This window comes from Chiloscyllium plagiosum, unplaced genomic scaffold, assembly GCF_037043375.1.
Source record: "Chiloscyllium plagiosum isolate Xiang-an unplaced genomic scaffold, Cpla_swu_hap1 HiC_scaffold_1, whole genome shotgun sequence".
In the NCBI taxonomy this organism is placed as follows: Eukaryota; Metazoa; Chordata; class Chondrichthyes; order Orectolobiformes; family Hemiscylliidae; genus Chiloscyllium; species Chiloscyllium plagiosum.
Window position 1 is genome coordinate 958,765 of NW_028270139.1, and position 72,089 is coordinate 1,030,853.

Below are 72,089 nucleotides of genomic sequence, written 5' to 3' on the forward strand. Positions count from 1 at the left end.
TTAGAACTCTTTAAAGACTAGAATATGAGACTACCTCATTGGAGTCTTATGTTACAGACTTCTAATTTAAAAATTATATATGTTGCAGCTCATAGAAATGTAATTGCAGATGCATTATCATGGATTTAAATGATAAAGTTTAGATGAGATTTGTCTTTATTTAATGTTATATTCATATATACATTAATATGGAAAGACGTTAAGGTGAACTTAAATACAAGTTGTGCTTATGTTAGAGTAATGTCTTTAAAGTATAGAGAAAAAACAAATCCATCTTTTCATTATGATCATTCATCTTTTCTTTCTCAAGGCGGTTGGTGTTATGAAGATGTGGGTGTACTGTACCTTTAACAGAGTTAAAAGCTGGCAGAACTACCTGACATAGTACCAAGTCATAGAGTCATCGGGTCATCGAGTACAGCATGGAAACAGACCCATCGGTCTAACCTGTCCATGCCGACTTAATATCCCAACCCAAACTAGTCTCACCTGCCAGCACCCGGCCCATATCCCTCCAAACCTTTCCTATTCATATACCCATCCAAATGCCTCTTAAATGTTGCAATTGTACCAGCCTCCACCACATCCTTGGGCAGCTCATTCCATACACGTACCACCCTCTGCATGACAAATTTGCCTCTTAGGTCCCTTTTATATCTTTCCCCTCTAGTTCTGGACTTCCCGACCCCAAGGAAAAGACTTTGTCTTTTTATCCTATCCATGCCCCTCATAATTTTGTAAACCTCTATAAGGGTCACCCCTCAGCCTTCGGCGCTCCAGGGAAAACAGCCTCAGCCTGTTCAGCCTCTCTTTGTTGCTCAGATCTGCCAACCCTGGTAACATCATTGTAAATCTTTTCTGAACCCTTTCAAGTTTCACAACATTTTTCTGATAGGAAGGAGACCAGAATTGCATGCAATATTCCAACTGTGGCCTAACCAATGTCCTGTACAGCCGCAGCATGACCTCCCAACTCCTGTACTTAATATTCTGAACGATAAAGGAAAGCATACCAAGCGCCTTCTTCATTATTCTATCTACCTGCGACTCCACTTTCAAGGAGCTATGAACCTGCACTCCAAGGTCTCTTTGTTCAGCAACACTCCCAAGGACCTTACCATTAAGTGTATAAGTCCTGCTAAGATTTGCTTTCCCAAAATGCAGCACCTCGCATTTATCTGAATTAAACTCCATCTACCACTTCTCAGCCCATTGGCCCTTCTGGCCTAGATCCTGTTGTAATCTGAGGTAACCTTCTTCGCTGTCCACTACACCTCCAATATTGGTGTCATCTGCAAACTTACTAACTGTACCTCTTATGCTCACATCCAAATCATTTATGTAAATGACAAAAAGTAGAGGGCCCAGCACTGATCCTTGTGGCACTCCACTAGTCACAGGCCTCCAGTCTGAAAAACAACCCTCCACCACCACTCTCTGTCTTCTACCTTTGAGCCAGTTCGGTATCCAAATGGCTAGTTCTCCCTATATTCCGTGAGATCTAACCTTGCTAATCAGCCTCCCATGGGGAACCTTGTCGAACGCCTTACTGAAGTCCATAAAGATCACATCTATTGCTCTGCCCTCATCAATCTTCTTTGCTACTGCTTCAAAAAACTCAATGAAGTTTGTGAGACATGATTTCACACGCACAAAGCCATGTTGACTATCTCGAATCAGCCCTTGCCTTTCCAAATATATGTGCATCCTGTCTCTCAGGATTCCCTCCAACAACTTGCTCACCACCGAAGTCAGGCTCACCAGTCTATAGTTCCCTGGCTTGTCTTTACCCCCCTTCTTAAACAGTGGCACCACGTTTGCCAACTTCCAGTCTTCCAGCACCTCACCTGTGACTATCGATGATACAAATATCTCAGCAAGAGGCCCAGCAATCACTTCTCTAGCTTCCCAGAGAGTTCTCGGGTACACCTGATCAGATCCTGGGGATTTATCCACCTTTAACCGTTTCAAGACATCCAGCACTTCCTCCTCTGTAATCTGGACATTTTGCAAGATGTCACCATCTATTTCCCTACAGTACATATCTTCCATATCCTTTTCCACAGTAAATACTGATGCAAAATATTCATTTAGTATCTCCCCCATTTTCTGTGGCTCTACACAAAGGCCACCTTGCTGATCTTTGAGGGGCCCTATTCTCTCCCTAGTTACACTTTTGTCCTTAATATATTTGTAAAAACCATTTGGATTCTCCTTAATTCTATTTGCCAAAGCTATTTTGTGTCCCCGTTTTGCCCTCCTGATTTCCCTCTTAAGTATACTCCTACTTCCTTTATACTCTTCTAAGGATTCATTCGATCTATCCTGTCTATACCTGACAGGTTCTCAGTAATGTAAGAATGTAACACTTGGTCAAAAGCTACATTAGCTTGTTGCCTGGAAACAACAAAACAGGTTCAAATTAGACCAATCGGTTTAAATTATATCTCGGAATTTCAATCAAATTTGAATTGAGTATGTTGACAATCTTAAATGCCAAAGATGTAATCTGGTGCTTTGGGAGTATAAGACAGGGGAAAATTGAACAGTTGGGAGGAGAACGACCAAACCAATGACATCTGCAGAGTGCCCAGAGAATAGCTTCCTTAAAGGTACCTTTATCGATCCATGACCTGTGAAGCTTATTCCCTAAGAAGAAAAGAAAACATCTGTAGATCCAAATAAAAGCTTTGATGGCTGGCTGCTTTTGCAAACTTGAATTTTTGGTCAATCTTAATTGGAGGGATTTTTCGGACTTATATTATAGAAGGGACGGTCGAAGATAGATTAAAAGAGTCATAGAGATGTACAGCATGGAAACAGATGCTTCAGTCCAACCTGTCCATGCTGACCAGATATTTCAACCCAATCTAGTCCCACCTGCCAGCACCCGGCCCATATGCATCCAAACCCTTCCTATTCATATACCTATCCAAATGCTTTTTAAATGTTGCAATTGTACCAGGCTCCACCACTTCCTCTGTGTGAAAACGTTGCCCCTCAGGTCTCTCTTATATCTTTATCCTTCCACCCTAAACCTATGCCCTCTAGTTCTGGACTCCCTGACTCGAGGGAAAATACTTTGTCTATTTATCCTATCCATGCCCCTCATGATTTTGTTCACCTCTATAATGTCACCACTCAACCTGCGATGCTCCAGGGAAAACAGCCATAGCCTGTTTAGCCTCTTCCTATAGTTCAAATCTCCAATCCTGGCAACATCCTTGTAAATCTTTCAAGTTTCACAACATCTTTCCAAAAGGAAGGAGTCTAGAATTGCGAGCAATATTCCAATAGTATCCTTACCAATGACCTGTACAGCCACAAAATGACCACCCGACTCCTGTACTCAATTCTCTGAATAATAAAAGAAAGCATACCAAACGCCTTCTTCACTATCCTATCTACCTGTGACTCCACTTTCAAGGAGCAATGAACCTGCACACCAAGGGATCTTTGTTCTGCAACACTTCCTTACTATTAAGTGTATAAGTCCTGCTAAGATTTTCTTTCCATAAACGCAGCACCTTGCATTTAATTGAATTAAACTCCATCTGCCACATCTCTGCCCATTGGCCCATCTGGTCAAGAGCCTGTTGTAATCTGAGGTAACCTTCTTTGCTGTCCACTACACCTCCAATTTTGGTGCCATCTGCAAACTTACCAACTGTACCACTTATGCTCGCATCCAAATCATTTATATAAATGACAAAAAGTAGAGGACCCAGCACGGATCCTTTCAGCACTCCACTGGTCACAGGCTTCCAGTCTGAAAAACAACCCTCCACCACCACCCTCTGTCTTCTACCTTTGGGCCAGTTCTTCATCCAAATGGCTAGTTCTCCCTGTATTCCATGAGATCTAACCTTACTAATTAGTCTCCCATGGGGAACCTAGTCGAATGCCTTACTGAAGGCCATATAGATCACATCTACCGCTTTGCCCTCATCAATTCTCTTTGTTATTTCTTCCAAAAACTCAATCAAATTTGTGAGACGTGATTTCCCACGCACAAAGCCATGTTGATTATTCCTAATAAGTCCTTGCCTTTCCAAATACATGTGCATCCTGTCCCTCAGGATTCCCTCCAACAACTTGCCCACCACCAACGTCAGGTTCACTGGCCTATAGTTCCCTGGCTTGTCCTTACCACCCTTCTTAAACAGTGGCACCACATTATCCAACCTCCAGTCTTCCAGCACCTCACCTGTAACTATCAATGATACAGATATCACAGCAAAAGGCCCAGTAATCACTTCTCTAGCTTCCCACAGAGTTCTAGGGTATACCTGATCACGTCCTGTTGACTTATCCACCTTTATGCGCTTTACGGCAGCCAGCATTTCCTCCTCTGTAATATGGACATGTTGCAAGGTGTCACCATCTATTTCCTACATTCTATACCTTCCATATCTTTTTCCACAGTAAATACTGATGCAAAGTACTCGTTTAGTATCTCCCCCATTTACTGCAGCTCCACACAAAGGCCGCCTTGCTGATCTTTGAGGGGCCCCATTCTCTCCCTAGTTACCTTTTTGACCTTAATGTACTTGTAAAAACCCTTGGATTTTCCTTAATTCTATTTGCCAAAGCTATCTAATGTCCCCCTTATTCCCTCCTGATTTCCCTCTTCTATATACTCCTACTGCCTTTATCTTCTTCTAAGGATTCACTAGATCTATTCTGTCTCTACCTTACATATGCTTCTTTATTTTTCTTAACCAAACCCTCAATTTCTTTAGTCATCCAGCACTCCTTATACCTACCAGCCTTTCCTTTCTCCATAACAGGAATATACTTTCTCTGGACTCTTGTTATCGCATTCCTGAAGGCTTCCCACTTGCCAACTGTCCTTTACCTGCGAACATCTGCTCCCAATAAGCTTTTGAACGTTCTTGTCTAATACCGTCAAAATTGGCCTTTCTCCAATTTAGAACTTCAACATTTAGATCTGGTGTATTCTTTTCCACCATTATTTTAAATCTAATAGAATTATGATCGCTGGCCCCCCAAGTGCTCCCCCACTGACACCTCCTGCCCTGCCTTATTTCCCAAGAGTAGGTCAAGATTTGCACCTTCTCTAGGAGGCACGTCCACATATTGAATCAGAAAATTTTCTTGTGCACACTTAACCAATTACTCTCCATCTAAACCCTTAACACTATGGCAGTCCCAGCCTATGTTTGGAAAATTAAAATCTCCTACCGTAACCACCCTATTATTCTTACAGATAGCTGAGATCTCCTTACACGTTTGTTTCTCAATTTCCCTATGACTGTTCGGGGGTCTATAATACAATCCCAATGAGGCGATCATCCCTTCCTTATTTCTCAGTTCCACCCAAATTACTTCCCTGGATGCACTTCCAGGAATATCCTTCTTCAGCACAACTGTAATTCTATCCCTTATCAAACATGCCACCCCCCCACCCCTCCGTCCTCTCTTTCCTCCCTTTCTATCCTTCCTATAGCATTTCTATCCTGGAACATTAAGCTGTTAGTCCTGCCCATCCCTGAGCCATGTTTCTGTAATTGCTATGATATCCCAGTCCTTTGTCTTAACCATGCCCTGAGTTCATCTGCCTTCCCCGTTAAGCCCCTCATTGACATAAATGCAATTTAATTTATTTGTCCTACCTTGTCTCTGTCTGCCCTGACTGTTTGACTCACTTCTGTTCTCACCTGTACTAGTCTCAGATTGATCTCTTTCCTCACTATCTCCCTGCTCTCCACCCCCCCCCCCCCCCACCCCCCACCCTTTACTAGTTTAAATCCTCCCGATCAGCTCTAACAAATTTCCCTTGCAGTATATTAGTCCCCTTTCAAATTTAGGCGCAATCCGTCGTTTTTGTGCAGGTCACTTCCACCCCATAGTAATTCCAATGATCCAAAAATGTGAATCCCTCTCCCATACACAAGCTCCTCAGCCATGCATTCATCTGCTCTATCCTCCTATTCCTGCCCTCACTAACTCGTAGCACCGGGAGTATTCCAGATATTACTACTCTTGAGGACCTCTTTTTTAAAATTCCTGCCTAACTCTCTGTGATCACCCTTCAGAATCTCAACCTTTTCCCTTCCTATGTCGTTGGTTCTAATGTGGATAATGACCTCTTGCTGGCCCCCTCCACCGTAAGAACATTCTGCACCCTCTCTGAGACATCCTTGATCCTGGCACCAGAGAAGCAACACACCATTCTGCTTTTTCGCTGCTGGCCACAAAAACGTCTGTGTGTAACTCGGTCTAAAGAATCCCCTAACACAATTGATCTCTTGCAACCCGACGTACCCCTCGTTGCATTAGAAAAGTAGTTGTAAATTGTTTTTAGTTAATTATTCTCTGTTATATCTTAAGAAATAAAGTGGTTAATTTTTACTTTCAATAGTTCTTGGCCTCTGCAACTTTCACAGATTACTGCATGGGATAAATCTTTACTGTGCTGCTCATTTAAATTAAGCAGGAGGGTTTACCCCGTGTCATAACATAAAGCTGCACCATCTCCAGTATAGTGGCTTGGGAAGCCAGCAGAAGGCATTGTATCACTTTAAAAACAAGGGAGGAATCAAGGGAGACCAGGAACCTTTCACTCTCTCTCCAACTCTCTCTTTCGCACTCAGCGTGTCAGTGTCTGTATATATGTGTGTCCATACCTGTGTGTACGTGTTTTTCCAGTGTGTGTCACTGTGTTTATCGGTATGTGCATGTAGAAGCCCTACAGTGTGGAAACAGGCACTTTGGCCCAACAAGTCCACACTGATCCTCCGAAGAGTAACCCACCCAGTCCTATTCCCCTACTCTATTACTCTACATTTTCCCCTGATTAATGCACATAACCAACACATCCCTGAATACTATGGGCAATTTAGCATGGCCAATTCACCTAACCTGCACATCTTTGGATTGTGAGACGAAATCACAGCACCCGAAGGAAACCAACACAGGCACAGGGAGAATGTGCAAACTCCACACATGCAGTCGCCTGAGGCTGAAATCGAACCTGGGTCTCTGGTACTGTGAGGCAGCATGGATAACCACTGAGCCAGCGTGCCACCCCTGTGTCTATATGTGTTACTCTCTGTATGTGTTACTGTCTGCATCTGTGGGTGTCTATTTCTATCGAAATATTTGTGTGCTTGTACCTGTGTGTGAGAGAGCTGGTGTATCTGAGTGTGTGTATGAGTGTGTATCTCTGTCCCTGTTTCTCGGCGCAGTGGGCTCTCTATTGTTTTGGGGATTAATCCATTGAAATGGGCTGAACCCCTTCAATTTCTCTCTGTCTGTCCCTCTTATGTTTAAAGACATACAATGGTCATGTTATTGTGTGTCTCCAGACATGCGTCTCCGTGTTTTTGCTTATGTGTATCTGTCTCTGGATAGAATGGGACTCACTGGAAGAAAGTCTGAATGGATGAATGAATTAAAAAGTGATGCACCAAAAGCTCAGAATCTCTCTCTCCCTCTTGTGTTTAAAGTGATACAATGTCACACTTTGGTGGTCTCCCCATACCATGACACAAAGCAGCAGATTTTTTTGAAGATATCATCAAAGCCTATGAATCTCTCGAGTTGCACAGTTATTTCATTCTCCAAACAATGTCTTTCGAGACACAGAGCAGTTTTGTCTGATCCATATTTCCTGAGGTATGAAAAGAAGGAGACGAAAGTGGGAGGAGTATAGTGAGGGAAAGACAGTATGAGTCTGGGAGGGAGATAAGAAGCAAAGGGTAAGGGAAAGTGATTAATTCTGCTGAAGCTAGGTCTGTGTGCGAAACCCAATGTTGAAAACAAGGACAGAGTGAACTTAACCCAACTGCTGAGCTTAGCACTGGTCTTTTCCACTTCCCTGAGGACCAGAACTTGGGGCTGGGTCCGTCTCTCTCCAGCTCAGCTTCCCCAACACAAACACCAACAACATTCTGCTGCTTGGTACTTTTTAATGGACACTTTTTTTGGTATTATTTACAAATTGAAGTTATAAATAGAGTCAGTGGAATTGTATATTTTCGTAATGGCCCTGGGTTGAGAGAAACATTGAAATGTGTTCCTGTAACTTCCTGTCGGATAAGGTTGGACAAACCAGCGCTAACCTCAGTCTGTTACCACAATGACAGGCTGCTTCACTGTTGCAACACTGAACTGAAATGAGAAAATCATGGATGGATTGATTACTGAATGAATTTGATTGATTGATGGATTTGAGTAAAGGGATATTTCAGCACATTCCTCAGTTGCTGTCTGAACTTAGTCTGGGTCACGGCATAAATCGCAGTATTTGTGCAGCAACTGAGGAGCTGCAGCATGAAGCCCAGTTCCTCTATAAACCAATCTAGATATATCGCTCTATATCCAATATTGTACATCCGGTACCATATAGAAAAAACCATTAACGTTGACCATAACAGGATGAAATTGGCCGAGATCACAAACAGTAAAATGATGGTTTTTTTTCGATTTTGCATTTCAGTGTCACACTGAAGGTCCGCATCAGTGTGAGCCCGGAGTCTCCTGCGGGCTCTGCTGGTTACTAAAATGTGTCTGACAGTAAAAACATTGAACAATGGTATCAGGAGAAATGGGATAGCCGGGGTTAGTATGTAGTGCAGGAACTCGATTATGAACCAGACACAAGAGACATAAATGTCCTTTGTTCCCTCACAAAACCAGGGCATATTCCCCAGCCGATACCGAGGTGTGAGCATAAAATACCAGAAAATGTTCTTTAAACAGCTCAACACAGTCACTGCTCCCAGAACCACAGCCGCCGTTTTCTCACTGCAATATTTACTTTTCAACTTCTGGAAACAAATGGCCACAAACCGATCAAAGGTGAAAGTGACAGTGAACCAAACAGAACAGTCAGTGGCGGCATAAAGCAGGACAGCGTGGGTATTACACACGGGAATTGAATACAGGAAATAAAAAGGTTCATAATAAAGAATCGGTATGTGTCTCAGTATCAGGTCGAGGATAATAACCAGTAGATCTGCCGCTGCCATTGCCCCCAGGTAACGTCTGACACACGGAGACAATCCACAGTCTTTATAAAGCAGGACGTAGATCGTCACGACATTAACTGAGGAAGGTAAAAAAATACAAGTTACACATCCTGGAGGTAAGGTTACCAGTTTGATTGATGACCCAGTGAGATTTTCAAATGTGATATTGTATTCAGATATTTACTAAAATAATTGGAGCTGAAATAACAAATGTGAATTTTTAAATTACTGAGAAAAATGTGATGTAAAACACAGGAAACACTCCCTCCCCAAACAGACAGATACACATCCATAAGAATAGATGGCTTCCAGAACATTCCCACACACCTGAGAGCAGACACAGGTCACTTCTTTACAGTTCCTAATACGGAGGGTGAAAACATAAACCTCTGAAATGAGTCTCTCCCTGCTCCTTGAAGACAAACAGTTTGGAAATTCCTGTCTGTTAGTCTAAATTGTGGTCGATCCTCTGCTATGAGGAAATATAAATGCAGGGAAAATGTATTCACCCCTTTAACTGCCTGAGGGATTTCGAAACAGTGTCTCCATTCTCCCTGGAACGGGATCTCTTCCCTCGGGATCTCATCTTTTGTTCAACTAAATAAATTAACTGACGTCCGACTGTTCAAATATAACGTCAATTATAGAATGTTCTGGAGGATATTGATTATGGAGTATTCCGGCGAATGTCAGATGAAGAATGTGATAGAGGCACAAAGGCCCTTCTGTCCATCAAGTGTGTCCAAGTCCAAAGCAACCACCTAACCATGTTCCAAAAAGCACACAGTATCAGGAAAACGTCACACGAGGAGGAACAGAGATGGTTTGTTACAGTCACAGGGACGCACCAATAAGGTGCATCAGTTGACCATTCAGCCCCTCCAGTCTTCTTGACTATTAAAGATGATTATGGCTGATGTGACTGTATCCTGAGCTCCATAGTCCCACACACTCACTGATAATCATTGACTCCGTTATTATTCATGGATATATCCATTTCTTTGGACCTCAAAAATGTTCATTAATTCTGCTCTCTGGGCGAGACAGTTCCAAAGACTCACAACACCATGAGAAAATAAAATAAATCTCCTCATCTCTGTCATGGTCCATTATCGAATGGTCTGGATAAATTCAGTTGTGGAATGTCACTTCTAGTATTTACTAGGTGATGTTGTTTATAGAATGTTCCAAATAATGTTCCAACTATTCCCGTTCAGAAAAAAAACCGTCAGTCCCCCAAGTGTATAACAAGTAAGGAGAAGGAGCAGTGGTGCCTTTTTTTTTCAAAACACACACGATTAAAGTCCATCATGAGGCCATTTAGTCCTTCTAACTGATGGCGTCCAGAGTTCCACATAACAAAAATATTAAACTCCCTGGATTCCAGTCACGAACCAGATGACACACGGACACATTCTACATTGGTTTTCTTAAAGCATGTTTCTGGGAGCCATTTCCCTTCAGGACGGACTCTTCGAACAATCTATCACATCAGCTTGATAGTTTTAAGTAAACATAAGCATACTTTACACAGATAAATTAAAATATGTAGTTATTTAATGTTTATCAATATCCAGTCACAGTTAGTTATTCTGGTGATTTCGCTCATCACACCTTATTATACTCAGCCAAAGACAGCATCTAAACACTTGCCTCATCATAAAATATAATTTTCATCAGAGAATATGTTTTGTCTTCAACAGTGGACTTGAATATTATGTGACAGGTAGCTTCTTCATTATTATCAAAGGTTCTTTTGTGGATTGACATTGAGTATTTCTGTCTGTAGTAGTTTTATCGTTTCTCACCAAGTTGGCCGGATGGCTGGTTTGTGATGTCGAAGGAGGTCAATAGCGCAGGTTCAATTCTCCACACTGACAGAAGTATGATGGAGGGCTCTCTTTCTCAACCTCACCCGTCATCTGAGATGTGGTTGCCTCCAGGTTAAACCACCACGAGTGATCTCTCTCTAATGAGAGAGCAGCACCATGGTCTTTTGAGACTATCGTGACTTTTATCGATCACTGTTAGCATTTTTAATTTTCTCTACAGTATCATTTTGTTTTCCATTGTATTCTTGGCCATCTGCAGTTTCATTATGTATCACTATCAACATTTTTCCCCACACTGCACATTCCTGCTCTCTTCTCAAAAATCCATGACTCTGTTGATATTCATGAAATAATCTGTCTGTGCCTCAAAAATATTCCATGTCTCTGCCTCCTATGCTGTTTTGGGAAGAGCATTCCAAAGATTTACAACATTCTGAGGAAAGAAAATAAATCTCCCCATCTCTATACCAAATTGAAGATGATTTTTAACAGAAGAAAAAGACATAAGGTATGCCAACTAGCTGTACTTTCAGTCAACTTTGTAGGAAAGATGTGTTCCTGAGCTTTACCAAGTCTTAGTGAGGACACATCCAGGAGTCTGTGTGTGTGTTTTTTTTTTGTCTCCTTACCTGAGAAATGAGATTATGACATTGGAAGCATATCAGTTATGTTTCACCTCACAAATAACTGGGATGAAGAACTTATATTATGAAGGGTAAACAGGTTAACTTTGGAATGAGAGGTGATTTTATTGAATTGTAAAGAATCTTGAGGAGAGTGAATCAGGTGGATACCCAATGAGTATCTGTATTCTCTAAACATCTTCTCATTCGGCTTTGCACCTTTACTGAGGAAGCTTATTTTGTGAATAAACCTTTTACTTGTGGCTACCTAAAGAAATCTGCCTGTCTTGTTCCTATATCCATTACATATTTATAGTGTCTTCCATTGTCAGTAATAATGTACAATATTGGTTTAAATTATGCTTCCTGTAATCAATTCACTACTCGAATCCTCCTAGTGTCCCGTCTATACATTTCTAACTTGCCTTCTTGCAAGGCTCACACACTCATCTTGAACTATTTCTTTACATACATGGAAAAGCTATTGCTATTCATTTACATATTTCTAGCCAATTTATTTTCAAATGATTTTTCTTCTTTTTTTCACTTAATAGAGTCAGAGAATCATAGTGTCATACATCACAAAAACAGGCCCTTCGGTCCAAATCGTCCATATCGACCAGGACTTCCAACTAAGCTAATTCCATTTGCCTGCATTTAGCCCTTATCCTTCTAAAACTTTCCTATTCATGCATTTGTTCAAATTATTTTTAAGTGCTGTAACTGTACCTGCACCGACCACTTCTTCTGCCAGTTTATTCCATACACACACCAACCTCTATGTGCGAAATTTTCCCGTAGGTCCTTTTTAAATCTTTGCCATCTCACCTTAAAATTGTGCCCTTTCATATTGTACTCTCTTGCCTTTGCTATTAATAATTTTTGCCCCTCATGATTTATAAACTATTTTAATTCTATTAACCTCAACCTCCAAGCACACAGATTTAAAACCATCAGGAGAACAACATTGAGTCCAAAACTTTATACCGTTATTTTCTTTTCTCTATATTGATGTACTAAGGGAGTGGTACACGCCTACTCGTATCAATAAGAAAACAACCACATGAATTCCTTAGCTTGAAAGAGGTGATGATATCCAAGGCTAAAAAGTACCTCTCGCCAGATCCAGACTAGAAAGGGAATTCTTATATCACATGGTCAGTGGGAAGATGACTTTAGCAGAGGGAGACAAAGGTTGCTTCTAAGTTTTGAAATTTGTATAGAAGTGGGAATTCATTTCAAAAGGGGCAGAAGCATTTTTGATATGATTTACTGCAAGAAGTAAATGTTCCAGAAAAGTGGCATCACAAACTCAGCTTGATGCAAGAGTTGGGAAAGTAGATTTGATTAGGGAGCTTAAGTTGAAGGAACCCATACTCTGACAGAGTTTATTCTGTAATTTGAGAGAGAGGTGCTGGAATTAAATGGAACTGAATGATAATTGAGTAAAGGTGACCACAGAAACATCAGGGAGGAGCTGGCAGGAGTTAATTGGAATGGGAGACTAGCAGGCTAGACGGTGGAGCTGCAATTGCAGGACACTCTGGAGGTAATTCAGGAAGCACAACTGAAATTCATGTCTGTCATCTGCTTCTGTTTCCTAAAATAAGCATCCCAAATCTGATAGAAACTAGTAGCAGAATTGTATTTAACCACAATCTGTAACTTTTTACGCATGATAAATCCCTCAATATACCATTACCGTCAAGCCAACCTATGGTTCAGTCACGGGTGTGGGTGAACCATGTGTACCTAAACCTGATGACAACCCATAAAAACTACTATACTCAAGTGGTGCATTCTGAACAGCTGGAATAACATCTGAGAAAAAGAGTGAAATGATCCAAAGGCCAACAGATCAGATGTAAGCCCGACAATGCCGGCAGATCTAATCATAAATGATGATGGATTTTTAAACAACTCATTTGAGGAGAGGACTTCACAAATATCCTCCTCCTAAATAATGTAAAGCCCCGCACATCAGTGCAAATGATAAGGATATTGTATCTGCTCCATCCTCAGCTGAAAGTGTTCAGTTAATTATCCACCTCACCTTCGTCATGATGCCCACAGAATCATAGATGCCAGTCATCAACCAATTTGATTCGTTGCCCGTGATATGAAGAAACAGCTGAACACAGTAGATACGACAAAGGCAATGGACTCTGACACTATTCCTGCAACACCATTGAGGACTCGTGCTGCACAACAAGCCATATCCCTGGGGAAGCTGATTCATTCCTGCTCCAACTCTGACATATCAGAGTTGTAAATGTGGAAAATTACTCAACTATGTCCCATCACTAAGAAGAGAATTGGAAATGACACCACCACTGGATACCACCTTCCCTCCATACTGGGTAACATCCTGGTAAATCCCCTCTGCATCCTTTCCAATACTTCCACATCTGTCCTATAATGTGGTGGCCAGACCTGCAGGCAACAATCTAAGTGCAGCCACACCAGAGCTTTGTACAGTAGCAACGTGACTGCATGGCTCTGAAATTCAATTCCTCTACCAATAAAACTAACACATGATACGCCTTCTTAACAATCCTATCAACCAGAGTGGCATTTTTCAGGGATCTATGCATATGGACATCGAAATCTCTCTGCTCATTTACACTACCAAGAATTTCACCTTCAGCTCAGTACTCTGTATTCTTGTTACTCCTTCCAAAGTGAATCACACTTTTCCACATTGAACTCCATAAATAGGAGGGTGGGCTCGGGCAAGGTAGCTGGGAAGACTTTAGGTAGATAGAGTTGGGGAGTAATAGTGATTGGTCAGAGAGAAGGGTGGAGCAGGTAGTTGGAAAGGAAGATGGATAGGTAGAACAGAACAAGAGGGCGGTGCCGAGTTGGAAGGTTGGATCTGGGATAAGGTGGGGGGAGGGGAAATGAGAAAACTGGTGAAATCGACGTTGATGCCATGGGGTTGGATGGTCCCAAGGCGGGAGATGAGGCGTACTTCCTTCAGGCATCCGTTGTCTTGAGTTTGGTGGTGGAGGAGGTTCAGGACTTGCATGCCACAGAGTGATTGCATTGTTTGGTGCGGGTGTTCCAGAGATGTTTCCTGAAACATTCTGCAAGTTAGTGTCGTATCTCATCAACGTAGAGGAGACCACATTGACTGCAATGGACACAGTATGCGACAAGTGTGGAAGTGAAGGAAAATATCTGCCAGATGTAGATGGATCCTTTGGGACGTTGGACAGAGGTGAAGGGGGAGCTGTGGGCACAGGTTTTACACCTCTTGCTGCGGAAAGGAATGATGCTGGGAGTGGAGAGTGGGTTGGTGGGTGACGTGGACCTAGCCAGGAGGTGGCAGAGGGAATGGTCTCTGCAGAATGCTGATACAGTTGTGGATGGAAATATATCTCTGGTGGTGGAGCCTGACCATAGTTGGTAGGAATAGCGGTGGATAATGCCTTGTATCTGGAGGTTGGTGGGGTGGAAGGTGAGGAACGTTTGGAGGGGATATGGTGGTTCTGTCTTTGTTGCGGTTGGAGGGGTGGGGTTCAAGGGTGAGGTGCAGGAAGTGGAGGAGATGTGCTGGAGGGCAATGTTGATCAATTGGGCGGAGAATTTGTAGTTCTTGAAATAGGAGGCCATTTGGGATGTTGTTGAGTGGAATTGCTCCTCCTGGGAACAGATGTGGTGGAGGCTGAGGATTTAGGTATAAGGCATATGTTTTTACAGGAGGGAAGGTGGGAGCAGATGTAGTCCAGGTAGCTGTGGGAGTCAGTGGGTTTGAAGTCACAGTTTGTGTTAAATTGGTCGCTGGAAATTGAGGTGGAAACACCCAGGAAGTGGAGGAAGGTATCTGAGATGGCGCAGGGGAACTTGAGCTCAAGGTGGAAAGTTGATTGCGAAGGTGATGAACTATTCAACCTCCTCATGGGAACACGAGGTTGCGTCGATGCAGTCATCAATGTGGTGGACGAAAAGGTAGGGACTAATGACAGTGTAACTACGGAAGATGGATTTTTCCATGTATTCGATAAAGAGGCAGGCAAGCAGGTGCCCATGCCTACACCTTTGGTCCGAATGAAGTGGGAGGAAAAGTTGTTGAGGATGAGGACCAACTCTGCCAATCGAGCGAGTATGTTGGTGGATGGGTACTAGTTGGGTCCGTGGGAGAGGAATAAAGAGAGCTTGGAGTACTTTCTGATGGTGGATGGACATGCACATGGACTGGATATCCATAGTGAAGATAAGGTGTTGGCGGTCGGGGAACGAAAGGCATGGACGAAGCGGAGGGCGTTGTCCTGAATGTATGTTGGGAGTTCCTGGTCTAAGGGGAGAAGGACGGTGTCAAGTTGTGGGGAGATAAGTCCAGTGGGGCAGGAGCAGGCAGAGACAATTGGTCAACTGGGACTGTCGACTCATGAATTTTGGGATGAGGTAGAACTGGGTGGTTCGGAGTTCTGGGAATATGAGTTTGGAGGCTGTTGGTGGGAGAGCCCCTGAGGTGATGAGATTGTGCATGATCTGGGAAGTGATGGTTTGGTGATGGGAGGTGAGGTCATGGTCGAGGGGGCTGTAGGAGGAGGGGCCCATGAGTTGACACTTGGCTTCAGCAGTGTAGAGGTAAGTGCACCAAACTACCACAGTGCTCCACTTGTCCACTGGTTTACTACCAGTCCACCCAAACTCAGCTCGCACAACAAGCTTGTCATCCGAGAGATCAGATTCATCATCCTTCGCTGAACTCCCTTAATGTCAGGTATATTATTTATTCGATAAGGAGACCAAAACTACACACAATACTGCACGATGTTCAAAATGTGCAACTGCATTAAGACAACCTTACTCCTATACGCAAATCCACTTCAAATGAAGGTCAACACACCATTTATTTTGAATTGAAAACAACCAATGCTGGAGATCACAATAGGTTAGGAGAGAGAGCAAGCTAATGTTTTGAGTCGATATGACACCATTTATCTTCATCACTGCTTCCAGCTCCTGCAATGTTGGACTGTTGTACGAGAGATCCAAATCCTCTTCAACATTCTCCATTTTCCACTCTCTACATTCAGTCTGTAAGGAAGCTGCATTTGTTTTTTCTTACCTTTCCCATTGGCATAATTTTAGAAGCTACTACAGTTCAATCTTATCATCCTTGTTAACATACATTTCAGAAACCGATCAATTCCTGTCTGGGTTGCTCACTGATTGACCATCCCCAATTATACTGTCACAGAAGTATAGAATCTATACTGTCAGAAACACATCACATCTACATCAGTGCCATGTTCCCACACAAGGCCCATAGCTGGGGAAGGTATGACATTTTAGCTGCTCATCCAAGTACATTTGAATGGTTATGGTCTTACGTGCAATAATTGCCCTCTCTGGAAGTGCATTCCAGACTCTTAAAAACATTCTGGATAAAAAGCTATCCTCAACTCCTCTAGAATCCTCAAACCATTAATTCTCAATCTGCTCTCTGGTTCTCAGCCCTTTGATTAAAATTAATAGCTTATTTCTGTCTATGTCTCTCGTAATTTTATGCATCTGAATTGCATTTCTCTCTGCTTTCTTTATTCTGAAGCAAACAACCTGAGCTTATCCAGGCTCTCTTCATAGCTGAAATGCTTCATCCCAGGGAAACATCCTGTTGAATCGCTTCTCCACCCTCTCCAGTGCAATCGTACCGTCCTGTAATGTAGGTCTCAGAACTGCAGTATTCCTTCTTGGCCTAAAGAAAGTCCGCTTAGCTCTTAAAATCTATGCCTCGTTTAATAAAGACTGTGCCTACTGTCTCTTATACCTTCTTTACTAATTTATAAACGTATCCAGTCACATTCGAGGATGTGTGGACCACTCTGATTCCAGCATCGGTAGTCCTCACGTTCACCCTCTGAGGTTCCCATTGTGCTGCCATTCACATCAAGTACTCCCTTGTCTGGTTCCTTCTTCCAAATTGTGTCACGTCATAGAAACACAGTGGTCAACAATACACTCAATGTGTCTATTGTTGCTTCCTCCGGAATGTTGATATGAAGTATGCCTGGTCTGTCAAAATTATAATGCTCAATCCAGCTATATTTCAAACAGCATCACGTTACTGACATGAAAGATTTTAGTCTTTATTTACACAAGTCGCATGGTCACTTAGTATTTCTGGGAGATTTTCTGGATCTTCCTCCATGGAAACAGACATAAAGTAACTATTTAGTTTTCCTCTAATTTGTCTGTTATCTACAGTAAGTTATCCTGTTTGCACTTTCACTGTTCCATATTTGGCCTTGCTTTTATTTTTCTTTCAAATATCAACTCAAGCTTTTCAGAGCTTTTTGTGTTTCTTGTTAGTTGCATTCTTGTTCTCTTTTTGATTTTCTTATCCATTTTTTGGTCATCCTTTGCTGTGCTCTACATATGTCTGAATCTATGGCTTACCACAACATCTGACACTTTTCTAAGCCACTTCCTTTCATCTCATCGAATTTTGAAATTCTTTTATGAACCATCTTTGAGTCACATGTCCGTTTTGCTGTTTATATCTTGGAGGGAGGCATGTATATTGTATACCTTGCAGTGGTTCTATAAATAAGAGACATTGTGTATCTTCCATTAAATCTTTTTCATGTACTTTTCCAATCCAGTAAAGTCAGCTTGGTCCTCAAACTTTCATAGCTTGCATGACTCAGATATATCATCATTTGTTTTTAAATAAAACCTTTTCAGTTCCAAACGTCATGTAAAATTCAATATATTATGATCACTACTCCCAAACCTCCTTCACATAACACTAGTTCCAAAATTCTTGCTTGGTTTTCAATATTGTTCAAATAAAAAACTGAAAAGCTGTGGATGCTGTAAATCATAAATGAAAGTAGAAATTGTTCGGAGTCTCAGCAAGCCTGCCAGGATCTCTGTGGAGAGATCAGAATTACCGTTTCACCTTGAGGGATCCTTCCTCAGAATTCTGTTCTGAGCTCTGAGGATGCGTCCCTAGACCCTAAAAGCTAAATCGGATTCCTCTCCACAGACGATACCAGATCTGCCAACGTTTTCCATGTATTTCTGTTTTGGTCACTGTTAAAACAAACCATCTCGGCCACGCTTGTGAAATGCATTTTTCCCAGCATTAACATTCACTTGGGTTAACAAAGTTTAGATGAAACTTGAATTCTACCATTATTACTGCAGGGCCCACAAACGTGTATATCTTATTTCCTGCTTTATGACATGCCCAACATTTCTATTTCAGCCTTGACTTTGATGTGCATCTTCCGTCAAGGTTTGCTTCACTTCGCTGTTTGTAATCTCCACTTTACCAGATTCAGTGAAATCTGAGTGACGGGGATATGGGGAGATTTATGGTAGGTTCAGGCGAGATAATTTGGCGAGGCCTATCTCAATGTGAGATCACCTCGCCATATATCTTACCTGTTCTCCTCAAATGTCATTGTGACATTTTCACAGGATTTCCCATTATGCTGGTGGACTGGAGAAGGACATTGACCTTTCAATAATGATGTGTATTACCCAGATAGCTGAGACTGCTCTAATCTGGGCAGCAAGCTTATAGCAGGCTGGTAAAGTGTTGCTGCCACTGTGCAAGATCTTAATGAGATCACATCTGGAGTAGCATGTAGAGACTTAGTCTCCTCACTGAGGAATGGGTATGGTTGCATTAGAAGCAATTCAGAGATGGTTCCCTCAATTGTGATAAAGATGTTAACATATGAGGAAAAGATGATCCTATTGATCAAATACCCATTAAAAGGATGAAAGATGGTATTATTGCTACATGAACGACTGGATGCAGTCAGCAATAGAAAACAATTACACAATAAATGAAGGAATCCATTTCAGTTCTTGACCCTGTTACGCAGGAAGTGCTGAAGGATATTCAGGCCTCCGACCCTGTTACTCCAGAACAGGACGACGCTACTCAGCCGCTGGAAATTTATATACAATTAAAATCAGTGCCTTGCCGGACTCAGAGTAGGCCATGTTGCACTAGTATCCTGTTACATTGCAACGGGATCAGTCCATTCAGCCTCCTCAAGACTGAAACACTGGAATTAGAAGAGGACAAGAGATTGATGCATTGAAATAAGAAAACCCACCACGCATGTTGTGTGGGAATGGAGAAGGATACAAAACTATTTGAGACTTCTTATGGGAAAGAAACAGATAGCTCAGCCAAGCGTCTGTTGAATGGAAAAATGAGAAGACCAATCACTCCCTTAATCCCATGTCAAGGATGCAGGATGCATTCACTGTTTCGAACTTCTTATACAGGAATATTCGGAGGCCCTTCAGCACGTCAAACTGTTAAAAAGCAACCTTGAACCTATTACTCAGGAACATAAGGAAGACATTTCAGCCATTAATGCCATAATGTAGCAACACCAGGAGTACATTGAGCCCAGGATCGAGATGCTGACTGGCCCTCTCATCCTCCTCTTTTGTCAGGCTCGAGGGGCTGAATGACCTTCTACTGTTCTTGTGCAAGAAAGTTGAAAGTTTGAATTGCCTCCTCCTGTTCCTCTGAAACAGACAGAATGGGCTGAGTGGGCTCCTCCTGTTACTGTATAACAGTCTCGAGAGACTGAATGTAAACCAGCAACAGAATGAGTCTGTTCAGCCTCTCATGCCTCTTACACAGTGATTAGAGCAGATCTTTTAAAACCTTGGGCCCATTACACGGGAATTGAAAGGGAAGGTAGAGGTTATGGAAAGGAAGGAACTTAGAATAACCTGCTTCACGGAGGAATAAAACATCGTGAGCAAACTATTGGGATTTAAGGCAATTTGTTAGAATCCATTATCAAGGAAGTAATCAGAGGAGATTTCCAAAGTTAAACCAAACAGTTTGGCCCTCAGGTACCAACAATGTGCAATGCTTTGTTTTACTTGGATGACGGGAAAGAAAGTACTAAAGGCAAATTTTCACGTGACACTAACATAGGTAGAATAGTCGATTGTTCGGAAGACATGAGAAATTTAAATAATTGATTTCAATTGTTTAAGTGAATATGGTCATATTTGGCAGTAAAATTTAACATGGATAAGTATGAGGTTATCTCTTTTTGTCAGCGTAATAGAAAGACAACTTATTATTTAAATGGAGAGAAACTTAAAAGTACTTAGGTGCAGAAGGATTTGGGTGTCCTCTGTCATATGTCAGAGAAGTTACATGCAGGTATAGCAGGTAATGAGTCGGAAAGTGTGGCGCTAGAAAAAGCACAGCAGATCAGGCAGCATCCGAGAGGCAGGGCATAAGCCCTTCATCAGGAATGTGGAGGAGGAAGGGGGCTGCGTGATTAATATGGGGGTGGGCATGGGGCAGAGGGAAGGTAAGTGAGATGGTGATAAGTGGATGCAAGTGAGATGTGATTGTGTTGGGTCAGCGGGAAGTGTGGAGAAGATAGATGGAAAGGAATATGGACAGGTAGGTCAGGTCAAGAGGGTGGTGCTGAGTTGGAGGGTTGCATCTAGGATGAGGTGGGGCTGGGAACATTTGGAAATGGGTGAAGTCAATGTTGGTGCCTTGTGGTTACAGTTTCCTGAAGCAGAAGATAAGACATTTTTCTTCCAGTTGGCGGGTGGCTTTGATTTGGCAGTAGAGAGCCAGAACTTGCATGTCCTTAGGGGAGCCAGAAGGGGAGTTGAAGTGTTTGGCCAAAGTGGGGTGGAATTGTTCAATGTGTGCTGAGCAGAGATGTTCCCTGCACCACTCTGTCAGCTGGAGCTCAGTTTCCCTGATGTCGAGGAGACCTCATCAAAAGCGTAGGATGCAGTAAATGAGGTGGTTGAATGTGCAGGAAAATCTCTGCCAGATTTGAAATGTTCCCTTAAGGCTTTGGACAGAGGTGATGTGGGGGGTGGGGGGTGGGGGTGGGCGGGGGGGGGGGGGGGGGGAGTGGCGGTGTGGGTTCCGATTTTGCAGCTCATGCAGGGGCAGGGGAAGGTGCTGTGTGTATAGGGTGGGTTGGTGGACAGCGTGGAACTATTGAGGGAGTTGTGAAGAGGGAAAATGTGAGGAAGGCAAGTGCAATTTCAGCTTATCAATCGAAAAGAATAGTGTATAAAGGTAGGGAAGTGTTGCTGCAGCTATGCAAGGCATTAGCTATATCATTACTGGAGTACTGAGTACAAATTGAGTGCCCTGATCTGAGGAGGGATGTAGTTTACGAGATTGATTCAGAAGATGAGGAGATTGTCATATGAAGAGAGATTAAACAGCTCAGGCCTATTCTCTCTCCAGTTTAGAAGAATAAGAGATCTCGATGAGGTCTGTAAGTTGCTAAATGCAATTGACAATACAGTTCTGGAGTGGATATTTCCTCATGAATGGCAATATATAGCAAGAAATCATAGTTTTCAGATAGGTGGAGCTGATTTGAAACAGGTGTGAAGAGAATTTACTTCTCACAATTCTCTGTGAAGATGTGGAATTCACTATCACGGTTTGCCGAAAATGTTTGGACATTGATTAAATGAATGGTGATGGAGAGTGGACAGAGAAGGGGAACAGAGACCGAGAAGGCGTCAGCCACCATTGTATTAAATGGCGGAGCAGACTCGAGTGGTGGAAATGCTGCCTGATATTTCTTGTTCCAGTATTCAGCTCTTCAAATGTGCTACACAAGAATGGGGGCAGACAGTTTACCAAACAGGAAGCAGACACTCGGGATAAATCAGTCTCGATCATTTTTTACAAAATATAACCAATGGAGTCATGCAATGACCAATGCTGGGTTCGGAACTATTTGCAATTTACAATATTGACACGAGGATAAGCAGGACATTAAATTTTCAAGAGAATGTGGAGAGTATGCAAATGGCTATAGGAAGGTAAAGCTAGTGCATCAAAGTTTGGCAGATGGAATATAACGTGATATATCACTTGCCATTTCTTTTCCTGGAAGGTTGGCAACCACAACTCGGAGATGAAAATGAGCGATAGGAAAGTAGAAAGCAAAGGAAGGTATTGGAAACAAAAGTATCAAAGGGCATTTAATCTCTTAGAATGTGGGGTGGCATGTTCTGAACGTAGACTGAATGCAACAGAGAGAAAAAATATTGTAGCAGGAAGTCTTGTTGTGGAATCGTCTGGAAGCCACAAGGTGCTGAAACCTACTGTGACAGTTCTTCATAGGCATCCAAATAGTACTCATAGGTCATAGAATCCATACACTGTGAACGCAAGTCATTAGGACAATTGAGTCCACAATGTCCCTCCAAGGGTCATTCCACCCAGACCAATTCCCCCTACTCTATCCCTGCAAATCCCAGAGCTAGTCCACCTAACCTACACATCTCTAGACACTATGGGCCAATTTAGCATGGCGAATTCAACGAACCTGCACATTTTTGGATTGTGGGAGGAAACTGGAGCACCCAGAGAAAACCCACGCAGAAACGGGGAGAATGTGCAAACCTCACACAGACAATTGACCAAGGATGAAATCGAACCTGGCGCTGTGAGGCAGCAATGCTTACAATTGAGCCAGCATGCACTCTCAAAAAGCATCCAGTATGGGGCACAAACCCATGACCCTGAGATTAAGAATCTCATGCTTCAACGACTGAGGTAGACAGGCATGTGCAGATGAGATAGGAGATGATGGGAAATCAGAGATGCATACAACAAGAATGCTTAACTAATCATAATTTGAAATGACACAGAGACTGGCAAATAACAAATATGATAACCGTGACAATGCATTCCTGGTGCCTGGACAAGATGGTTTTTTAAAGCCAGAATGCTGAGCAACCAACTTTGAAACAGGCTACCTTTGATTTGGTTTTATACAATGATGAGGAGTTACTAATAATCTTGTTGTGAGAGGTGGTTCTTAGAATATAGTAGATTACAGCACATTACAGGCCCTTCGGCCATCAATGTTGTGCCAACCTGTCATACGGATCTGAAACCCATCTAACCTACACTAATCCAAGTGCATCCATATATTTATCCAATGAGCATTTAAATGCACTTAACGTTGGTCAGTCTGCTACTTTTGCAGGCATGGAATTCTACGCCCCTGCTCCTCTCTGAGTAAAGAACCTCTGATATCTGTCCTATATCTATGGCCCCTCAATTTAAAGCTGTGTCCCCTCATGCTAGCTATCACCATTCAAAGAAAAAGGCTCTCACCGCCAACCCTATCGAATCCTCCGCTGAACTTGTATGTCTCTATTAAATCACCTCTTTAGCTTCTTCTCTCTAATGATAACAGCGTCTAGTCCATCATACTTTCCTCATATGACGATTGCAACTTTCTGGTAAATCTCCTCTGCACCCTTTCCAATGCTTCCATGTCCTTCTTATAACGCAGCGACCAGTACTGTATGCAATACTACAAGTGTGGCTGCACCAGAGTTTTGTACAGCTGCAACATGACCTCATGGTTCCGAAACTCAATCCCTTAACCAATAACCACTAATACACTTTCTGCCTCCTTAACAATCATATCAACCTGGGTGGCTACTTTCTGGAATCTATGCATATGGACACCGAAATTGCTCTGCTCTTCCACATGACCAAAAAGCTTACCATTAGCCTAGTACTCTGTATTCATGTTACTCCTTCCAAAGTGAATCACCTCACACTTTTCCACATTAAACTCCATTTTCCACCTCTCAGCCCAGCTCTGCAGCTTATCTGTATCCCTCTGTAACTTGCAAAATCCTTCTGCACTGTTCACAACTCTATCAACTTTCATGTCATACACAAATTTACTAACCCCTGGTCCTCGCTTCAACTGCTCTGACTGCAAAAAATGTACATACTAGGGATAATTCAGTCTTTATCAGTCTGACAGAATTTAAAATAGTGCAGCCACACAGTGATTGGTGCTGGGTCCCAAAGGGTTTGAAATCCACATTAATAATTTGAATGAGTCGAAGCAAAATGTGTAGCAATTAAATTTTACAATGACATAAAAGAGACAGGAGATTAAATTATCAAGAGGAGGTAGAGATTAGGAAAATAGATGGAGACAGATTAAGTCAGAGGCAATAATTTGGTAGATGGCACACAATATGGATAACTGTGAATCTGTTTATTCTTCATGAAGAACAGAAAGCAGAATATCACAAAAATTGAGAGAGATTACAGGGTTTAATTGTACAGTGAGTAATGGAGGTTTCATGTTGATCCATTCAGACATCAGAAGTGTTGCTTCATCTGCCTGATTGTCTTTTCCGTGATCTTCCCAGTGGCTGCATTGTTCCCAGTGCACACCGGATATTTAGATGTGATTGGTGGACGGAGAGAGTGGTGAGGACCAGAGGGTTATGAGCTAGGTAACAAAGAGCTGTTCTTTATCCCCAATGCCATTTTTATCTTTCTACGTGGAGACCCGAAGACGACGGGAATGGCTGACTGCTTCTGAATGAAGAAGCTGTAGCTGCTGCCAGGACAGTGGGTATTCACCGACATGATGTACTGTGCATGGGCACACTGCAACATTAATGGAGTAAGAGGTCCTTCAGTTCCTCTGCATCTCAGCGCTGACATGGGAACCCCACATAGCTACGAGCACCATTCGGAATGTGCTATACTGCAAAAACCAGGATACACCTGGCAGCTCCCTGCTGAGGGAGAACATATTAGATTCACCTCATCCGCCACATATAACCTCCGTCACCGAACGATGTCGTCATACTGGGAGTTGGTAAGTCTGGCACCCACTTCTGACTGGAAAGTTTTGGACCATAGATGCTGAATGACACAGTGACCCTAACAGCCACTGGTAACACTGTCCTCCCCCACTGTGAAGCTACAGGTCCTGTTGAAGGAGGTGACACTGCTCTATGACCAGCTCCTTGTTCAATCAGTGACCCCTCACTCTCTGCTCCTGTGTTAAGTGTAACTTGGAAGCTGTTCTTGGAAAACCCTGATATCTGAACTGGTGAAAGTGAACATTCCAGTAGACATAGCACCGATAAATTATGTAATGTCTCTTCATGTTTGTGACTTAATTCCTTCCCTTCATTTGAAAATTAGCAGGTTCACATTAATTGGGTTCTTGGAAAACCTGGTGCAGTTATTGTACATTTCTCCATCCTATCCCCCACCCACCCAACCCTCACATTCACTCTCTTTGTGGTTTCAGAGCTTCGCCTCTCTGTCACCTCTACATGTTGTTCATGTTACAGATCTAGATGCTGTAACTACAGTCCCAATGCTCCATCCAGAGTTGGGTCACCAAACCATCAGGTCTCCCTGAATGTCTGAGGCAGCTCACAGCACCACCTCCAGCAAACCATCCTCAGCACTTCCACTAACTTGAAGTGTTAACTTTGACCTCCAATAACAGGACTATATAGGACTAGGTTAGAACTCACTCAAGTCAAATACTTTTGAGTAATTCTTGAAGGCTTCCTCATGTCACTATGTCACTGACCGTATGATCAGCTGAGAGGGACAAATACAGGCATTGAGTGGACAAATCAGAACAAATTCGAAAACGTGCGTCAAAGCTATTGAACCCTCCTGTCCAATGTGGTACACCATGTGGGATAAACCAGAAATTGAACAACAGCAGTTTGTTGTTTCTGAGCTTCACAATGCCAGCACTCAATACACTGAGGAGCCAAAAACCAAGACGTGGTGAAGATGAAGAGGCGAATACATATTAAAGATAAAAAGAAACAATTAATTAGCTGAGAACAATGTTGTGGAAATATGGGGAAAAAGATAGTGAAGTGGACTAACTAGAGAACTGAGACCTTGGAAGATGCAAAACACAAGAATGAGAACATTAAATGAAGGTATTGCCAGATCTGCTGAAATGGTTCCTCATATCAAATTCTGAATCTTCGTCACAGAACCAGTCCAGACACCATTAACTGGGACAAGATGACAGCCCCGGCTGGAGAGCAGTGGAGATTATGCTAGCGAGTTGCTCAGTTAACTAAAGTATTTGCTCAGCATGGGGAGAAGTGCAAGCCTTTGACAGTATATTGCTGCTTTACTTGCCCATGTTACGAGTGACAGTAAATGGGGCTCTCACAAATCTATTTCTCTATAACTCCATTGCACCATTTCAAGGCAAGTGTGTGTGTGTGTGTATGTGTGTGTGTAGGATGGGGTGAGGGAGTGGTTATTTGTGAAAGTCATTGGTTGAGTGAGAACACATCTGGAGTATATCAGTTTAAATAAGAACAACTGTGGTAATCCACAGAGAGAGAGATTGAGGGACATTTCATGTATAGATGTGTGGACCGGCCTGAGTATATTTAAATAAATGCATTGCTAGAGCCAATAACAATATAGATTAGTGAACAAAGGATACATGAGAGATTGGCGTAAAGTCAGATACGGGGTGTGGAGTATGGATTGGAATTTACTTCACAGGTTTGAAGCTGGGAGTGTCAGCAGCAGATTATTGACATCATTCGGTCTGTATTTTATAGCTCAAGGTTCACATAGCAGAAGGGATGAGCCAGTGAAGTATATTCTGGAGGTGTTGGTAGTTGAAGTTAGTAATGATCAGGATATGGTGTCAGAAATCAACCCATGGCCAAAGAGATCACCACTGTTGTGATGCATCTGTTTCAGCCTTACATATAGTGACCATGGGGTCAGAAAAAGGAAATGGAGTTTGAACTCAGCACAGATGACAGTACCTTCAAGCTTTCAATACTTAATTATCTAGGGCAGTGATACAATGTCAGAAACCACATGACACCAGGTTATAGTCCAATGGGTTTACTTGAAATCGCATGCTTTCTGAGAACTGCTCCTTCGTCAGGTGAAGTCAGGTGATGCAGTTCGTCGTGGTTTGTAAAGTGAATATCTGATGTAGAATCTCAGCAGGAACAACCACAACAACAAGGCGTATAGAGTGTGGGTTAATGAAAATAATTGCAATGCAGTCATATACGGTTTATCGAAATAATAACTGGACAGTGAGACTTTCCAGGGACACAAACGATAGCCAAATAGGATAATAAAAATATTGAATAATTTAAAGTGCATTTAGGATCCATTCTGATGACGACATTGTATCATAAAACGTAGAAAGGTATCAAACATTCCAGGAAAGTCACCTGTCCATTGTTATAAATTTCCACTATAATGTTCTCAGATTCTGATCTTTCTTGCTCCGCTCTCCGGAACTGCTGATCTCTGTTAGTGCTGCAGATGATGCTCCCACTCATACTATGAAATAACATATTGAACGATGCCCATTTACAATTACAAGATGAAAACCATCCACGGAAAATTTGCATCCATGGAGACTGTCATTAAGCACAGTCACCAAATAACCAGGTTCAGTTAACGCCTTGCTTACATTACTTTACAAATGACAACAAACGGGCACATTTATTCGGCATGGATGGAATACATGAGGCTTGCTGACTGATGGACCATAAATCTTTCCATCTTGTAAAATCTTTCTTTCTTGTATATGGGAGTAGTGCCAGAACACTGAAGGATAGTACATATTCCACCCGTTTATAAAAGGAGACTGTGATAAAATAATGACCAACTGCAAAAAAAAACTACTGTTCGGGAACTTCCCAAAGATCATACACCAGGTTAACATTATTTATTGCTTATTGACATTATGTAAGGCTACTCCTATTTTTAAGTGCCATGTTATCAAATCCTTTCATAACCATGAGTCATCATTCAGAGCAGAGAGGAGGGGGAAGCAATTCTGTCCCGATGTGCCTATTACAGAGGGATAGGAGGAAACCATTCAGCCACACTAGTCTTTTACCACTTGTAAAGGTGCAAAGCTGGAATGTTGGCACATTTTGCAAAGGAAATCATTTAGAACATAGAGAAGAGTCCCTGTAGTTGCATGAGGTCTTGTGTTGTTTGTGTTTCTGTAACTGAGAAGGGAGGGACCTCCATCAGATACAGTTTAATGGCTGTTAACAATGCAAGGGTTGCTGCATCATTTAATGCCTCAAACAAGTTACACAGTAACAGGAAGATGTAACTCGCTGCTGCTGTCATGATACACTAGGATTGAAGGCGAATTGGCTTGTTACAAACAAAAATGTAGGAATGAGTTGCATGAGCGAACCATTCAGTCCGGCTCCACCATTCAATAAGATCATTTCTGAGATGGTGACTCCCTCATTCAATTGACGGAAATTCCCTTCTCTGCAGCCTCTGTTGGCTATGTTGCAGATTCAGATGCTCTGGCTACAGTCACCATGAGTCATGCAGAGTTGTTCATCAAAGTCTCTCGTCTCATGAATGTCCACAGCAACTTAAAACACAAGCATTTCCACTAACTTTCCAACGTCGGAATTAAATCAAATGCTACTCAGACCAGTAAGAAGCCTGGTCTGAATCAATAAAAGCTGAAGGGTTTCCTCATATTACTGAAAAAAAAGAAAAACAGAGAGTTCAGTGGACAGGCAGAGAACAAGTTTCAAAGAGGTGTCTCACAGTTGCTGAAATTTCCTGTCCTCCATGGACCACTGCACAGTATACCCGGAGATGGAAGAGTGCACGAACGATGTTTATTTTTTACTGTTTCTGAGCTTCTTAATGATGGAACCCAGAGCACCAGGTGAGCAGTACCAAAGGTCAGGGAAAGATACAGGACAGTTATTCAGGTTAAAAGTGAAACATTACATAATGAACAAGTTAGAGAAATATGGAGGTAGACAGAGGACTTTGGAGGGTCCAATCATAAGACAAAGAATGTAAAATCAAGACATTGTCAGTTCAGCTGAAATGGTTAATTATCTCACTTTTCCAGTCCATCTTACAGAACCAGTCCAAACACCATAAACCCAGAAGAGATATTTGTTGACTAGGGTGAACTGTGCAGTCCAAGCTAGTGTACTGGTTAATACAAGCCGGGAATGTTGGAATGCTAGCACAGAGAACCAGAAATGGGGACAGGCTCCCCATGGAGGCAGTGACAGAAAAAATTAAACACTGTAAACAAAGCAACTGAAATACTGACACACACCAGAAAACGAGTGAAATATTGTAAATTCAACACAGAGAAAGAGAAATACTGATTGCCTCTTGGTGGGTGGCACAGTGGTTAGCACTGCTGCCTCACAGCCACAGAGATTCGGGTTCAATTCCCGCCTCAGGCGACTGACTGTGTGGAGTTTGCACGTTCTCTGCGTGGGTTTCCTCCGGGTGCTCCGGTTTCCTCCCACAGTTCAAAGATGTGCAGGTCAGGTGAATTGGCCATATGTAATCCAATCGCTTCATGTTTGTTTTTATGTCAGTGCATATGTATGTGTGTGTACGTATGTGTGTTTGCACATCCGTATCCGTGTGGCTGTATGAGTATGGGTAACTATCTGTATTAGTGAGTTTGCATTTCTGTGTGTGGCAGGCAGGTCTGGCAGTGTCTGTGGTTAAAATGAAGGAATATCACCCTCTGCTGGCACTCCCATGCCACTGCACAGACAGCTGTGGCGTGTTCACACTATCAAGGATTCAGTCACTGACGAGAGGGTGCAGCAGCTCAAAGGATCATCCAAACTGATAACACCATCAATACAAACACATGGTTAACTGGTGTGGAGAGGAATGCAGTTGGCCTGAGGATCACTTGGTGAAATGTCTGTGCCCCCTCTGAAATGTGGAAATAGTTTGTCTTTGGGCAGGATTCCTGAGACAGAGTATATACTTTAAAGTCTATTTAAATCGCAATTGTCTTCAAACATCTCCAAGTGAACCACTGTGTAAGGAGCTGAGATAATGTTGTTGCACTTTCTGCACTCTGGGAAATGATAATTGAAGAAGTATTTTGAAGTCTTGAAACAGACCCAATGGCAGGTGTGGGTCAACTCTGGACACCTTCATCTCCTTGTGAAACATCCGAGGGACAACATTGTAAGGGATCGAGCGAACTGCTTTGTGTCTCCAAGGACATAACTTGAAGGACATAACTGTGCAATGTGAGAGATTCACATTCTTCAATACCTTCCCAAACAAATGGTAGTGTGGTGACTCTGTAGTTAGCACTGCTGCCTCACAGTGATAGGTACAGGCGTGCGATTCCACCCTCAGGCGACTGCCTATGTAGAGTTTGCATATTCTCCCTGTGCCTACATGGCTTTCCGCTGGGTGCTCCCATTTTCTCCCAGGTGGATTGACCATGCTACATTGCCCATAGTGTCCAGCAACTTGCAGGTTATGTGGCTGAGCCATGGGCCACACAGGGATAGTGTACGTAGGTAGGTGGGATGCTGTTCAGGTGGTCAATGTGGCCTTGATTGACTAGGTGTCCTGCTTCAACATTGATGTGGAGGTGCTGGTGTTGGACTGGGGTGGACAAAGTTAAAAATCACAGAGCTCCAGGTTATAAGCCAACAGGTTTGTTTTGAAGTCCTGCTTTTTGGAGCGCTGTTCTTTCATCACATAGCTGTGGAGCCGGATTATAAGGCACGGAAATTATAACACATGATCAAAGCCTGATCAACTGATACAATATATTGAGAAAACCGAAATTGCTGTTAAGTCTTTCATATTTTAGAATGGGATACAGATTTCGATCCATTAATATGTAAATCCCAGAATTTAAATCAAGTCACATTCCTGAGATAACAAGGTTTTATTTTAAAAAGTGTCATTTCAGCTCAGACAATGTGTTAAAGGTGTGAGGTTAGAGTCTGCATGTATTCCAATCTTGTGTTGGACTGGTTCTAATTTCAAAGTAGCAATTTATAAAATGTCGCATGGATTGACTGCTTGCCTTGACTGCCTGCAGATTGTGTGCTTTTTTAGCAAAATAGAATGCATCTACCAATACAATTCTTCAAATGCAATTTCACCCCACAATTTATATGTGTGCATGTGAGAGAGTGTGTGTGTGTGTGTGTTGGGAGGGGGGGGAGGGAAGGGGTGGGGCAGAGTGCGAGTGTATGTCTGTAACTGTGCGTGCATGTGAGTGTGCGCATGGAAGTGTGTGCATATTAGTTTGTGTGTGTGTGCATGTGTGCGTGTTTGATAGATTGTGTGCATGAGTGTGATGGAGTATAAGCTTGTGAGAAGGGGACTGTGTGAGTGTGCGGGGTGTATTTGTGTGTGCGTGACAGAGAGTGTGTATATGAGAGAGGGTCTGCTTGAGTGTGCGAGTATGGAAGTGTGTGTGTGTGAATGTGTGTGAGTGTGACATTCAACATTGGAGGGATTCAATGAAATCAGCTGCTTCTGCAATGGAGTTGGTGGGTCAGCAGAGGCTGACATTGGGTCACTTTGAACACAAGAGGGAAAGCACCTTTGACCCCATTCCAATGACCGCCCATCCCCAAAACAAGTGAGATCCTATTACACTGTGTTACAGACCAGATCAAAACCAAAAACTCTGAAGCACAAGTTATTCAAACAGTACAATTAAAATGCAACAAAAGAAAGAGGGGCTTGGGATAACTTAACACGATTGGAAAATTTAGCAGAGCAATAGTTTCTTTCCGACTAAATAGGGAAATGCTCCAATGTAGTAACATCCCATAAACATACCCTGGTCAAAAAGGCAAATTCAGAAAAACAGATTCTCTCACATGCAACTCTAACTGCCCAGGAGAAAAAAAACATCAAAAGTAGCCTCAGAGAGAGTAGCAGCCAGGCAATATGTAGTGCAACTTTCAACCCTGCTGAGACCCCAGCTACCACTGATGCAAATTAAATGTGAAAAGCCCTGATTCGGTGAGACCATGACCACACCTATTCAGGCTGCTTCTATTGTTCCGACTTTTGTGGCTCTGGTAGACTGCTCCCACTTTTGCCTTGAAACCATATCAGCCATGTTTGAATAGCAGAACAAGTTGGTGGATCAAATGGCCTAATTGTGCTCCAACATCTGATGGTCTTATGATGCGTGGAAATGTCTCGCGAGTGTGCAATGGAGGCTGTGTTTGGTACATACTCGATTGAGAAAGAATCAAAGGTAGTGAGAGACAGGTCTGGAGCGGTGTTATGTGTGTTCCTTTTTTGCAAATAATTTATTGCCAGGTTAATATATTTAAAAATAAGCACATTCCCATTTAAGATTGAATTAAGGATGTTCATTTCTCCTTAGACAGGCGCTATATGTCTTGCTTGCATCCCCAATAAACATGGAAGACTGGTTTATTGGTGACAGCAAAGGCTGAGCTCAATTGATCTTTGATGGAAAGTAAAGTCAATGATGATTGGGAACAGACAGGAACAGAGTGTTCAGTCACAGTCAGATCAGCCATGAGCATTCTGAATGGTGTAGCAGTCCTTAAGGGCCGAATAACCAACTGCAACTCAGGTGTTGTTTTATCAATCCACACCTCAGGGCTGCTGCAAAGTTAGAGAAATACTGCAGTCAGCCAATCAGACAACGACACAGCAGAAAACCATTCTGCCCCTCTAAGGAGTTAGACAGGAGCAATTTGACGTTATTCAGCTCTTCAAGTGAACTCCACTGCATAGTAGGAGGCATTTTAAACCGTCTAAGGTGCTGTGCAAGAAAAGCAGAGCTTATGAATATAACAGGAAGTAGCGAATAGACACATTAATACTGGTTTCCTGGTTGAAAAACTGTAACTTGTGGAGGGCCTCTGGGATCAATCTATATCAATGATTTGGATTACCCAATTGATTGGTGCTCAATTTGCTAATACACCAGAATCGTCATTCCATAATTTGTTAACTGGATGTGGGGAGTTTGCAATCGGATACAGACAGGGAAGTTGGTGAGCAAAGTATTTGCTTCAGCAGAAAGTATTTAATGTGTGCAATAGGAATCTTGTGTTTTGGCAGAAGGATATTTTTTAAAAAGTAACTATTTAAATGATGAGAGCTTGCAGAAGTCCGTGACACAGAGGGATTTATAATTACTATTATATGAATATTAAATACTTGGTGAAGTCTCATGGTTTCAGGGGTGAGCTGGCAAGATGGATACTGAACTGACTTAGTTGTAGGAGATGGAGGGTAATGGTGGAAGGATGCTTTTCAGAATGGAGGTTTGTGACTTTTTGTGTTCCATAGGGATCAGTGCTGGGCTTGTTGCTGTTCGTGATCTGTATAAATGATTTGCAAAAAAAAATGTAGCTAGTCTAAATAGCAAGTCTGGAGACAATACAGGGTTCGTGGAGTTGCAGATAGTGAGGACGATTGTCAGAGGATACAGCAGAATATGCATCAATTGGAGGGATGAGGTAAAAAAACAGCAGATGGCGTTTAATCGGAATAAACGTGAGGAGATGCATTTTGGAAAGTCAAGTACACATGGAATTTAGACAGTAAATGGGAGAAACCTTCAGACTATTGATATGGAGAAGGATTTGGTTTTGCAGATCCACAGGTGACTGAAGGTGGCATCGCAAGTAGATAAGGTAGAAAAAAGGTCTATGGCATGTTTGTCTTCATTAGAAGGGGCATTGGGTACAAGGATAGACACGTAATAGACTACAGTGATATAGAACTTCAGTCAGGCAACACTTGAAATATTGTGAACAGCTCCAATCACCGCAATATCAGAAGAATGCGAATGCTTTGGAGAGAGTACAGTAAAATTTTACCAGAGTGTTGCCTGGTTTGAGGGATTTTAGCTATGAAAGAAGGTTGGGTAGACTGGGCTTGTTTTCACTGGAATGCTTCAGGTTGAGAGGTGACGTGACAGAAGATGCAGGATCAGTTCATTTCATTCCAAAAAGGAAGAAAGATCCTAGGAGGAGGCATGGCTGGCCGTGGCTGATGAGGGAAGTTAAGAAACACATAAAGTTAAAAGAGAAAAGGTATAACATAGCAAAGATAAGTGGGAAAACGGAGGACTGGGAAGCTTTTAAAGAACAACAGAGGATTACTAAGAAGGAAATACGCAGAGAAAAAAATGAGATACGAAGGTAAACTGGCCAAAAATATAAAGGAAGATAGTAAAAGCTTTTTTAAGTATGTGAAAGGTAAAAAAATGGTTAAGACTAAAATTGGGCCCTTGAAGACAGAAACAGGGGATTATATTACGGGGAACAAAGAAATGGCAGAAGAATTGAATTGGTATTTCAGATCTGTGTTCACTGGGGAAGACACAAGCAATCTCCCTGAGGTAACAGGGGCTGAAGAACCTGAACTGGTGTTGGTGTTGGAGAGACTGTTAGGAATTGGTGTTGGAGAGACTGTTAGGTCTGAAGGTTGATAAGTCCCTGGGGCCTGATGGTCTATGTCCCAGGGTACTGAAGGAGGTGGCTCGAGAAATCGTGGATGCGTTGGTGATTATTTTCCAGAGTTCGATAGATTCGGGATCAGTTCCTGTGGATTGGAGGGTGGCTAATGTTGTACCACTTTTTAAGAAAGGTGGGAGAGAGAAAGCAGGAAATTATAGACCAGTTAGTCTGACCTCAGTGGTGGGAAAGATGCTGGAGTCTATTATAAAGGATAAAATTACGACACATCTGGATAGTAGTAACAGGATAAGTCAGAGTCAGCATGGATTTATGAAGGGGAAATCATGCTTGACTAATCTTCTGGAATTTTTTGAGGATGTAACTCTGAAGATGGACAAGGGAGATCCAATAGATGTAGTGTACCTGGACTTTCAGAAAGCTTTTGATAAAGTCCCATATAGGAGGTTAGTGAGCAAAATTAGGGCGCATGGTATTGGGGGCAAAGTACTAACTTGGATTGAAAGTTGGTTGGCTGACAGGAAACAAAGAGTAGTGATAAACGGCTCCATTTCGGAATGGCAGGCAGTGATCAGTGGGGTGCGGCAGGGATCAGTGCTGGGACCGCAGCTTTTTACAATATATATTAATGATATAGAAGATGGTATTAGTAATAACATTAGCAAATTTGCTGATGATACTAAGCTGGGTGGCAGGGTGAAATGTGAGGAGGATGTTAGGAGATTACAGGGTGACCTGGACAGGTTAGGTGAGTGGTCAGATGCATGGCAGATGCAGTTTAATGTGGATAAATGTATGGTTATCCACTTTGGTGGCAAGAACAGGAAGGCAGATTACTACCTAAATGGAATCAATTTAGGTAAAGGGGCAGTACAAAGAGATCTGGATGTTCTTGTACACCAGTCAATGAAGGTAAGCATGCAGGTACAGCAGGTAGTGAAGGAGGCTAATAGCATGCTGGCCTTCATAACAAGAGGGATTGAGTATAGAAGCAAAGAGGTTCTTCTTCAGCTGTACAGGGCCCTGGTGAGACCACACCTGGAGTATTGTGTGCAGTTCTGGTCTCCAAATTTGAGGAAAGACATTCTGGCTATTGAGGGAGTGCAGCGTAGGTTCACGAGGTCAATTCCTGGAATGGTGGGACTACCTTATGCTGAAAGACTGGAGCGACTGTGCTTGTATACCCTTGAGTTTAGAAGACTGAGAGGGGATCTGATTGAGACATATAAGATTATTAAAGGATTGGACACTCTGGAGGCAGGAAACATGTTTCTGCTGATGGGTGAGTGCCGAACCAGAGGACACAGCTTAAAAATATGGGGTAGACCATTTAGGACAGAGATGAGGAGAAACTTCTTTACCCAGAGAGTGGTGGCTGTGTGGAATGCTCTGCCCCAGAGGGCAGTGGAGGCCCAGTCTCTGGATTCATTTAAGAAAGAGTTGGTTAGAGCTCACAAGGATAGTGGAATCAAGGGTTATGGAGATAAGGCAGAAACAGGATACTGGTTAAGGATGATCAGCCATGATCATAATGAATGGTGGTGCAGGCTCGAAGGGCAGAATGGCCTACTCCTGCACCTATTGTCTATTGTCTAACTGTATAAGATTGTGAATGGCATGGATAGAGTGAAAAGTAAAAGGCTTTTCTTTTCCCCAGGGTGGAGGAGTCAATTACTAGGGGACTCAGTTCAAAGTGCTGGAGGGGATGTTTAAAAGAGATGTGCAATGTAGGTTTTTCACAGAAAGGGTGGTGCGTGCATCGAACGAGCTGTCAGAGGAGATGATGGAAGCAGGCACAATGGCAGCATTCAAGAATATTTGAATAAGAACAGAATAGAGGGATATGGATACAGTAAGTGAAGAGAGTTTTAGTGTGGAAGGTGCAGGCTTGGAGGGCCTATTCCTGTACAGTATCATTCTTTGTTCTTTGAATCACATAAAGTTAGTCTGAAAATGCCACACATGATTCAGATGCTAAATGGAATGCTGCTGCAAAAGAATTTTGCTGCAAAAGAAGGTTTAATCGAAGGATTATTTTACAGCATCTGTGCAGAGCATTGCTATGCCCACATCTGATGCACAGTGTGCAGTTTTGATTCTCTAAACTGAGAGAACAAAAAGATTTATTTGCTTCAGAAACCATCCAAGATGCTTCACTTTATCGTTCCTGAGATGAAAGCCTTGTATTATGAAGGATTAACAGTTTGAGTGAGAGATGTTGTTATTCAATCGTACAAGAACCTGAGCTTAGGTATTGGGTGGATGTGTCATCTTGCATGGGAAACTAACACTTTGCAATCCATTTTATGACTAAGTAGTCAATTTAACGCAGACATTGTGAAGTACAAAGGAAATTACATCTCAGGAACAGGCCATTTGGCCCTCCGAGCATGCGCCGATCCAGATCAACTATCTAAACCTTCTGCCTATTTTCTAAGAGTCTGTATCACTTTCATTCCTGCCCATTCATATATCTGTCTAGGTACATTTTAAAATACGCTATCATTCCCGCCTCCACCACCTCCACTTACAACGTGTTCCAGGCCCCCACAATCCTCTCTGTAAAGAACTTTCCACACATATCTCCCTGAGACCTTTCCCCTCTCACTTTGAACGCATGTAATTGAGTCCGCTACTCTGGGAAAAAAGCTTCTTGCTATCTGCCCTTTCTATACTAATCATGATTTTGTAGACCTCAATCAGGTCCCCCCCCCCCCTCAACCATCATATTTTTAATAAAAATAATCCAAATCTACTCAACCTCTCTTCATAGGTAGCGCCCTCTATACTAGGTATCATCCTGGTGAATCTCCTGTACACCCTATCCAAAGCATCCACATCCTTTTTTAAATGTCGTGAACAGAACTGTACACCTAATTTCAAATGTGGCCGAGCCAAAGTACTACACAACTGTAACATGCCCTGCCAACTCTTATACTCAATACCCCGTCCAATGAAGGAAAGCATGCCATACGCCTTCTTGACCACTCTACTGACTTGCGTTTTCATCTTTAGGGAACTTTGAACCTGCACACTTAGATTTCTCTGTACATGAATTTTCCCAGAACTTTTCCACTTACCGTATTGTTCGCTCTTGAATTGGTTCTTTCAAAATGCATTACCTTACGTTTCCCCATATTGAACTCCATCTGCTATTTCTCTGTCCAACGCTCCAATCTATCTATACTCTGCTGTACTCTCTGACCATCTGCTACTCCTTGCAAATCAGGCAAACTACACCTTCCTCCATCTGTCATTAACTAATTTTAACAAAAGTTAAAGAGTCATATTCATAGAGTCATAGAGTGAAACAGCATGGAGACAGACGTTTCAGTCCAATGAGTCCCCACTGTCCGTGTTCCCAATCAAAAATACTCCCACCTGACTACATTTGTCCCTTATCCCTGCAAACCTTACCTTTTACTGAAATGCGCATTTTTTGCACACACTGATCTCTTTCTGTGTGAACAAAAGGTCACCCATCATGTCCTTAATAATAGTTTCTCCTCTGACCTTCAAAATGCTCTATCCTGAATATTGAAGTCCCCTATCATAGAGAAATTGACACCTGCCGTTCACTTTATCTACACCCCTCAGGATTTTACAAACCTTTACAAGGTCACTCCTCAATATACTACTCTCCAGTGCCAAAAGTCCCAGCCTATTCAGCTTATCCTTATAATTCAAGCCCTCCATTGCCAACAACATGCTGCTAAATCTTTCCTGAAACCTCTTCAGTTTAATAGCATCCTCCCTGTAACAGGGCGATCAGAAATGGACACTATACTCCAGAAGAGGTCTCATCAACATTTTGTACACACTCAATATGATATCCCAACTCCTATACTCAAAGCTCTGAACAATGAAGGCTAGTGCGCAACGTCTGCTTAACCACCCCGTCTACAAAAGACATAAACTTCAAAAAATTATGAACTTGAACTTCTGGGTCTCTCTGTTCTAAAACACGATCCAAGGCCAAACAATTGTTTGCATAAGTCCTATCTTTGTTTGTATTACCAAAACGCAATACCTCACATTTATCCAAATTATACTCTGTCTGATACTCCTCAAAACATTGACCCTATTGATCAAATCTCAAGACCTTCAACAGTTCCTCTTCTAAAGTGAATTGTTTTCAAAACATCAAATTTAGTCTCCTGAGTTCGTTAGCCTCCCTTTATTTCTCAACATTAAGAACTGACACTAAATGTGTGCAAACATATAAATAAATTGTCAAATTTTAAAGAGGGGTCTTTTTTCGGTGAGGAAAAATGTACTGTGTGCAACAGCAGCAAAGATGAACCCACGTAGAGCATGGAACTAGGATGGAGTCATACAGCCAGGAGAATCTGCAAGGAGACCACATATGGTGTAATTTCAGAGTTTGATAATACTATTAGAACGTAGAGAGGGAGAAAATGTTACCTTCCTAAATAGGTGTGGTCCATTGATTCCTTTCTCTGTCTTTGCCTCTTCTCACCCCAAAGTGTGAGAGTTTGAAACTCGTTAGTCATGTTTATCACACGTGAAGGATTCCTGTCAAAGATTCATTGGACTCTCTCCACTGACTGTATCAATACAAGAGAGGAAACCCCTGTGCCAGCAGCTTGTGTGAGCAGAATAGCTTTTGAATAAGGATAACATTTGGGACAATCTGCCAATTCTCCTTTTCTCACTAGATACATATGATATAGAAACAAAAAACTTTAAAGTTATTATTCTGCATTTTTTTGTTTACTGTTTGCCATTAGATATGATTTTGTGTATGTGTATGTCAGTTTGTGTGTCAGAATTTGTATGTATTAGTATGTGTGTTTGCATGTGTGGTATTTTAGGAAGATAAACATATTGTCTGTGTTTATATTGTCTAAATTATTTCTCTTTTATCTTTGCAACTGTGTTTGAAAAAAGTATTTTTGCAATAAACCAGCTACTTAATGTTGTTTAAATAAAACTGCCTGAATTATTCCCAATACTGAACTTGACCCAGTGTGACGACTATATCGTTAGTCGTTTCACCATTTAACAGTTTTAAAAACGCATATAAAATTTGTTATGACCATCACAGGAGTTTGCCTTGAAAAGGAAACAGTGACCCTTCCAATCTCGATCAGAACAGGGACGAGGAGAAATTCTCCAAGAGATGTTCCAATATGGAAATAGCTTCCAAAGACATTAATGGATGCTGGGATATCATGATATCATGATATCAAGGAAGAGTCAGTTAGATTTATGGAAGACAACTGCATCAGAGATAGTGAGGTATTTGCACAAAGGAGCAGCTGAAATTACAATCAGTTCAGTTAGGGTTTCATTGACCGGTGCAAGATGGTCAAATGGTCGACTCCTATGACTTAATCATAGAGTGATAGAACTGTACAGCATGAAAACAGATCTCTGAGTCCATATCGCCAATGCCGACCAGATATCTAAAATTACGGAGTGCCATTTGTCAGTATTTGACCCATATCCCTCGAAACAATTCCTATTTATCTACAAATCCAGATGCCTTTAAATGTTACAGTTGTACTAGGCTCCACCACCACCTTTGACAATTCATTCCATACACGCACCATTCACGATGTGGAAAGGTTGCACTTAGATTCCTTTTAAATCTTTCTGCTCTCAAATTAAACCTATGCACTATGAGTTTTGGATTTCCCCAACCATGGGGAAAAATACCCTGTTGATTTATCCTATCCATGTCCCTCATGATTTTATAAACCTCTGTAAGGTCACCCCTCAGCCTCTGAACCTACAGGGAAAAAAATCAGTCTATTTAGCATCTCCGTATAGCTCAAACTCTCCAAACCTGCCAACATCCTTGTAAAACATTGATGAACACTTTCAATTTTAACAATATTCTTCTGAAAGCAGGGACACGAGAATCGCATGCAGTATTCCAAAAGTGGCCTAAGCTATGCCCTGAGCAGACTATCAGGAGGCTGGAAGAACACAGCAAGCCAGGCATCATCAGGTAGTGGAGAAATCAATGCTTGGTTGTAACCCATCTTCAGGATGCGGGGGTGAAAGTGGAGCTGCAGATAAAGGGGGCGGAGTGTGGGAGGGTTTTGAATTAGTAGGGGCGCAGGGTGGTGAGGGAGGAACAGATAAATACAGGTAGAGGATATGACCAGTTTGGTCAATGGAAAAAATTAATCAGAATTCTACTTGAAAGGAAGGGTCGATCAGAGGAATGGAAGGGAGGCAGAGGAGCTCGAAAGGGAGTTGGAGGATGGAAAGGGGTTTATGCGAATTTGGAGAAGGGGAATAAAAATGGGCAGTGACTGGGATGTCAGTCATCATCACTTTCAAATTTGCCTCCAAGTCATTTGGCTTCTTTATTTGGAAATATTTCCCTTTTGAAAGAAAGGTTGTCAGATGTCCAATTATACTCAGCAATCTGAAAGGTTGGACAATTATTCGTTCTATAGAAATGGTCGACAGTATAACCCATACCATTTCTAAAGGTTGACATCTCTAATGCCAACACCACTGGTGCTTGTGAAGGCAGACACGACATTCATTGAGAGAACCAGTGGGAAAAGAATTAACTTTAAAAAGGGTATTAGACACATACGGAAATGGGAAGGATTTTCAGGAAAAATTCTATTGACAGAGGAAAGGAATTCATCTTTCATTTTGGTAATCTTTCACAACACTTGGGCAAAACTGGCAAGATCAGTTTTTGTTATCTGTTCTGAATCGCCCTGAACTAAGTGGCTTGCTCAGCCATTCTAGAGGACAGTTCAGAGCAAGTAACATTTGTGTTTGTTTGAAGTCACAGATGGCACAGATGGAACAAGGATTGCAATATCTTTTCTGTAACAGGCATGAATGGATCAAGATTAATCAAGTAAATTCACTAAAGTCAACTTGCAGTAATTGTGATCACAGACTTGTTGTAAATTGCAGCAGCTGGTTGAGCGTGGTATGGATCTGCGCCCATTTCAGCACATATAAGCCTATGGCCCTAGGTTACTCATACAGCAACACTACCACAATCACACCATCTCCCCAGGAAACATTATGCACAGTTAGAACAGCAGCAATGTTTTCATTTGAATTACTTGCAATTTGCTTTGTAGGCAAAAGAGAACAGAAATATGTGAATCTGGATAGAACAAAAGTGGATGTGCTGTGTAACCATAGTCTTACCAGATCATATGGGCTGCTCACTCATTACAGAGGAGCAACTGGTGGTTGTTTAATCTGAGGGCCATCAGACCTCAGATCAATGAAGACGTTGATAAGGAGTGGCTGTTATGGTAACCACAAATCAGTGATGGGAATTGAACCTATGCTGTTGGCATTACACTACTTCATAAGTCAGTCAACCAACCAAGCAAGTTAAACTGATTCCCGGAGCTAAAGTACAGGTGATGGGCTATTCAGCAGCTGTTGTCCGCCTGACATGAAGGGTGGGATAGTGTGGAGTTGGTAGTGTCTAGTGTTTGTGCTGGACAGAATATTGAAACAGAAATCAGTTCGGGACAGTGTCGCTCCTGGGTGTTGTGAATAGTCTGTATCCTCCTCAGATATTGGTATTATAGTTGTTTGATTAGAGATAGAGTTTGATAAGAGATTGAAGCAATTATGGCAGGTGCATAAATACTTTCAGATTTAAATAACTAGGATATTGTTTCTGTGCAACATGGTTAATAGAGTTCATAGTCAGCTAGAGAGACTTACCAGGAACACCAATCATAGCGAGGATTGGATAGTAACCAACTTGAATCAGCCAAAGTGCAGCCTGGATCCGCCATGTCAATGGTGTCCAATCCTGAGAAAGATAGTAAAGACCCAAAGATAAACTCCTGTCCATTATTGTAACATTCAACTCTGTTATTCTCAGATTCTGATCCATTGTTGTATCATTCCAGCCTAATGTTCTCAGACTCTTATCCGTTGTTGTAACATTCCCATCTGTTATTCTCAGATTCTGATCCATTGTTGTAACATTGCAGTGTGTTATTCTCAGATTTCGATCGGTCCTCTCCCTTTCTCTGGAACTGTTTATCCCTGTTCGTATCAGGCCTGATGCTCCTGTTCATATTATTGGATAACACATTGAAAGGAGTCCCTTATTAATAGAAAACAGAAAACCTCAAACCATACAGTTAGAATCCTTGGAGACTGACATTAATTACAATCACTGAGTAAACAGCTCCAGTTAACTCTTTTCAATCCAAGATCTTTTCTATCACAATGATGCATGACATTTAACAAGTCAGGAGAGAAGGCATTGCATTCACTGAAGGAAGGGTTAGTAGAAATAGCAGGGAATGATTAGAATCATTCTATTCTCCATCAATATGGATAATGCAGCAGAGGACTGGACAGTTGCCAATGACCATATCCGTTTAGAAAAGAAAATGACATTAACGCAGTAATTAAGAATGGTCAAGTTGATATCATTTTTGTTTCAGCTGCAGGAAGAGCGGGAGAGTCGACCGGGGCTGACGGGAAGGTGAATTACTACCTTAAAAACTTATATCATGAATAGGCAGAGTGCTAGCTGAGCAGGAGCAGACACCGGACTGCTGAGTAAATGAGGTAATATATTTGGGCGAAAAAAGCAAATTACTGCGAATTCTGGAATCTGAAATCAAAAAAGAGAAAATGTTGGAAAATCTCAGCAAGTCTGACAGCATCTGTAAGGAGAGAAAAGAGCTGACGTTTCGAGTCTAACTGACCCTTTGTCAAAGCTATGTCAATATATTTGGGTGGTTGTGTTACTCGAAATATTATTTAGGTAGTGTCTGCCCCCCATCCCCCTCCTCTAACCAAAAAAAAAAGTTCTGTGCATCAGCTTGATAAGGTAACTAGCTTTTTAAAGAAAATCTTTATTTTTCTACTTTCCCTTTGGAAACTAAGAATGGTGGTTAGGGCAGTTGAATGTTTCTTCTGCAGAATGTGGGAGGTAAGGGTCACCACTACTGTCCCTATTGACTTCCTTTGTGGCAAGTGCACCCAACTACAGTTCCTCAAAAACCATGTTAGGGAACTGAAGCTGGAGCTGGATGAACTTCAGATCATTCGGGAGGCAGGGTGGTGGTATTGAGAGGAGTTAAAGGGAGGTAGTCACACTTCAGTTACAAGGAAAAGGTAGATAGATTACAGTCGGGACAGAAAGGGAACTGGCAGAAAGGGCAGGGAGCCCCTTGGTCGTTCCCCTCAATAACAAGTAAACCATTTTGGATACTGTTGGGGGCGATGAATTGCCACGGGTAAGCCATGGGGTACAGGTCTCCAGCACAGAGTCTATCCCTGATGCTTGGAAGGGAAGAGGGGAGAAGAGCAGAGCATTAGTCACTGGGGACTCTGCAATTAGAGGAGCAGGTAGAAGGTTCTGCGGGAACGAGAGAGACTCAAGGTTGGTGTGTTGCCTCCCAGGTGCCAGGGTTCATGATGTCTCGGATCATTTTTTCCGAATCCTTGAGAGAGAAGGAGAGCAGCCCCAAGTCATGGTCCACATAGGCACCAATGACATAGGTAGGAAGAGAGATGGGGATTTAAGGCAGAAATTCACGGGCCAAGGTGGGAAACTTAGTGCTGGAACAAACAAAGTTGTTATCTTTGGTTTATTGCCCATGCCATGTGCTAGCGAAGTGAGGAATAGGGAGAAAGAGGAGTTAAACACGTGGCTACAGAGATGGTGCAGGAGGGATTTTCGATACAAACAGGATGGTCCACACTTGAAACAGAGGAGTACCAATATCCTGAGGGTGAAATTGGCTAATGCTGATCGGGAGGGTTTAAACTAATTCAACAGGGAATTTAAATTGTAGTCCAGTGTCCAGGAGGTTGAGAGTAGTGATGTCAGAAATACGGTTTCACGGTCGCAAGAGTTCATTGGCAAGCAGGAAGGCTATTTGAAGTGTGCGTACTTCAAAACCAGGAGCATCCGGACTAAGGTGGGTGAACGTGCAGAGTGGGTTGGTTTTGGGTCTTCGATGATGTGGTCATTTTGGAGACATGGGTAGAGCAGGGACAGGAATGGTTGTTGCAGGATCCAGGATATAGATGTTTCAGTAAGAACAGAGAAGGTGGTAAAAGAGGGGGAGGTGTGGCACTGTTAGTCAAGGAGTGTATTACGGTGGCAGAAAAGACGCTTCAGGACCCATCTACTGAGGTAGTATGGACTGAGGTTCGAAACGGGAAAGGAGAGGTCACGTTGATGGGAGTTTTCTACAGGCCTCTGAATAGTTCTAAAATTTATAGGACAGGGTAACAAAGATAATTCTGGATCAGAGCAAGAGTAATAGAGTAGTTGTGAGGGATGAATTTAACTTTCTAAATATTAACTGGAAGCGCTATAGTTTGACAATTTTAGATGGGTCAGTTTTTGTCCAATGTATGGAGGATGATTTCCTGACAAAGTTTGTAGACAGGCCATCTGACATCACGACTCTCAACCTCCTGGACACTGGACTACAATTTAAATTCCCTGTTGAATTAGTTTAAACCCTCCCGATCAGCATTAGCCAATTTCACCCTCAGGATTTGGATTTGGTACTGGGTAATGAACCCAGCCAGGTGTTAAATTTGGAGGTAGTTGAGCACTTTAGTGATTATGACCAGAATTCGGTTATGTTTACTTTAGTGATTTAAAGGGATAGGCATACACCGCAGGGCAAGTGTTATTGTTGGTATAAAAGCAAGTATGAGGCGATTACAAAATCCTTAGGATGCATATTATCGGGAAGGAAACAGTAGGGCGTGGTCACAATGTCGAGCGAGGGAGCTGTGGTTTACTAAAGAAATTGAATCTCTTGACAAGAGGAAGAGGATTTATGTTCGGATGAGACGTGACGGCTTAGTAAGGGTGCTTGAGAGTTACAAGTTATTCAGGAAAAATCTAAAGGGAGAACTAAAAAGAGCGAGGCGGGGCCATGAGAAGTCATTGGCACATAGGATCAAGGAAAATCCTGAAGCTTTCTATTGGTACAACAGGAATAAAACAATGACGACAGAATGATTAGGGCTAATCAAGGATAATAGTTGGAACTTGTGAGTTGAGTCCGAGGAGTTAGGGGAAGTGCTAAATGAATATCTTTTCATCAGTATTCATACTCGAAAACGACAATGATGTCAAGGAGAATACTGAGATACAGACTATTAGACTAGATGGAATTGAGATTTACAAGGAGGAGATGTTCGCAACTCTGGAAAGTGTAAAAATATATAAGACCCCATGCTAGATGGGATTTATCCTAGTATTCTCTGGGAACTCAGGTAGGACATCAGGTAGAGCTTTTGGCTTTGAACTTTATATTGTCATTGTATACAGGAATAGTCCCAGAAGACTGGAGGATAGCACGTTATGTCCCCTTGCTCAAGAAGGGGAGTGGAGACAACCCTGGTCTTCATAGATCAGTGAACCTTACTTCGGTGGCGAGTAAAGTGTTGGAAAAGGTTATACTAGATAAGATTTGGAACCATCTAGAGAGGAAGATGTTAATTAGGGATAGTCAACACAATTTTTCTGAAGGGTAGGTCGTGCCTCACAAACCTTATTGAGTTATTTGCGATGGTGACCGAACCAGTGGATGAGGATAAAGTGTTTGATGTTGTGTATCTGGATTTTGGTAAGGTGTTTGATAAGTTTCCCCATGGTAGGCTATTGCACAAATTACAGAGTCCCAAGATTGAGGGTGATTTAGCGGCTTGGATCAGAAATTGGCTAGCTGAAAGAAGACAAAGAGTGGTGGTTGATGAGAAACGTTCATCCTGGCGTTCAGTTACTAGTGGTGTACCGCAAGGATCAGTTATGGGGTCATTGCTGTCTGTCATTTTTATAAGTGACCTGGATGAGGGCGTTGAAGGATTTGTAAGTAAATTTGCAGATCACACTAAACTCCATGGAGTTCTGGATAGTGCCAAAGGATGTTGCAGGTTACAAAGGTACAAAAATAAGCTGAAGCGCTGGGCTGAGAGCTGGCAAATGGAAAAGTATGAGCTGTTTCACTTTGGAAGTAGGAACGGGAATAAAGAATATCGGGCTATTGGTAACATTCTTGGTAATGCAGATGAGAAGATAGATCTCGGTGTCCATGTACATAGATCCCTGAAAGTAGTCACCCTGATTGATAGGGTTGTTGAGAAGGCATACAGTGTGTTAGCTTTTGTTGATAGAGGGATTGATTTTGGGAACCATGAGGTCATGCTGCAGCTGTACAAAACTCTGGTGTGGCAGCACTTGGAGTATTGCATACAGTTCTAGTCACTGCATTATAGGAAGGATGTGGAAGCTTTGGAAAGGGTTCAGAGGAGTTTTACTGGAAGGTTGCCTGGTAAGGAGGGAAGGTCATATGAGGAAAGGCTGAGGGACTTGAGGTGGTTTTTGTTAGAAAGGAGATGGCTGAGAGGTGACTTAAATGAAAGATATAAGATAATCAGAGGATGAGATAGAGTGACAGTGAGAGCGATTTTCCTCGGATGGTAATGGTTAGCAAAAAGGGACATAACTTTAACTTGAGGGGTGATAGATATCGGATAGATGTCAGCAGTAGTTTCTTTAGTCAGAGAGCAGTAGCAGTGTGGAACGCCCTGCCTGCAACAGCAGTAGACTCACCAAGTTGCAGGGCATTTAAATGGTCATTGGATAAACATCTGGATGAAACTGGAAAAGTGAGTGAGTGAGGGGCGGGGCTGGAGGAACATAGGTGTAGCTGGTCCCCCATCCAGTGGGAGTGAATGAGGGGTGGGACTTGAAGATAGAGCATGTGGGGGCTAGTCTTCCAGCCAATAGGAGTGAATGGAGGTGAGATTTTAATGACAATGCAGCAGCTTTCATGAGAACTTTCAGCTCCAACCAGCCTCACACATTTCCAGTTTCATTCAGCTCCATTTCACAATCCGCCTTTGGGATTTTATGTGTTCTCCCACATACCTTTTATTATGTTTCAGATTTCTGATTAACAAACCGCATGGGTTATTGGCAGGATTTAGGGACAGTACGGTGCCTCAGCAGTTTGCAATGCTACCTCACAGCACCAGGGAGGCCGGATCGATTCAACCCGCCACTGTCTGTGTGGAGTTTGCACATTCTCCCCGTGTCTGCGTGGGTTTCCTCCAATATTCACAGATGTGCAGGTTAGGTGGATTAGACATGGGGAATTGTAGGGTTATGAGAATAGGGTAGGGGGACTGTGGATCTGTTTGACACCCTCAAAGTTCTTCCAAGTTGCACGCTAGCCTGACGTGGAACTCTATCGTCATTCCGTCCGTGTCATTGGGTAAAAATCCCGGAACTGTTTCACAGCAATGTAGGTTTGTAGATATGCCAGGGAAGACAGCAGGTCAAGAAAGGATGTCACTCTCACCTTGTCCAGGGCATTTATGATGGGTAGTGATGAGAAGCCAACTCAAAATCAACAAAATGGCAGGATCTCGAAAACTTGACATCTTTCCTGTACAGCTTCCCATTTTCAGAATTATCTCTTTTATAAGGAACTTCAAAATTCTAATCACATTTAATATTAGCTTCTAATAATAAACAAACAAAGATGCATTGCAGAAATTGACCAATAATTCTCAGGCAGCGCCTCCTAAATCCACAATCACTTCCAGCCAGAAGGGCAAGAGCAGCCGGTGCATGAGAACACCACACTCTGCTAGGTCACCTCTGAGCTACTCACCATCCTGACTTGGAAATATATCGCAGTTCCTTAAACGTTGCTGGGTTAAAATTCTGGAATTCTCTCTCTCAGAGCATTGTGGGTCAACCTACAGCACATAGACTGCAGAAGTTTAAAAATACAGTTCACCACCACCTTCTCATAGTTTACAAGGGACAAGTACTAAATGCTGAGCAGCCAGTCAGACCGAAATTCCAAGAATGAATAAATAGAAAAATCTTATTGTAGACATAATAAAGTTAGTGTCGAACCAGTGAAAGGGTGATCTGGCTCTCGAGATATTAGAATGGCCAAGGGTTGTTACTGGCCCCAATCCTTACATTTTGTGTCTCTTTTAAAGATAAAACTGAACATTTTTTCAACCCCATCCGTGCATTCACTTGATCGATTCCAATTTGTAATCCAGATGTATCCCATTCCTTCTATCGGGTCAATCCTATAGGTTCCAGCAGACGTTACAGACGCTCAAATCCCTACTCACTGTGAGAATGGTTTTCATTTCCACCCAGAGTGTCAGAGATCCTGAGAGTTCCTGCAACGACTGTATCAACTCTACCTTCAGAGGGGCAGAAGCCGCCATCACGGGACAGGATGGAATGGTGGATAATGAAAGTACTGTTTCTGTGTTAATGAGTTTGTTAGTGGGGAAAACTGTGTTCCCTGTATTCTGCCTCACTCCTCCACATCATTGCCCCCATTCTGCTGCAGACCAGTTGGTGGAGATCAGTGGCAATTTCTAAAGACACACACACAATATTTATTCACAAACAAAACAGAAGTTGTGGGAAACTCTCAGCAGGTCTGGCAGCATCTGTGAAGCAATTTCAGACTTAACATTTCGGGTCCGGCGACCCTTCCTCAGAACCGTCAGTTATTTTTAGACTGGGAACCTAACCATGCCAGCCCCTTTGCAGCATTGCCCCTTATTGCGGCTAACTGTAAAGTCAGTTGTAGTGGAGCTTGTGTTCCGGATCTAGGAGATATATGTTAACCATGGAGGAGAGCGACTGGGGCACATTCCTTCCCAACCTCAGGGTGAACCCTTACCCTCACTCCTGGAACTCAGAGACACAGGAAACGCTGCTCATGCTCCAGCTTATAATGGGGCCCGCGTGATTAACGGTGGTTCAGGCCAAGAAGAGAGAAGGGATGGACTGGAGGACTGGACGGGAGCGGTTGGTACTCCAAGCAATTGGAATAAAGGGGGCGGGATATTCTTAACACGGGACTCAAGTTCCTGCTGGAGATTGAATGCAGGTGCAGTTCTACAATGATGAATGTGTGAGTGAGTGCGATGAATACATGAACTGGTAAAGTGGGGAGAGAAACCGATATTCAGATGAAACTGAAGTCATTGTGGTCTGGGAGGTTTTATAGGGGGATAATTGTATAGAAATGTAGACCAGAATTTGAACCACCAGGTTCCACTCTTGCACAAAACAGGAAAAGGGTTGTGGGCCTCAGGCAGCACGTGGCCCTAGCTGCCGCCGCCATCTTTATTGGGGGCAATACCCTGGGGGTTTATGGGAAAATGATCATTGTTTTAAGATCAGTAGGTGGAGCTAGGGCTCAGTGTTATATATCAGGGACCGAACAAGAGTGTTTTATGGGGTAAGGTGTGGCAGGGTGCATGTGCTCCCTTCCTTTGTCGCAGCAAAGAGAACTTAGAGGAAATATTTGTCTCTCCTGTCAGTGATGGACTTTTTTCTCTAATCACCTTTCAGATCATATGAAATGGGAAGGATTTGCAGATTCCAAACAGACATCGTGCAGTCACTCCTTGCACCAGAATATGAATATCATCGCCCTGATGACTGTGGAAGGAAAATATCTTACTTCCTCAATCAGTCGGAAAGGATTTCAGGATTTGCTGTGGTTCTGTGTTCTGAGATATCCACAATCCTGGTTAGGCCACTCTGGAGGATGTGATCAGTTCTGTATACGCTACCTGGTGACTCTCCAGAACACTATATAAAACAGTGAACATTATCCACTGCTGTGAATGGGCAACCCGTGCTGGCCTGAGTTGGAGCACGGAGCAGATTTACCTAAAATTAATTCCTGGAGACAAGCAATCAGGAGAAGTTAAGCAAGTACAAAACAGATGCATTATGGCACAGAAAGAAGCCACGTTGCTCATTAATCCTAGCTGGCTCTCTGTAGCACAATCCCGTATTCTCATTCACCCTGTAACTGTATTCCCTCAGGTTTCATATAATTTTATTAATCAAATATTGTACATCTCTACATGCACTACTCTAATATGCAGCATGTTTTGCATATTTCCAGCCAATACAGTCAATGGAAATATTTGCTCATGTCCCACTTTCTCAAAACCTTAAATCTCATCTTAATCTTTGCGCCTTCAGATATTGGATACACTTTTTTTTTTAAGTCTGCTATATCCAGATCTGTTGTAATCTTGTACAGCTCTACCAAAAACACATTCAACTTGTTTTCTTCAAAACCTTAAATCTGATCTTCATCCTTGTGCCATCACTTATTACATACAGTAGTTTTTTTATATATGTATCTAATATTTCTACATCTGTTATACTCTTGTATAGCACTATAAAAATACATTCAAATTGTTTTCTTCAAAGAAAATGACAATTTCTCCAAGTCAACCCAGTGACGACATTTTCTTTGTCAATGAACCACTCCAGTAAATCTGTACACCAGGCTCTCAAGGGCCCACATTCCTTTCCTGAGCAGGATTGTGGTGACCACAACCAAATACAATGATTGACTGTGACCTAACTAGAACTTTAGCAAAAGGGCAGCATCTTTTCCATGAGTGTGTTCTCATTCCCTCTATTAATGAAGCCCAAAATCCCATATGTATTGGTAAATGTATTTTATGTCCTCTCTCATTTAAAGATTTGTACACATTATCCACCCATTCCTGCTGTCCCTGCTCTTTCCATTTGTGCCATTAAAATATATATTTCCTTTCTACATTGCTTCTCTCAAAATGCCATCACTCAATCTGTGTTTTAAAGAAGAGACATAATGTACTCAAAATATAAACTCTCACTCCACACATTCTGCCACATGGAAAACAGAACAGCCCTACGGACTTGCATATCTGTGCGGATCATGATGCCATTCAATACTAATCCCATCTGCCTGCACAAGATCCATATCCCTGCCTGTTCATGTGTCTGTCGAAATGCCTCTTAAATGTTATGATAGTTTCTGCTTCTCCCACCTTCCAGGAGTTTACATTCTAGCCATCCACAATCTTCTGCACAAGAAACATGCCTCACACAACCCCTTTAAACTTTCACAGAAGTTCCTGGAAAAATGCAGCAGATGTGGCAGAATCTGTGAAGAGAAATCTGTGACAAAGTTTCGGGTCTGGTGACCCTCCTTCAGAACCTTTCTAAGGGACAGTTGAGCTTTTCCAGAAATTTCTGTTTTTGTTTCTGATTCACAGCATCTACAGTTCTTTTGTTGATCATTTCCTTTAAACTTTTCCCCTCTCACCTTAAACCTATGGCTCTTTGGTTTTGTCACTCCCACCCTTGAAAAAATTCTGACTATCCGTCTGTACACGTGTCTTGGGTCACCCACAGCCACTGACTTTCTAATGATGACAATCCAATCTCTCTTAGAGTCATAGAGTCATAGAGATGTACAGCATGGAAACAGACCCTTCGGTCTAACCCATCCATACCAACCAGATATCCCAAATCAATCTAGTCCCACATGCCAGCACCTGGCCCATATCCCTCCAAACCCTTCCTATTCATATACCCATCCAAATGCCTCAACCACATCGTCTGGCAGCTCATTCCATACACGTACCACCCTCTGAAAAAGTTGCCCCTTAGGTCTCTTTTATATCTTTCCCCTCTCACCCTAAACCTATGCCCTCTAGGTCTGGGCTCCCCGACCCCAGGGAAAAAGACTTTGTCTATTTATCCTATCCATGCCCCTCATAATTTTGTAAACCTCTATAAGGTCACCCCCCAGCCTCTGACACTCCAGGGAAAACAGTCCCAGCCTGTTCAGCCTCTTCCTGTAGCTCAGATCCTCCAACCCTGGCAACATCCTTGTAAATCTTTTCTGAACCCTTTCAAGATTCACAACATCTTTCTGATAGGAAGGAGACCAGAATTGCACACAATATTCCAACAGTGCCCTGACCAATGTCCTGTACAGCCGCAACATGACCTCCCAACTCCTGTACTCAATACTCTGACCAACAAAGGAAAGCATACCAAACGCCTTCTTCACTATCCTATTTACCTGCGACTCCACTTTCAAGGAGCTATGAACCTGCACTCCAAGGTCTCTTTGTTCAGCAACACTCCCTAGGACCTTACCATTAAGTGTATAAGTCCTGCTAAGATTTGCTTTCCCAAAATGCAGCACCTCGTATTTATCTGAATTAAACTCCATCTACCACTTCTCAGCCCATTTGCCCATCTTGTCCAGATCCTGTTGTAATCTGAGGTAACCCTCTTCGCTGTCCACTACCCCTCCAATTTTGGTGTCATCTGCAAACTTGCTAACTGTAAATCTTATGCTCGCATCCAAATCATTTATGTAAATGACAAAAAGTGGAGGGCCCAGCACCAATCCTTGTGGCATTCCACTGGTCACAGGGTCCAGTCTGAAAAACAACCCTCCACCACCACCCTCTGTCTTCTACCTTTGAGCCAGTTCTGTATCCAAATGGCTAGTTCTCCCTGTATTCCATGAGATCTAACCTTGCTAATCAGTCTCCCATGGGGAACCTTGTCGAACGCCTTACTGAAGTCCATAAAGATCACATCTACTGCTCTGCCCTCATCAATCTTCTTTGCTACTGCTTCAAAAAACTCAATCAAGTTTGTGAGACATGATTTCCCATGCACAAAGCCATGTTGACTATCCCGAATCAGTCCTTGCCTTTCCAAATACATGTACACCCTATCCCTTAGGATTCCCTCCAACAACCTGCCCACCACCGAGGTCAGGCTCACCCGTCTATAGTTCCACTCGTAATCCACTCTAATCCAGGGAACATCCTGGTAATGTTCTTTCACTCTCTCCAAAGCCTCCATATCCTTCTTATAACATGGCAAATACTCCAATGGTGGTCTAATGCAGTTTTATATTCAGTTCCCTGACAAATGAAGGCATACATACCAAACACCACCTTTACCACTTTATATGCTTGTCCTGCCACTTTCAGGGAGCTATGAACTTACACCTGAAGATCCATCTGTATATTAATAGTTGTAAGGATACTTCCATTTACTGTACACATTCCTCTTACAATTGACCTCCCAAAATACATCACCTCGCACTTGTCTGAATTAAACTCTATCTGCAATTTCTCTGCACAACTTTCCAAATGGTCAGTATCCTGCTGTATCGTTTGCCCTAAGCCCCTAATCCAGGCTTGACGACATGTAATATCTCTTGGGTCCATATTAATCATTCAGTTTTCTTTCTTATATCAATTCACCGTGTGGCTGGAGAGGATAGTGCTGCCATAGACAGCATCACCCCTTCCCATTCCATCCCACGATAATACACATTTCCAGCGCCACCATTCCCAGCGACATGGCCTACTTGCCATTTTCCTGTTACAATGTCATACAGGCAATCAGACCTCTGTCCTCTGGCTCTGTTGCTTTCCAAGTCATTTGTCTGTTCCCAAAGTGGATGATGGCAGTGGCTACCAGCCTGTAAAGAACAAGGATCCAACACAGCTTACTTGAAAGTTTAATGATGATGTTTAGGCTTCATATAACTTCAGCTGGGACCAGTGCTTCCACTTTGCTGCCTCCCCTTTTAATAACCAGAAGACCACATGTATGACCTTGTAAAAATTGCCTGGTAGGGTCTGGCCCATCACATGTATTATGGTGTAATAATTACCTGGTAGTGTCCGGCCCATCGCACGTATTATGGTGTAATAATTACCTGGTAGGGTCCGGCCAATCACATGTATTACTCTGTAATAATTACCTGGTAAGGTCCGGTCCATCACATGTATTACCCTGCAATATTTACCTGGTAGGGCCTGGTCCATCGAATGTATTACCCTGTAATAATTACCTAGTGGGTCCGGCCCACCATGTGTATTACCCTGCAATAATTACCTAGTAGGGTCCAGCCCATCACGTGTTACTCTGTAATCATTACCTGGAAGGGTCCAGCCCATCACATGTATTACCCTGTAATAATTACTTCATAGGGTCCAGCTCATCATATGTATTACCCCGTAATAATCACCTGGTAGTGTCCAACTCATCATGTATATTACACTGTAATAATTACCTGGGAGGGTCCAGCCCATCACATGTATTATCTGTAATAATTACCTGGTAAGGTCCAGTCCATCACATGTATTATCATGTAATAATTACCTGGCAGGATCCGGTCCATCACATAGATTACCCTGTAATAATTACCTGGTAGAGTCTGGCCGATCACGGTCACATTCTCACACGTTTCTGTAATATTTTCCTCCTGACCCTATCTCCTGGGTTTGGACTGTCAGCTCAGATGTTTCTGTGCTCCCTTTCCCAGTCTCTGATTCTCTGTCCATCTGCAACTTCCCCTCTCAGCTCATGCAACAGCTTTGCCAGTTCTTTCACAAATTGTTTCACCTATCATTGCCATTGCACATCTCTGGCCCTCCAATACCACAACTTCTGGCAGCTGCCAAGTCCATCTGGTCACTAATTCAAAGAGGATCAGCCCCGTTCCCTTTGCTGGGGTTGACCTCAGTTTCATTAGGATGGTGGGGAGTACTCTAACCTTACCCTATCTGTCAGGGCCTTAGTCAGACTAGCTGTCAGTGTCTGCTTCATTCCTTCTACTGTACCTGAGCTCTGGGAGTGGTATGGGAGAAGGGATTTCTGTTCAGTACCAAACAAGGCGCATAGCTGTTTAACTATGTTCCCTGTATCATGTGTCCCTTGGTCAGAATCTGCAGGGGAATGCTTCCACCCACTGAGTAAACCTCTTTATTAAGACCCAGCAGGATTTCCTTCCCTAGGGTTGGGATGGGTCCCTGTAAAATTCATCTGAAATTGTTCCCATGTGCCCCTGGATCTTGGATGCTGGCTCCATTTTATCCTAATTGCTTTCCCTGCCTCGCACTGTCCACAGACTACACAGCTTTGACAAAACCTTACTGTATCTCTCCCTGTTGCAGGCAATTCCTATAGTGGATCATCTGACTTTACATTTTATCCTGCCCAATATGGGCCAGTCTCTGATAAGTTTTTAATAATAAAAGCAAATTACTGCTGATGCTGGAATCTGAAACCAAAAGAGAAAATGCTGGAAAATCCCAGCAGGTCTGACAGCATCTGTAAGGAGAGAAAAGAGCTGAAAAGGGTCGGTTAGACTCGAAACGTCAGCTCTTTTCTCTCCTTACATATGCTGCCAGACCTGCTGATGTTTTTAATAATGTTTGTCTTATCCAGTGTAGTGGTACTGCTGGATTATCCAGACTCTGTCTTGTCCTTTTACTGCCCCAACCTTTTCCCATTCCTGTTTCTCCTGTTGTGGGGCTGTTTCGGAGAATGTCTTTAAACTTTCCTTTCTGTCTTCTGCAGCTGCTGCCACTGCCACTTCCTCAAATGTCTACACTGTTTCAGGAAGTATCATACCTGCCTTACCTGCGTATTCACTGCCCCGTTGGCATGGGGTTTCTACTTTCCTGTGAGCTTTAATCTTCATAATTGCTGCTTCACTGGGAAAGTTAGCTGCTTCCACTAACTCTCTAACCTGTTCTTCATGCCACCCTCACCGAGCCCAAGCCAATACATAATCATGAACTTTATTAAAGGCATACCCAACTGTCTATGTATATGTTGACTCGCTAATGTCCATGCTTCTGTCAGGGCTTGTGATGGTTCTGCCATTTCTGGATAATTCTCCACAAAATTCTGACAATAATTAAACAATCCTAAAGTTTGCCATACCCCATTCACGCTGTGTGGGTGGGTAGTTTTAAAATGACGGTCTTTCAGTCTGCTAGCACTGTCCCCTCTCCCTACCTGATTTGATCTCCCCGATATGGTGTCCCAGGTACATGTCTCCCTACCTTCTCTGCTGCACTCTTTGTGGGTTAATTTTAAGCCCGGCCTGGCTGAGCTGACCCAATATTCTGTTTAATATCCGGATATGTTCTTTCTTACCGACTGAGGTGATAAGATGTTGGTAAGCTCAATTTGACTAAATCCATCAGCCATACACTGGTGGGATATGGCTGGACTATTGTGGACCCGGTTACCTCAGGGTCCCCACTTGTACTGTTTTCCTCGAACAGTAAACACCAGCTTATTCTTGGACTCCAGATCCAAAGGTATGGACCAGAACCCAATCACAACATCCCAGGGCTGAGACTATATCCTGTTGCAATTTCAATCTGTTCGATATAGCGGCAGGGTTCCCTACTGTAGGATAGTCTTCAGTGACAGATTTATTTCGGGTGATATAATCAATTGTGAGGTGGGATGAGCTATCTGGCTTCTGTGAATTAGCCTGGGATACTGTCTGACTATTTGACTATTCCCTGCTTCTCTCAATCTGTTACTGTCACAGTTACTGTCTCCTTAGCCCCAGCTTTGATGGGATCCTGTTTGTGTGGGGAATGAGAGTCCTCAATCTTAACAGGGTCTACAGATAATAATGCACATTCCTGTGTGAGTTACCCACAGTGCTGAGTGGGTCTGAGCAATAACTCCCCAGATACCCTGACTGTCCCAGTATCCCTGCAATGTAGCTACACTGGAGATGTAGCATCTCCTTTTCTTTCTGTCCCAGTTCTGGCCAAAGGGTCCCCATGTTACAGTTCATGTCTCTACATTGAAGCTTACTCCTAATTGTTCTAAAAGATAACTCCCAGAACGGTCCCTTCCGCAGTTTCACACCCCCATATCTGAATACATTTTGTCATATTCCCAATCTGCATTGGGACAGGTTTGCTTCATCTTCCTTGATTCCCCCTCCAATTGCACTCAATTTAGTAGTTGAAGGGCTGAGTGGTAAATCCACATCGGTAACTGATGTAGATGCTCCTGTATTAACATCATGCACTGCTGGTCCCCTAACAGCACGTCAATAAATATTCATGGGCTATGCATGTGCGCATGTGGACACAGGCACACAAATTGTGAACATCTATCTCTCTCTCTCTGCCTAAATTCCTTGGCTATGTGTCCTTTCCTGCTTCACTTGTAACATTGTGGTCTGATTACCCTCCCTGTACTGCAGCTGTTCCCTTGTGGTGCTGAGTTTGCCTCAGCTCTCCTGGCACAGTTCAGAATTTGATTAGAATTATCTCCCACTGGGAGTCCCATGTTTACAATTCCAGTGATATGGGGTCCCATGTCATCATCCTGGTCCTTACACACCTCAGGCTTCCTCTCTGTTTGATCCTCTATATTACCCTTGGGTCCCTGACTCATCCAAGTTATTTTAGACCATTCAGCCTGTCCTCTCCCCAGTGCATCCCTGCAATATCTGTAAATGCCTGGAGCCATTGATCGGCTGTGCACTGGGGTAACTAGCTCGCACCCCCACCCTCTCACTGCAGGCATAGGGTCTGCTGTACACTTCGGGGCACTTTGCCCTGAGTGAGGGTATGTATATCGTCATCAGTGAAGCTGTGTACCTCAGCTAATTCATCCATATTCTCACTATAAGGCTCATTATTACCATTTCTCTAAAAGGCTGGGGGTTCATTCACCAACATCTGTTGTTCAACCGGGTAAATGGTTTACGTTTAGTTTCTGTCAGTTCCCTTCATTGCCCCCTACTGTCTGTCCAAGTTTGAGCTTTGATGTCCAGTGGTGCCATAGACACAGCCTTCTGGGCCTTACATGGCTGTGGGTCATCCCACCCATTGTCTTCCCTCTGTCCATACGTGGGCGTTTCGTCATCTAACTCGTTCCAGTCAGTGTCACCATCCTCATTCACCTTTTTCATTGCATTGTTAGTTTCACTAGAATCTGTTGTGTTCTAAGTTCTTGTTGTGTGCAATGGACTGTTGCTAATAGTTTAAGTTACCTAAGAGTCTCCAATCAGGATTCCTTTGTCTGCGAAGCAGCAACCGGCACATTTTTCTTAGGGGAAGTAGAGATTCTTTTCAATGGAGATATGTAGTAGATCACACTGAGAATGGTTTCGAGTACACACCATCAGCAGGGAAGTGGTTTTGTAAAATTCCAATCTCTATCTCTAAATCTGATGATATCTGTGTTTGTTTTTGATGAGGATTCAGCCCCTTTGTTCTGAGCTGTTTCTATGCAAGCAGTTGGTTCATTATGTCTCTGCCAAGAATGCTGTTTGCGTTCCCCTTTTACTGGGATTCTGGGAGATTGCTTTCTGCAGATTAGAATATTCTGTGAATTAGCAATGTCCAGTAACTGAACATTGAATGATTTTAACTCTAACAGAGCAGTAGCCTTCTTTTCAGCTAATTATTCAAATATAATTTCCTGGTTGTGTTGAATGTTACAGAAACAGACTGAGCAATGTTTCTAATCACTTGTGTTGGATTCACTGACAGCCACGTGGTCAGTTTCAGGCTGATGGATCAGTTTCTCTGTCCTATTAGATGATGGTCATTTGCTCAGTTTCCACTGGCTCACCTCAGTGTCAGTCCATCAGCTAATGAAACCCTCCATCCAGCACTTGTTCCCTCTCAATGACTTTTCAATAGTCTCAGATTGTCTCCCACATTCTCCCTCCATATACTCATGATCACCTCAGATTCTAATATCTCTGTCTTTACTGCAAGTCCCGTAAGACACCCACCTCAGTTTTAACCCGATTTACATTATGTTCAGAAAGATAATTTCAAAATTTGGTTCACTTCTTTTACATCTATGTAACCTCACCCTGTCCTACCAGTGTAGTTTCACACCTCTCTGAGGTATCTGCACTTATCCAATTCTAGCTGCTTGAGAGTTTCTTATTTTATTCTCCTCCCTGTTAGTGGTTTTGTTTAAGCTGACTTGAACCTAAACTTGATAAAGCTGTTACCCCCTGATTTACAGCATCCCTAGTTCTTTCAGGTTTTGTTTATAATTAACATTACAATTCTTACAAAAAAAGATTTTTCAATGGTCTTGAAGTAGTTTATGTTGCTGTTGATTACATATTCATTAAGAATTCATTTTGGATGGCACGGTGCCTCACTGGTTAGCACTGCTGCCTCACAGTTCCAGGGACCCGGGTTCAAATCCCATCTCTGGTATCTGTCTGTGTGGAGTTTGCACATTCTCCCCGTGTCTATGTGGGTTTCCTCTGGGTACTCTGGTTTCCACCCACAATCCAAAGATGTGCAGGTTGGGTGCATTGGCCATGATAAATTGCCCATAGTGTTGGGTGCATAAGTCAGAGGGAAATGGATCTGGGTGGGTTACTCTTCAGAGGGTTGGTGTGGATTTGTTGGGCCAAATGGCCTGTTTCCACACTGTGTATAATCTAAAGATCAGTAAACAGGATTAAAACATGGTGACTTGGTTGAAAGTAAATTAACAGAGATTATCAAATAGAATTATTTTTCCATTCAAAAATGCAGACGATTCAAGAATTCTCCTTGACTTCCATTATTTTTCTGTCGAGAAAAGTAGCATAATTTATTGAACGTTCACCACAATCAATGGTTAGACATTTATATTAGGATCAGACAGAATATAAATAGATAATGAATGTGATTATTCTCACAAATGAAAGATACAATCTATGATATTTCTCAGAAAGAAGTGACATACTTGTGCAAATATTATACATTGATAAATAATTTGGAATAAAAGCTTTAAAATTTCTATATGCTCAAAGCAAATTTTCTTCCACTGAACTGAAAATTAGAAACAGTTTGCAATATACATCGTTTGGGAAGAGGAAAACCATCTTTTTTAAGATGACAAATCAGCTGAAAGCAATTTCCCTTTTTTCCAACCATATCGGAATTTCAAGAAATCATGGAAAATTTAATAGATTTTTTTTAAAGAGAAATAAGCAGATCACGGTCGGATCATTAGAACTACAATAAATGTTAATACTGAACTGAAATATAATCAACTCAATTCAATTAAGCTTTCACACTTAAAATTAATTCTAGCAGAGGTTAGGAGATTGTAGAGTGCAATATTCGTTTGTGTCAGTTGATGTACTGAGCCATCATTCCACATCTACAGCCTGAGATAATCTATTTCAATAATTATTACCGTTTCGATAGTCGCAAGAATTTTTTTAAAAATAGATTACAACAAATTTAAGAATGATGAGAAAACTCTTATTGCAATGTAATTGTGTTACATGTTGGAAAGAGCAGAAATATTGATGTGAAAAATAGGCATCTCACAGTTTATAAGTCTAATTAATAAACCTTTAATTAATATGAGCATTTAAATGAAAGAGAATTATATACTTACAATGAGTGTTGGATGAGAAGCCTTTGGTTGATTGCAGGTATGTTGATCTGGAAAAAAAAGTTATTTTTCATTATAATATTGCCGCTAAGAAATAATGGATTAAATTAAACTGTGAATCTCATAATGCTTGCTGCAAAGGCTAAATTGGATTATAGCATGATAATTAAAATGACGATAAAATAATAACTAATGTTAGAACTCAATAATTAAAATGATTCAATATTTTCAAAGCAGTTTGCTTTGATCTTGACTAGATATTCATTAAGATTGATAAACTGAGAATTAAAATATTGTTTTTTTAAAAAAAGTTCAGATTATTGATCACAATTGTTTCATCATTCAAGAAACTCATTTATTCAAGAATTCTACATGCCTCTCGTTTTCCCTTGTTCTTCCACAGGGATCTGTACTGGGACCAATGATTTTTGTGACATACATAAAAATGACATGAATGAAAATATAGATGGTCAATTCGTAAGTGTGCAGACAATGCATAGATCAGTGGAGTTGTGGATAGTGTAGAGGGTTGCCAAAGATTACAGCGGGACATAGATAAGCTGTAGATATGGACGGGAAAATAGCAGATGGAGTTTAGTCCATGAAAGTGTGAAGTGCTGCTCTTTGGAAGATAAAATATTAAGGAAAATTATTAAGGAAAAAGTTAATGTCAGGACCCTGAACAGTTTTATTGCTCAAAGGGATTTGGAGTTCAAGTCCACAGCTCCATGAAAGTGGTCATCAAAGTAAAAAAAATCACACAACACCAGGTTATAGTCCAACAGGTTTATTGGAAGCACTAGCTTTCGGAGCGACGCTCCTTCATCAGGTGATTGTGCTTCTAATTAAACCTGTTGGACTATAACCTGGCGTTGTGTGATTTTTAACTTTGTACACCCCAGTCCAACACCGGGATCTCCAAGTCATCAAAGTAGATAGGGTGGTAAAGAAAGCATATGACGTGCTTTCCTGATGAAGGACTTTTGCCCAAAACATTGATTTTACTGCTCCTGGGATGCGGGCTGACCTGCTGTGGTTTTCCAGCCTCCAACCAAAGAGAGTTAAAGACGTGGCCAGACCAGTGTAGGCAGCAGTGTTGCTGTGACCGAGATTTGGGGATGTGAGGTAAGAGCCGCATACGGCAAATAAAGATAAACAGCAGGAAGTGGAAAGGAAATTGTGACAATTGTCTGACAGGTTTTACAATCATTTAGTTCATGTTGCAAAACACAAATTTGAAACTCCTCAGCCCATGTTTACAGCAAATGGGAAAACGCTTCAAATGGTGATAGACCCGAGTGAACGCCACCATCTTTATTGGGGGCAATGATCCGAAGGACCTATGTGTGGCCACCAACTTTGTAGGGGGCAAGCTGCTGCAGGACGCATGTGCAGCCTTCCCTGGTAGAGAGTGAATGAGGAGGATTTACACAGAGCAAATTCAAACCAAGAGAAATGTTTCTTTTTTCTGGATTTCTTTCCCAGACTGTGGGATCATAGCAGCTAACACTACTCTGAATCACCTCTGTGCTCTCTAATCACCTTTTTGTCAATATTTAACTTCATCAGTCTCTAATAGTGGATATATTTTAGTTCTGTTTAGTTTGGTATTGTTACTTTCTCAATCTTGTGCTGCTGACTTACCAGATTAACTTTTCCACAATATCTTTCACAGCCATTAATTATTTTTCCAGTGAGAGACCCCATTTCCCTTCTGTTTCTAATGAAATTCTGCAGCATTTTGATTTTCTGCAATTCATTTTTCACTCCCTGAAGCATTAACTGTTTCTCTCTTCACACGTTCCAGTGATCGATGCCAAAGCTCTGTTGTCTGTGGAGAAGGCGATGTTTGGCATGCTTGTCCTGCTGCAGTTTGTGTGGTGAAGGTGCTCCCACAATCCGCTGAGGTAAGTAGTAACAGATTATTCATCCAGTGATAGTGAAGAGTTGATGGTGTATGTGCAAATCAACAACAGTTTGTATTTTTATCTTGTTTATAATGTCACAAAAATATAATTGAGAACTTTTGAAATGAGGCCACAGATGGAGATAGAAGGTCAGGTGGCCAAAACACTGCCAAATAAGCAGGTTTTCAGGTATGTCTTAAAGGAGAAAAGTGGACCTGGAAGTGTTAAAGTGGGAATTCCAGACCATGTTGCTTTAGCAACTGTAGAAACAGCCACCAATTATGAAGCAATAGATAAATGCATTGTTACAGTCTGAAACTAAATGAATTGTCAAGGTCTCAGAGGTTGTGTGGTGCATGGAGATAGGGATGGTCACAGCCAGGAATTAAATCAAGGGTGGGAATTTTAAAATATGACTTATAAATAGGAGCCTTTTCACAGCTGAGCACGTTTTGATACAATTGAGCACGTAGGCATGCAGGTTTAGATTAATTAGATTAGATTAGATATTCTTGAGGTTACAGGAAATTTTCATGCGAAAGGCGGGCTGAGAGTGTATTTGGATACTTAAGTAAATTTCAGAAAAGCTCCACAATGTGGAAGCGGACCATTCAGCCCAATAAGTCCACACCAACTCCCCGAAGAGCACCTTAGCCAGACCCACCTTCTGACCTCACCCATACCCCCTGCACCTCCCATGGCCAACCCACCCAACCCACACATCCCCAGACAATGTGGGTAATTTACCATGGCCAATCCACCTCATTTGCACATCCTTGGACTTGGGGAAGAAACCTCAGCACCCGGAGTAAACCCTTGCAGACATGGGAATAATGGCTACAATCTTTGCGGCATTTGAACAGAGGGTGGAATTTAACACAGTTCCCTGACGCTGTGAGGCAGTAGTGCTAACCACTGTGCCACCTTGGAGGTAACACAGAAATGGATGAGAGTTTCTGAAAATGAGCTAAAATTAGGGTTGAGTAGGGTGATGTCACTGAAGTGGATATACGTGGTCTTGGTGCAAGACTGAGCTGTTACCCTCACCTCACCTCTGGAATTCAGCTGTTTGTCAGTTTGTGAATCAAGTCTGTTCCACGCTCAGGAACTGAGTGGCCTGGCAGACCACAAACTGGGCATCACTGAGCAAGTTATTGCTGAGCAGGTGCTGCTGGATAGCACTGTTGGAGCCACCTTCTATCACATTACTGTTGATTGTGAATAGACTGATGGAGGGGAAATTGACCGGGTTTTTTTTGCCCTGTAGTTTTGTGCTGAACAAACCTGGACGATGTTCTACTTTGTCGGTAAATGTCAGTGCTGAAGTGGTACTGAAACAGCTTGCCTTGGTGGGCAGCAAGTTCTGGACCACAGGCCATCAGTACTATAGCCCGAATGTTGGCAGGGCCCATAGCCATTGCACAATTTGTCCGTTTCTTGATATTATTTAAAATGAATCATATTGGCTGGAAACTCAGATCTGTGACGTTGGGAACCACTGAAGAAGTCTAAGATGGATCATCCACTTGGCACTTCTGGCTGAAGATTGCCTTAAATGCTGTCGTCTTACCTTTTGTGTGCATGTGTGAGGCTCTTCATCAGTAAGGGTAGGGATATCTGTGATGATTCCTGCAGTGAGTTGTTAAATTGTCCATCACCATTCATGACTGAGCGTGGCAGAACTGCAGAGCTCAGATCTGATCCATTGGTTGTGGGATCACTTAGCTCTTTTCTTGTTGCTTGTGCTGTTTTGCATGCAGTAGTCCTGTTTGGTACCTTCACCAGGTTGGCACCTCATTTTTAGATGTGCCTTGTGCTGCTCCTAGCATGCCCTCCTGCACTCTCAATTGGACCAGTGTTGATCCCCTGGCTTGATGGTAATGGTTAAGTGTAGGTTATGCCAGGCCATGAGATTTTAAATTGTGCTGGAGAATAGTTCTGCTGCTGCTATTGGCCCACAGTGCCTCACAGATGCCCAGTTTTGAGTTCCTACATCTAATCAAAGTCTGTCCCATTTAGCACAGTGACAGTGCACTCAACACAATGGAGGGTACACTCAAATTTAAGGCATGGCTTTGTCTCCAAAAGGACTGTGTGATGGTCGCTCTTACCAATATTGTCATGGACAGATGCATTTGCAGCTAATCAGTTTGTAACAATGAGACCAAGTGTGTTTTTCCCTCTTTTTGGTTCCCTCACCACCTGCTGCAGACCCAGTTGAGCAGTTATGTCCTTTAGGGCCCGACCAGCTCGGTCACTAATCCTGCTGCTGATCTACTCTTGATGGTGCACATCGAAATCCTGTATCCAGAGTACAATTGGCACCATTTACTCCCTTAGTGCTTCCTCCAAGTCGTTGTTTAAAATGGAGGAGTACTGATTCATCAGCTGAGGGAGGATGGTATGTGGTAATCAACAGGAGCCATGAGATGTCTATGTCGATGTCTAGAGTCAACGCTGAATACTCCCAGAGCAATTCCTTCCTGTCTATACACTACTGTGCTGCCACCTCTGCTGGGTCTGTCCTGGGACAGGACATATCTAGGGATGGTGATGGTGGTGTCACGTCATTGTCTGTTAGGTATGATTCCATGTTAATGACTATGTCAGGCTGTTCCTTGACTAGTCTGTGAAACAGCTGTCCACATTTTGGCACTAGCACCAGATGTTAGTGAGGAGGATGTTGCAGGATTGAGAGGGCTGATTCTTTGGTTGTATTTTCTGGTGCCTTGGTAGATGTCGTGTGGTCCATCCAGCTTCATTCCTTTGTTGAGACTTTGCAGTGATTTATCCAATGAGTGCTTGCTGGGCCACTGTCAGGTTGGCAGGTGTCTTTCCCTGAAGGATAGTAGAATTTTTTTCTGCCATTGGCAATGGTTCCAATAGACTCTTAATTCCAGTTTTTTTTATTCTATTCAGATTCCACCATCTGCCGAGATGGGACTCAAACCCTGACTTCAGTTATACGTTTTGATATTCTGGCTAATATTAAAATACATCAGGTTTGTTCACTCATTTTAAATATTACTAACAAAGGTCTTGTTTCTTTGTGAAACATTGTCCATCATCCTGTCTCCTCCATCCTCCCCTCCAGCAACAAGAGTGAGGAGACATGGACGTTCTCTGTCCCTGAGATTGAGACAATCTGATCAGCTGCCTCTGCTGCTTCTCTCCCTTCCACTAGCCCACCGAGCCAAACTGCCTCACGTGGTGCTCTTGGTTCTAGTACGAAAATTACAACTTTCTCCAGTCTCTTATCAGCTTTGTCTGAGCTCATCTTAACTCTTTATCCTAGTCTTTCTAAACTACAGACATTCCAACTCTCTGTCTCCTCCTTCTCCTTGTCACATCCCCTCGCCAATTCACAGGTATTGCTTCTTGTTCTGTCTGTCTGTCTTTTCTGGTTACGTCCTTCTCACTCATTCTGCAAAAAAAACCTAATATTTGACCTCACCGTTGTTGGAAAATCATGCTCCATCCCCACTCCCCCCTTCCTTTCTGAATTCCCTGTATTTGGTGTCCCTCCAAGATCTATCCTTGGACCCGACTATTTCTCACTTACAAACTGCCAGGAGGTGACATCGTCCAAAAGCACCATGTTAGGTTTTACATGTCCATTGACAATGCCCAGCTCTATCTCCCCATCATCCCTCTCCATTGCTCCACTGTTACTCAGTTATCAAACTGCTTATCAGAAATTCCTACCAAATCTTTGCAGTGTGGATCCTCCACTCACTGAATTACTGCAGAAATGCAGGAAGTTTCAGTGGACGGCAGACTGTCAAAAGGCATTTGACAGCCTGAAAGCTGTGTTAACCATGCCCCAGTGTTAGCCAGACCTAACTACACAACCTGCGATAGGGTTAGGGTTAGGGAACCCTAACCCTAACCCTAACCCCTCCAACCGCCACCAGGACAGAACCCCACTGGTCCTCACCTACCACCCCACCAATCTCCATGTACAGCGCCTCCATCCCCCATCACGAAGGACTCAAAGCCCTCCGCTTCTTTCTTTCCCGCCGTACCGACCAGTACCCTTCCACTGACACCCTCCTTCGACTGACTGAACTGGTCCTCACCCTGAACAACTTCTCTTTCCAATCCTCCCACTTCCTCCAAACGAAAGGAGTAGCCATGGGCACCCGCATGGGCCCCAGCTATGCCTGCCTCTTCGTAGGATATGTGGAACAATCCATCTTCCGCAACTACACTGGCCCCACCCCCCACCTTTTCCTCCGCTACATCGATGACTGTATCGGCGCCGCCTCGTGCTCCCACGAGGAGGTTGAACATGTCATCCACTTCACCAACACCTTCCACCCCGACCTCAAATTCACCTAGACAGTCTCAGATTCCTCCCTCCCCTTCCTCGACCTTTCTATTTCTATCTCAGGCGACCGAATCAACACGGACATCTACTACAAACCGACCGACTCCCACAGCTACCTGGACTACACCTCCTCCCATCCTGCCCCCTGTAAAAACGCCATCCCATTCTCCCAATTCCTTCGACTCCGCCGCATCTGCTCCCAGGAGGACCAGTTCCAAAAACGCACAACCCAGATGGCCTCCTTCTTCAAGGACCGCAATTTCCCCCCCGACGTGGTCGACGATGCCCTCCACCGCATCTCTTCCACTTCCCGCTCCTCCGCCCTTGAACCCCGCCCCTCCAACCGCCACCAGGACAGAACCCCACTGGTCCTCACCTACCACCCCACCAATCTCCATGTACAGCGCATCATCCGCCGTCATTTCCGCTACCTCCAAACGGACCCCACCACCAAGGATATATTTCCCTCCTCTCCCCTATCAGCATTCCGTAAAGACCACTCCCTCCGTGACTCCCTCGTCAGATCCATACCCCCCACCAACCCAACCTCCACTCCCGGCACCTTCCCCTGCAACCGCAGGAGGTGCAAGACTTGCGCCCACACCTCCCCCCTCACCTCCCTCCAAGGCCCCAAAGGAAACTTCCATATCCGCCACAGATTCACCTGCACCTCCACACACATCATCTATTGCATCCTCTGCACCCGATGTGGCCTCCTCTATATTGGGGAGACAGGCCGGCTACTTGCGGAGCGTTTCAGAGAACACCTCTGGGACACCCGGACCAACCAACCCAACCACCCTGTAGCTCAACATTTCAATTCCCCCTCCCACTCCACCAAGGATATGCAGGTCTTTGGACTCCTCCATCGTCAGACCACAACAAAACGACAGTTGGAGGAAGAACGCCTCATCTTCCGGCTAGGAACCCTCCAACCACAAGGGATGAACTCGGATTTCACCAGTTTCCTCATTTCCCCTCCCCCCACCCTGTCTCAGTCAAATCCATCGAATTCAGCACCGCCTTCCTAACCTGCAATCTTCTTCCCGACCTCTCCGCCCCCACCCCAGTCTGACCTATCACCCTCACCTTGACCTCTTTCCACCTATCACATTTCCGACTCCCCTCCCCCAAGTCCCTCCTCCCTACCTTTTATCTTAGCCTGCTGGACAAACTTTCCTCATTCCTGAAGAAGGGCTTATGCCCGAAACGGTCGATTCTCGTGTTCCCTGGATGCTGCCTGACCTGCTGCGCTTTTCCAGCAACACATTTCCAGCTCTGATCTCCAGCATCTGCAGACCTCACTTTCTCCTAACTACACAAAGCCATTTAAGGTGGCTAATGAGGCGAGCAATGTGGCTGTCGATGCTGTGCTCTTACAAGAAAGTGACGAGAAGATAGACAGACCAATCGGGTATTTCTCCAGGCAATTGGACATTCATAGTCAAAATATTTGATAATTGAGAAGGAGTCTTTGAGCTTCTTTGTTGGCATTACAACATTTGTCAGGAATGTGTCTGAGACAAAAATATACACTGATCATGGTCCATTAAATTGTCTGGAGATATTTAAGGACAAAAATGCCAGACTGTTTAGATGAAGATTTTTATTGCATTCAGTTTGAAGATTATGTAAATGGCAGAGCAGGAAGACATAATTGCCAATACCTTTTCGAGACTTGGATGAAAAAAAGTAGATGTTCATTGGCAAGAATACACAGTCTGGAGTGCATGTTTGCATGGCTAAAGTCAATGTAATGTTAATGTGTTGTAGTGTACTAACAGTAAAACTAAGGGGATTAAAATGAAGCCATTCTTATGTATTGTTGATTCATTGTTTTAAAGGCTGAGGTGTGATGATGCTGTCACTTAAAAGAAGTTATTTTGTCCTTGGTTTATTTTTGTAAAGGCAGAGGTGTTGAGGGGTCCAGAAAGTGCCCAGTTTAGCCGTGGCAGGGAGGGGCCATTTCTCCCAGTTCAGGTGTTTCTTCGTTAGTTTTGGCAGTAACAGTCACAAGGCGCTGACATCCAGAAAAAGGTACCAAGCTTCAGTAGAAGATTCCTGACGGACTTTTCTCTGTGAAATACTTTCAGAAATTCTTCCCCGCTGCCTGTAAGAATCTGTGTTTGAATTTATCTTTTGCCAAGGTGTGTGTTTATGGGATATTACTGGAATGGAACAGCTCATTAGTTAAATTGCTGTATCAGGTCGGTTAAGTTTTCTAATAGTTATGTTATTCTAAATTCCATTTTCTTTTGTTCGTGTTTCAACTGTAGTGATTAAATAAAATCGGTTTTGCTTAAAGTGGAGTGGTTTGGTCAGCTGCATCACACCTGGAATATCCACGTCACATCTGCCTTTAAAGTAAGAAAAGGTTAGGGTTAATGCCAGCTTCCTAAAATATTTTAGTGGGGGTGGTGGTCTAGTTAATGACAAAGGTAATAAATAAGCCTCTCCCAGAATTAATAACACATGGACCAATCTCATTCTCCTCTTTGAAATTGGCAGAACATTTCCATCAAAATTGTAGTCATTTCCGAAATATGGAGTATCATGCTGTCTGAAGCACTAACCTTTGCAGCTCAACTGTCCTTGATGAACCCCTGCAAAAAAAATTTATCTTGAGTATGTGCAATTTTAAAATTAATTAGTTTTTGTTGAAAGAAATGCAACTGAAAGTCTTACTTCTGCCTATTGCGCGATCAATGATAAAACAGAAATTCGCTGGCTACCATGGTTGTGATCCTCACGAGAAAAGCAATTAGCTTACTGAAGGCAGCAGAGCATGTGTTGGTTCATTAGCTCAGATGATTTGAGCATGGTTCTAATAACGTCAACGTCATGGGTTTAATCCCCATACTGACCAGATTTATAGCCATGACACCAATGTTGTACATTCACACTTGAAACGTGTATGTCTGTCTTTGCATTACTCTTCACCATCTGCATGGAATTGAGATATGTCACTTTAAATTATATTTTATGCAGCATAGACTGCGATTGGAGTCATATAATCTTGTGTGATCCATCCAGTGACTGGACTGAACAGCACTGCTGTATTTCCATACAACCTAGCAGTATGCAGCCACCAAACAGGAAGCTTCATCTGCACAATGCAACATTCAATAAGGATAGTTGCAGGAATTAGTAGCCATACCCATGATGTTTGTTTGATGTAGAGTGCAGGGTCAGGGCTCATTCTTTTTCACAATCAAATGGAAAAGAAAATGGCAGAGAAACTAAGGAAGCCTGGCATAATAGAGGAGGAGAAACAGACCTAAAGTTTCAATTAAAGTGAAACATTTTTCAAATCAATTTTGCTGCATGTCTACAACCACTTTTCACATGACCGCCACTGGAACAAATGATCCTGTTCACCTCTCAAGCATCTACATTGAGGTTAACAAACAACTCTCTCACCGGGTTAACAATGAATGGAGCGATATCATTGCCCTCTTTGCTGTATGTGGGAACATTTTCATAAGTACGATGTACCATATGAAGCAATAATCTTTGCAGATATTCTGTCTTTAACCAGCGCTAAGGGAAGGCATGATATCTTGCTAATAAATGCTGTCAAGCGAAGGTTGCATAAGCATCATGAGTCTGTTCACAAATTGAACAACTCTCAGCAATTGCTCGGAATGTGCTAAAGGCATTTCAGATGAATGGTACAGTATTAAAAATATAGTGGAACTGAAGTAACTTAGGAGTTGAGATGTACGTTTCTCTGAAAGTGGTGTCACAGATGGACAGGGCAATGAAGAAGATTTTTGGCACACTGTCCTTCAGTCAGGGCATTGGGTATAGAAGTTGGGGTGTTATGTTATAGTTGTATAGGACATTGGTGATGCCACACTTGGTTTATTGTCACCTTTAAGTCACCTTGGTATAGGAAGGATGTTACTGAACTGGAAAGAGTGTGGACGAAATTTACAAGGATGTTGCCAGGACTCAATGGTCTGTGTTATAGGGAGAGGTTGGACAAACTAGGACTTTTTTTTAGAGTGAAAAAAACTGAGATGAGATCTTAGTGTTGTATAAGATCATGACAGGCATGGACAGGGTGAATGCACACAGATTTTTTCCCAGGGTTGGGGAATCGAGGACTAGAGGGCATCAGTTTAAGGTTAGAGAGGAAAAAATAAAGGGAAACTTGAGGGGCAATATTTCTACACAGAGGGTGGTACACATATGGAATGAGCTGTCAGCAGAAGTGGTTGAGACGGGTACATTATTAGCATTTAAAAGGCATTTAGACAAGTGCATGGAAAGGAAAGTTTTAGAAGGATATGGGCCAAGTCCATGGGAAAAGGGTTAGCATTGATAGACATTTTGGTCAGCATGAACAAGTTTGAGCCTAAGGGTCTATCTCCTGCTGTCGGATTCTATATGTATGACAAGAAGTATCACCTACCTCTCACCAGCACAATATGATGTCAAAGAATGGTTAAATAAAAGAAATACTTTCACTCATTCTACAATTAACAAGTAATAATTTATTCATCTAATTCCAATAGTTAACAAATTAACATAATTCCTAACCATCTGAACTACTCCTCATTCCCAAACTGAATTAAATTCGCTTAGAATGAATGTTGTTCAAATAAGCACAAATCGCATTTGTATAAATCCAATTAATAAGAGTATCATAAATTTTGCAGAGTCCATGTCTTCTGTGTTTTATCCCCAGTCTTCCTTCTGTGGGTCCACATCACAAATGCCTTTCTTCCAATGATTTATCTGTGAGGATTTTGAGCTGCAAATATTATAGTACCGTTGATGAGTGTTTTTAGAGAGTTTCATAGTTCTGTTTGAAAGCAAGGTTTGTCTGTCAGATGGCAGACTTGCTTTCACTGCAGCTTAGGTTTGGCTCCCCCTTCATATGGCAGTAAACTCGCTCTCTAAATTTAAAATTCCTGCATCTTTTATGCTCGTAATTAATATTTAATTTCTTCACAATCAGATTGGTTTGAGGTAATCAAAACCAACAGATTTGAATTTAATTAGTCCTTATTCTCCAAGTGCCTTTTAAAGTTAATTGGCTGAATTTCAACTTGTTGGCTGAGTAATAATGCTGCTTGGGCCTGCTAACTGAAAAGTCTTATGATACACTTCTTTCAGTTTTGGTGCCCTTTGCACAATACTTGCAAACTTCCACAGGCAAAGCACAATCCCGTAAAGGCACCACACACTACTTTTCAATTTATTTTACAATTTTCCATTTTTACGCACCAACATCATAACACCTCCCCCCTTAACAAAAAATGAAACATTGCATTGAAAAGACGGC

The 72,089-nt window shown here is 42.5% G+C and overlaps 1 protein-coding gene across 1 annotated transcript; it reads right to left on the reverse strand.

Moving 5' to 3' along the window:
• Positions 1-8,165: 8,165 nt before the first annotated feature.
• Positions 8,166-42,469, reverse strand: LOC148152051 (putative G protein-coupled receptor 139). The gene is made up of 2 exons (XM_087992529.1): positions 42,211-42,469; positions 8,166-9,073 (listed from the first exon to the last, which is right to left on the reverse strand). Exons 1-2 carry the CDS (start codon positions 42,467-42,469, stop codon positions 8,166-8,168), a joined length of 1,167 nt encoding a protein of 388 aa, XP_087848655.1.
• Between the last annotated feature and the right edge of the window lie 29,620 nt (positions 42,470-72,089).

What these genes read in the sequence shown, in the direction of transcription:
- LOC148152051 (XM_087992529.1), bottom strand. Translation starts at nt 42,469, where the DNA reads ATGGATCAGAATCTGAGAATAACAGATGGGAATGTTACAACAACGGAT. An exon ending in CGCTATGATTGGTGTTCCTG is followed by an intron (nt 9,074 to 42,210) that starts GTAAGTCTCTCT and finishes TACCTTCCTCAG; the next exon opens with TTAATGTCGTGACGATCTAC.